Here is a 72,089-nt window from a genome sequence, read left to right on the forward strand (position 1 = left end):
AGAATTATGGCCTGGAGACTGATAAGGAGTCACCTGGAGACTGATAAGGAGTCACTGATAAGGAGCTCTGGTGAGGAGTTACTAATAAGGAACACTGATAAGGGTGCTGACATAGATTGCCCTGTGGCGTACAGCAGGTCTTGGCAACCTGCAGACCATAGAACCTACAGAAAAGAAAAGTCCAAGTCTGTTTCTTTCTTCCTGGCTCCCCTTTACCTGTGTATTAGCTACAGATTGTATGCAAACTTGTGCTGACACTTGCTTTTTTCAAATTGCCTTGACTCCCTCCCCATGCTTTGGTCTTTCACAAGTCTAAGGAATTGCAAAATGTTACAGAATGACTGAGATTAGAAAGCTTCCAAAGGACCTTGAACAGCAAACTCAATAAACACAAGAGTAAGGCAGGAAGGAGAAAAAATACACCAAGGGCTCCAAATCTTTTCATGGTAACCCTGTAATTACTGATTAAATACAAACAGCATATTGATTTATAACTAGAAACACAAAAAGAGAGGAGGAATAAGCCTTTACTCTTGAGCAAGTTTTGTAAGATAATCCAGGAAAAAAAAAAGAGAAAAACCACCCCTGAACAGGGGCTGTGTTTCTAAATAGGGGTTTCCATGAGTCTGGTGGCTTGGCTTGTCAAAGTATATTGCTGGATTTAGGTCATCAAGTTCAGTGAGCCAGAAAGTGCTGAGTCTCAGGAGGGATCAATTTAAGGATAGAGATGGAGGAACAGGTTTATTGATGCAAAGCAAAGTAAAAGCAAAACAAAAGTTCACTCTCCAGCTGGGAGAGTAGATGGGCTTAAGAGAAATATTTCGTCAAGAGTTCCAAGACTTCAAGCTGTCACAGAAGTCTGTGGATATGGGGGTGGGCTTTGCCACTATTGATCAGATCTTAGAATTCCTGAGCAGCTAGGATTATGGACATGAGCCACCAGAACCCAGCTGCTTCGAGTTTTATTAACAGTTTAAACATAAGAATGTTGGTTTTGCCAGCCACGCTGACTCGCACCTTTAATCCTAACTACTCAGGAGGCTGAGATTTGAGGATCATGGTTCAAATCCAACCCAGACACTAAAGTCCATGAGACTCTTATCTCCAGTTAACCACCAGAAAACTGGCAACTGTGTGGTAGGACGGTAGCTTGAGCCGATCTCAGGGACAATGCCCAGGCCCAGAGTTCAAGTCCCACAACTGACAAAAAAAAAAAAAAAAAAAGAATGTTGGCTCTGCTTTATTGAGCTGTTGATAAAGTTGATATTCCAGTGTTAATACTATCCTAGTAGTGATTTGAACTCATATTCATATATACCCAGCTTATAATCCCAACAAGTTTGTGATTTGTTTTCTAATTTACCTGTTGGGTTATAATTTCTTGACTATATCAATGTTATAAAATGAGTTGTTTTTAAAACCTTGTAAACAAAGTTTTGTTATATTTAATTGGTCTTCATGTAATTTTCCCAACTGAAGAAAAGCAAGTTGGTTTTAACCCTTTTATTTCTGGAGGAAAATAAAGATTTAGTTTAGTGGGTTTTTTTGTTTTGTTTTGCCAGTCCCAGGCTTGAACTCAGGTTTTGAGAACTGTCCTTGGGCTTTCTCAAGGCTAAAGGCCCTACCACTTGAGCCATAGTATTGCTTCTGGCTTTTTCTATGTATGTGGTACCGAGGAATCGAACTTGGGTCTTCATGCATGCTAGGCAAGCACTCAACTACTAGGCCAAACTCCCGGCCCTCAATTGAATTTTATATAGAGCTGCCACATGTGAGAAAAAACATGTGCCATTTTCCTCTCTGAGCTTGGCTTTCCTCACTTAACATGCTTTATTATAGGCCATCTATTTCCCTGCAAATGACTTAACTTAGCTATTGGGAATAGTGCATCAATGAGGGACATGAATGTGCAAATGTATTATGATTAAAAAAAAATATGTTACTGGGCCAGGAGAATAGCCTAGTAGTAGAGTCCTCATCTGCCACTTGACTATATTAAATGATTCAAACTCAAAAATTAAATGGAACCAAGGGATGAATATGAAAAATTATAATAGGTTTACTCTGAGAAAAATAATATTTTATGTAATATATATTATTTTAATACATATAATGTCTTATTTATAAATAAATAGATAAACCATATACAAATAAATATATGTATATAACATTTATAAGTAAATAAATATATACATATATGTATATTTCATAAATGGTACATATGTGAAATACCATGGTACAAAACCTTGATGTAATTAATACATACTAAAACAAATAAACAAATGACAGGAAAGTAAAAGGTGGGGGACCAGCAGAGGGACTAAACTGGCAAAGGGTGAGTATGGTTGAAGTAGTCTGTATGAAAACAGAACAGTGAAAACTGGTGAAATTGTTGTTTTAAGAAGCAAATTAAGGGAGAATCATAAAGGTGGTAAGATTGATCAGAATATGTAGAAATGTTACAATGAAACCTCCCTAGTAGAGCCAGGCATAGTGGCTCAAGCCTGTAATCCTACCTAATCAGAAGGCTGAGAAATCTGATGATCATGGTTCAAAGCCAGCCTGGCCATGAAAGTCCGTGTGTCTTTTACCTCCAATTAACCACCAGAAAACCTGAAGTGGTGCTATGGCTCAAAGTGTAAGAGCACTAGACTTGTGCTAAAGAGCTCAGGGACAGTGCCCAGGCCTAAAGTTCAAGCCCAACAACAAAACGAACTAATACTATTAGACATGGTAAGTTCAGATTTAGCATGTTCACATTTTTCTTCTTCCTTAGTACCTGAACACACTCATCTTGTCCTCAAGGCCTCTAAATATTTCTTTAATGTTTCCATCTTTATTGTTGCTTATTGAAAGTTGTATTGTTCTTTTAGATTTGTTTCTTAAAATAGATTTCCTGCAGCTTTGCATTTGTTTTTTGAAATGGCATCATGCTATGCAGCCAAGCCTGGCCTGCAGCAGATGTTCTTCCTGTCTCACCCTTCCTAAGGCTGGCATTCTAAGCGTGTGCTACCATATCCATCGAATGGATCTATCATCTACCTATACCTTTTTTCATTTAGGTTTTAACTCAATGCTATGTTTATTATATACTCCAAGAAATGTTTTTGAAAATGTGATTCCACTCTCTGTTCTTGCAGTTGGCTCCATCCTTCAGTGCTTTGTGTCTCTGGTGTGTTTTATTTTTGTGGGATGGGAGAGCTTTACTTCTCTAAGTTGAAGGACAATACTTTAAATTACTTTCTTTTAGTTGAAGGCATTTTGTCTCACAGAGATGGATAATTATAAGGATAAGAGTTGTCTGAGGTCCTTTTTCCTCCTCTTCCCTGGGCCATAACTTTTTTGGGAATAGGTTAGTTTCTCATTTATCCTTTACCCCTAAGGAATATTGCTGTGTGTAGAACAACTTTATGCAGCTGTCTCTGGTTAGAGTCCATCATCTGCACTGGCTTTAGACTGTTATAACTCCTCTGTGCCTTTCATGTAGCCTGAGGCTGAGATAGAGTGACTGTTCTGGTCAGCTTTCCATTACTATGACCAAATACCTGAGATTAATAGCTTAAATAGGAATGCTTTTCTTTTTCTTTAGCTCATGATTTTAGGTTCCAGTCAATGATCAGGAGGTCCAGAATGTGGAGTGGAATAAACTGAACCTCAATATGAGGAAGTAAACAAAGAAGGAAGCGGGGGCTGAGCTCTCATAATCCCCTTCAGGCCCTACCACTCTTTTCAGTGATTCGGGGCCTCCATGGACTCCATTTCATAGCTCCCAACTCTATCTAATAACATCCCCCAGAACCCAAGGCTTTAGTACACAGACATTTGGGAGACCTCCCACACTAAATTATAACACCGTTCATGGCTGCCTTTGAGGAAGACCACACTGGTCTTGTCATTTATTATTTACTTCTGTGTATTCTGCTTTTTAGTTTATTGCTTTCTTAACTTACGTATTTATTTTACTTGTTTTGATAAAGTCGAGGTACAAAGAGGTTAGTTTCCTAAGTCATCTCCTTTTGGATAATGTCATCCTTATTGGCTCTCTCCCAGTTTTTCTCTTCAGTTTCCACTCAAAAGTTGAATAGTGTCTAGTGAGTAGCTCTGCTACATTTGTTCACCAATTGTCCTTCCTTTTCTGTGTTCCCTCGTACCCTCCCAAAGACAGATTGACAAACAAACAAGACAAAAACCAACAACAAAGAAAAAACCCTCATGTTTCCATTTCCTGGAGTTCATTTTGACAAATATTATTTTAGATAATCAAAGACACATATGAATTGCACCTTTGTATTCCTAAGATTAATCTTCTTTAGTGTCACTGTGTGTGAATACCTAGAGTCCTGGGTAATTCATCGTATCCTGGGGTATATTTTTTATTTGGTTTGTGCGTATGAAAGAAAAATATGTGCTTTTTATTTTTCTATTTCAATGATAAGATATTCTTTCTGTGTTTTACATTCTTTATAATGAGAATATTAATACTAGTGGACATGGATGCCCCAATTACATGATGTGTTTTGTTAAAGGGAATATAATATTTAATTTGTTTCTAGGAAATCATCCTAGCACAGTAGTAAATGACTATGAACACTAAATACTCTCCATATTTTGGGTTCATCTTATGTTTAGTTTATTTACTCAAGGCCAATATGCTACCACTTGAGCCACTGAATCCCAGTGACGGAATACAGCATTTTAAATTTTTTGTTTTTGTGTTCTTCAGGCAAGGTCTTTTATCTCTATCCTCCTGCCTTTATTCTCCCATGGGCTGGAATTACCAAGTATGGTGTCACCATGCAAAGACAAGGCTTTCATAGTTTCCATCAGGGAAGTTTATTTCCCTCCAAATTGAAAGCTGGTATTTGTATAATATCTCAGAAAACTTAACAGGGTTAACAAACTTCTTTCAGTGAAGCAAACTTGTACTTAGGCATTTATTTATACCAAACACAGATGTACTCCACTTATTTTTTTTTGCCAGTCCTGGGGCTTAAACTCAGAGCCTCAGCACCATCCTTGGGCTTTCCTCAAGGCTAGTGCTGTACCACTTGAGCCACAGCACCACTTCCAGCTTTTTTCTATGTACATGGTACTGAGGAATTGAACCCGGGTCTTTGTGAATGCTAAGCAAGCACTCTACCACTAGTCCAAACTCCCAGCCCCGTACTCCACTTTTGAAAACTATTACTAAATTAAATGAAAGGAAGAAGAAAAAGAAGAAGAAGAAGAGGAGGAGGAGGAGGAAGAAATATTTTTAAGACAAAATATATATTTTTTCCATTGTTCTATGGGTTTTTCTTCTCTTTGGAAAATCATCTCATTATCCTTCCCGAACTCACTCTTTTTGAGTTACTCAGAAAGTTTCTGTAGCATTTAGTTATTTTCTGATTTTAGGTCCTTGTTTGTTTCTCTCTGATGCCCTAAATGAAGTCAGAGCATCAGGTCTGAATTCATCTGTGTATGTGTTCTTCACAGCCTCCAGCACAGTGCTGAGGATTAGCTGGTATTATCAAAATAATAAAATACAGATTAAGCCTTCACTAACAGTAGAGGCAGTATGCAACTTTTCTTGATTGTAGTACTTAAGTTTAATTGATTTACTTTTTATTCTTGTGTTCGTCTCATTAGGTGTTCAATACATCCTTATCGGAGCCTCCTCCTCCAGGGTATGAAAATGTTTCAGATATAGTTCCTCCATTCAGCGCCTTCTCTCCACAAGGAACACCCCAGGTATGCACTGCAGAAGCTTTCCTTTCCCAGCACCTAGGCAAAAATTAAAGGGTTGTAAGAGAAGTTTTGACAGCATTCAAATGTATCCTTTTTTTCCATGTTTAAGAAACAAAGACAGCACAGTGCCACCTCACACCTGTAATCCTATCTACTACCCAGGAGGATGAGATTTGAGGATTTTGGTTCAAAGCCAGCCTGGGCAGGAAAATCTATGAGACTGTTATCTCTAATCAGAAAAAAAAAACAGCAGTGAAGCTGTGGCTCAAGTGGTTGAGTATTTGCCTTGAGCAAAAGAAGCTGAGTCAGCTCCCAGGCCCAGAATTCAAGCTCCAGGACCAGCAAAATTAAAATAAAAGAAAAAAAATCCCACAAACTTACAATAGGACACTGGTTAATTTTGGCTGTATGAAATACAGCCCTTATTTTTATTTTTGATATACTCTAAACTTAAATAATATTGATTTATTACTATTTCTAGTCAACATTATTTTCACAATGTGTAGGTTAATGTCATAGTAGTTTATTAGTTTTCACTCTTGCATATTATTTCAGCATATATGCACACAGATAATGTGTCTCCAAATAGCCTTTACTGGAATGAAGACCCAGTTAAAGTGCTTATATGTGTCCAGATACAGTCCTAGGAGAGCTCATGTTTGCATACTAAGCCAGAAATGATACAGCGGGGTTGTAAGAAACATCTAGTTTCCCAAGGTTCAGTCTGTGATGGTTGTATCCCAATTTCAGAGTGAGGTCACCTCTTCTTGTCTGTGTGTGTGCGTGCGCGCACAGAGCTTTGGTACTGTCTTTTAAGATTTTGTGATTAAGATTAGCACTCTACCACTTGAGTTTAGCTCCACTTCCAGCTTTATTTAAAATAACAAGACATGTGGGAGACATGTGGGCTGGGAGTTTGGCCTAGTGGTAGAGTGCTTACCTAGCATGCACGAAGACCCTGATTCAATTCCTTGGTACCACATACTCAGAAAAAGCTGGAAGTGATGCTGTGGCTCAAGTGGTAGAGCATTAACCTTGAGAAAGCCCAAGGACAGTGCTCAGGCCTGAGTTAAAGCCCCAAGACTGGCATATGTGTGTGTGTGTGTGTGTGTGTGTGTGTGTGTGTGTGTGTGTATACATATAGATATATATCCCTGTTCAGTTTTTTATGGGTTGTGTGTGTGTGTGTATACATATAGATATATATCCCTGGTCAGTTTTTTATGAGTTGTGTGTATGTGTGTGTGTGTGTGTATACATATAGATATATGTCCCTGTTCAGTTTTTTATGAGGTGTGTGTGTGTGTATACATATAGATATATATGTCCCTGTTCAGTTTTTTATGAGTTGCAGTGGAATCTTGCTAATCTTTTGTTTAGTCTGACCTTGAACTGCAATCCTTTTGATGTCTGCTTCCCAAGTAGCTCAGATTACTGACTTGAGCTATAGCATCCAGCCTTGAGCTGTTTAAAAAATGAGGTCCTCAGTGATTGTGCTTCTAAGAATTCAAAGGCCATTCCTGAAGAACTACTCACATTCCCAATTTGATCTATGCTAACCAGGAACAGGAAAATATAAGCCTGAAAGAACTGGGGGGAAATGTAACCCAACAGTCAAAGTTATATTTATTCACAGTCATAGAACAATAGTACCATGTATGTTACACAAGGCCCTTGTTTCAAAACAAAGCTTGTATTTAAGAAATGCTGAGAGACCATAAATTGTTGCTCTTGCTTTCATTTGTAAAATTTTTAGTCAGTCTTAAATTAGTTAGTATCTTCTCCCACATTTTTCCACCACAGCTTTTTTTTTTTTTTGCGGGGGGGTAGAAGGGTTGAGGATTAGCAATAATAATTACCACTAGTAACACTTAAAGAAATATTTTCCCCGAATTTGATAATATTAAGGAAAAAATTACAAGACATTTTCACTACTTTTTTTCTGATCAAATTAGTTAACTCTAGCCAAAGTTTGCAAAAGAATGTACTCTTAAGCTAGGCACTGTTGACTTGTGTCTATCATCCTTTCTTCTGAGGAGGTTGAGATCTGAGGATTGAGGTTTGAAGCCAGCCCAGAAAATCAAATCCTTAAGAATTTTTTTTTACTTTATTATTTTATTTTATTTTATTTATTTTTATTTTTATTCTTTTTTTGCCAGTCCTGGGCATGAGGTCAGGGCCTGAGCACTGTCTCTGGATTTTCTCAAGGATAGGGCTCTACCACTTGAGCCACAGCACCACTTCTGGCTTTTCGCTATATATGTGGTACAGAGGAATTGAACCCGGGTCTTCATGAATGCTAGGCAAGCACTCTACCACTAGGCCAAACTCCCGGCCCCCATCCTTAAGAATCTTATCTCCAATTAAGCCAAAAGTAGAGATGTGCCTCAAGTATAAAGCACCTGCCTTGAGCAAAAACAAAAGAAAGCAAGCGTGGTCAGGAGAGTGCTTGCTTAGCATTCATGAAGCCCTGGGTTCAATTCCTTGGTACCACATACACAGAAAAGGCCAGAAGTGGTGCTGTTGCTAAAGTGCTCTAGCCATGAGAAAATTCAAGGACAGTGCCCAGGCCCTGAGTTCAAACCCCAGGACTGGCCAAAAAAAAAAAAGTCATGTAAATCCCTGTTTTTAAGCTCCAGACTTATTGCCATCAAAACTAACCAGCTGAACAAACTAAACAAAGAATGAGCTCTAAAGAAGGCTAACAATTATAAACCAGACATTGTGCCTTTATTAGTAGTGTATTAGCATATGTTGATCTTAGGGAAATATTCAATAGCTGAAAATAAATGTTTTATCACAGCAAAGAATGGAATGTCAATTTCTATATATATATATGTATATAATATAATTTTTTTTGCCAGTCTTGGGCTTGAACTCAGGGCCTGAGCACTGTCCTTAGGCTTTCTCAAGACTAGAGCTCTACCACTTGTGCCACAGCACCACTTCTGGCTTTTTCTACATATGGGGTACTGAGGAATCGAACCTGGGTCTTTGTACATGCTAGGGCAAGCTAGTGGTAACTAGGCTAAACTCCTGACCCCTGGAATGTCAATTTCTAGATTAGAATTTTACCATGTTATTTACAGTTACCTATTCCCATACTAATTACTGTTTACCTACTCTGATTTTTTTATTTCTATATCATCACTTTATAATCATCTAAAAGTATGCTACATTTGTCTGTGTGTGTGTGTGTGTGTGTGTGTGTGTGTGTGTGTGTGTGTTAGTCCTGGAATTTGAGCTCAGGATGCTGGTTTCTTAGCCTTTCCACTCAAGCCTAGTGCTCTACCATTTGACCCACAGCTTCACTTCCAGGTTTTGGGTGGTTAATTGGAAATAAGAGTGTCCCTGACTTTCTTACCCAGACTACCTTCAAAATTCCGGAGTAATCAGGTTTACAGCCATGAGCTACCAATGCCGTCTTATCCTCATATTCAGTTTATTGTTTATTATCATTTTATTCTCTTCCTCCTAACCCAAATTAGTTCTAGGACAAGAATTTTCCATGTCTTTAGAACCCTGGCCATCATAATAGTCTTCATCAAATCTGTAAAAGCAAATCTTAAAATCAACTAAGCAACAGCTCTGCTTTAGAATATGAATTTGTTGTGTGATTTTGTTTTTGAATACATAAGATATGTGCTTAAAAAGGAAAGCTATAAGCAAAATCACAGAGGGCTGGAAATCACTTGAGAGCTTCCAAGTGCAGGCATGAATTGTTCAAGGAAATCAATCACCTATGTATTCTTTTATTTATTTATTTTTGCCAGTCCTGGGCCTTGAACTCAGGGCCTAGGCACTGTCCTTGGGCTTTCTCAAGGCTAGAGCTCTATCACATGAGCCACAGCACCATTTCTGCCTTTTTTTTTAATAACTTTTTTTTTTTGCCAGTCCTGGACTTCAGCTCAGGGCCTGAGCACTGTCCTTGGACTTTCTCAAGGCTAGAGCTCTACCACTTGAGCCTCAGCACCACTTCCAGCTTTATTTTATGTATGTGGTACCGAGGAATCGAACCCAGGTCTTCGTGCATGCAAGGCAAGCACTCTACCACTAGGCCAAACTCCTGGCACCCACATTTCTGGCTTTTTTCTATGTATGTGGTACCAAGGAATTGAACCTGGGTCTTCGTGCTTGGTAGGCAAACACTCTACCACTAGGCTAAACTCCCGGCCCCCTGTGTATCTTTAAAAATATATTATTGTTATTATAAAGGAGTACAAAAGGGTTATAGTCACATAAGTCAAGTAATGAATTCCTTCCTTCCCTACTTCCTTCCTTCATCTATCTTCTTCCTCTCTCTCTTCCTCTCTCTCTTCCTCTCTCTCTTTCTCTCTCTCCTCTCTTTCTCTCTCTCTTTCTCTCTCTCTTTCTCTCTCTCTCTCTCTCTCTCTCTCTCTCTCTCTCTCTCTCTCTCTCTCTCTGTCTCTCTCTCTCTTTTTTCTTTCTTCCATCCTTTTTTCCAGTCCTGGGGCTTGAAATCAAGGCGTGTGCACTGTCCCTGAGCTTTTTTCGCTCAAGACTAGCATTCTACCACTTGATCCACAGTGTCATTTCCAGCTTTTTCTGTTGAATATGGTACTGAGGAATTGAACCCAGAGCTTCATATATGTTAGGCAAGCACTCTACCACTAAGCCACATTCCAAGCCCATGAGTACATTTCTTTTTGGACCATGTCATCCCTTCACGCTCTCCCAGCATCTGTATATTCCTTTGTGGAATACCTAGCAAGTGATGAGGTCCTAATTAGTGAGGTTCACCTTATTAATTAAAATACCTTGGTCATTTAAAAAAACACACACACAAATGACTCATATCACCATCTTAAAATACACAGGATATACTTCTATGAAGCATAAAAATTATTTCCAGCTGATATTTAAAATAATTTCTTAGTTCTGCGCTAATGCTTCCCACCTATAATCGTTGCTACGTAAGAGGCTGAAATCTGGAAAAGGTCCAAAGCCAATCCAGGCAGAAAAGTTCTTGAAATTCCATCTTTAAAATAACAAGCAAAAAACCCAAGAATCACAGATACATCATTTTGTTCCTATGTAAGTTTTTGTTTATGACAGAAACATAAATATGTATAACTTCAAAAAATAACAAGCAATAATAACAAGCAAAGGGGCTGGGATTGTAGCCTAGTGGTAGAGTGCTCTCCTAGCATTCACAAAGCCCTGGGTCTGATTCCTCAGAACCACATACTCAAAAGAAGCTGGAAGTGGTGCTGTGGATCAAGTGACAAGGTGCTAGCCTTGAGCAAAAAGTGTCCAATGACAGTGCCCAGGCACTGAGTTCAAACTCCAAGACTGGCTCAAAAAAAAAAAACAGATTAAAAACAGCCTAAGATACCACCTTACCCCAATAAGAATGGCCAAGATTTTGAACTTAGACAAGGACAGATGGTGGTGGGGTTGTGGAGAAAAAAGGAACCCTACTGCACTGCTTGGTGGGATTGTAAGCAAGTTCAGCCACTCTGGAAAGCAATGTGCAGATTTCTTAAAGAAGTGAAAATTAACCTTCCCTATGATCCTGCCATACCACTCCTGGGCATCGATCCTGAACATCATAACCCAGAATATGATAAGGACACCTGCTCAGCTATGTTCATCTCTGCACTATTCACAATAGCCAGGCAATGGAAACAACCCAGATGCCCTACTGCAGATGAATGGATATAAAAAATGGAATTCTACATAGCCAATAGACAAGATAAAATAATGGCATTTTCAGGGAAGTGGATGAATGTAGAGCGAATCATGTTGAGTGAGACAAGACAGGACCAAAGGAGCAAAGGCACATGGTATCCTTAATATGTGGATATTATATCCGAACAGTACAAGAGCGAAGACTCATTATTCATGTACCCAACACTATGGACATGGTATTGGAAATATAAACACAACTACATAGACATAAAAATTTGTGACTCTATAGACATAATGTTTGAATACATAGATTAATATGTATCTATGACATACAAACCCTTACCCTAATTTCAATTATGTTCTAAAATCTAAGTGCTCCTGATTGTATAGAGAGTCCCTTCTTGAACACTTGTTTGTTAAATATGTCATTTGAAATATGATGTAAAAAGCAGTGTTAATAAATTCTTTAATAAAAAAGAAAAATAGTACAGTTGAAAGTGTACCAGTGGAGCAAGTTAAAAGTTTCAGATTTAGCTGGGCATGGTGGCTCACACCTGTAATCCTAGCTACTCAGGAGGCTGAGAGCTGAGATCTGAGGATCACGGCTCAAAGCCAGCCCAGGCACTAAAGAACATGACACACTTATCTCCAGTTAACCACTAGAAAACCGGAAGTGGGGCTGTGGCTCAAGGGGTATGGTGGTAGTCTTGAGCTGAAAAGCTCAGGGACAGCACCGGGGCCCAGAGTTCAAGCCCCATGACTGACAAAAAAAAGTTTCAGATTTGACCATTAGTAACAGCACAAAGAAGTAACTTGGATTAGTATGTGATTCAGGAGTTGTAGCTTGGATAGTATTTATATCATGTAGGGACATTTACATAGCGAAATGTTTTGCATTGCAAGACAAAATGTCTGAGTATTGGTAAAGTATTGGTAAAAGTAGCAATGTGATTAACACTACTGTTCACTGTCCCACTTTGGCAATTATTAACTTATGTATAGATTTTGTGTTTGTATGCCAATATTGGGCTTGAACTCAGGTTCTCCTGCTCTCAGTGGCTTTTTAGCTCAACTGACTGTTGCTGTATCACAGCTCCACTTCCAGCTTTTTGCTGGTTAATTGGAGATAAAGAGGCTCATGAATTTGTCAGCTGGGGTAGGCTTTGAATTGAGATCTTAAGATCTTAGCTTCCTGAGGAGCTAGAATTATAAGCATGTACCACTGGTACCTGGCTCAGATGTATGTATATTACGTGCATTTTTTCAAGGGGAGTGCTTCTATATCTTTATTGCTGCCTAATAAAAAATAGATAAGACAAACATTATTACTATTCATTGTTATTGATAGTACTGGAGTTTGATCACTGGGCCTTTAATTTGCCAGGCATATGACCTACCACTTTGACCTATGTCCCCAGCCCTCAAATAAGCTTTATTCTTTTATGTATATATTTTCAACTCATCTAAATACCTTCTCAACTTGAATTTTCTCTCACTTAAGCATCACACTATTCCTTTGAAATTTTGGGGGGTCAAGGAGGGGTTGGGGAGTGGGAAATGGGGACAAAAATATGAGAAGGGATATCAATGTGTGAGAAGTAATGCACCTGCTACCTGGTGAATGTAATTGTAACCCCTCCATATATTACCCTGACACTAAAAAAAAAAGAAATTTTGGAGGGTGCTAGAACTTGGGGCCTAGTGTTTGGTTCCAGGCTACCATTGGCTTTACCATTGGCTTTACCATTTGAGCCACACCTCCACCTCTGGCTTTTTTGGCAGTTAATTGGAGATAAGGGTCTCACAAACTTGACTGTTGAAGCTGGCACCAACCTGTGATCCTCATATCTCAGCCTTCTGAGTAGGTAGGATTTTAGTCATGAGCAGCTGGCACCCAGGAAGTCTTATATTTTTTGACCTTTATATCTTCTTGCTCCCCCCCCTTCAAAGATGTCAGACCTCTAAATTGTTCCTGACCTCAACAGGGTGATTTAGTTTATGTAAACTATGCACGAACAGAAGATTTCTTTAAACTGGAGAGGGAAATGAACATCAGCTGCTCTGGGAAGATTGTGATTGCCAGATATGGTAAAGTGTTCCGAGGAAATAAGGTAAAGATCTTCTTCTTTTCCCCAATACAAGTAATGCTACAGTACTCCAAAATCAGTGCACAAGGACTGCTTGTATTCTGAAAGTGTCATGTGATAGGGAGAATACCCTTACTAGCTCAGAGTTAATTTTATTTTGGTTTAATTTACTATTATTTTATTTATTTGCTTACTTTTGGTACTGATACTGGGACTTGAACGAAAGGCCTCATGCTCTTGCTTTGCTTTTCACCAAAAACTAGCACTCTACCACCAAGCCACATTTCCATTCCCCAATTTTATTTTATTTTATTTTATTTTTTTTTACTGGTTAATAGGAGATAAGAGTTACAGAAACTTTTATACCTGGGCTGGCTTAAAAGCCACACACCTCAAATCTCAGGTTTTTTTGTTTTGTTTGTTTTGTTTTTTGCCATCCTGGGCCTTGAACTCAGGGGTCTGAACATTGTCCTTGGGCTTTTTCAAGGCTAGAGCTCTACTACCCAGCACCATTTCTGGCTTTTTCTATGTATATGTGGTACTGAGGAACAGAAACCGGGTCTTCATGCATGCTAGGCAAGCACTCTATCTACCACTAGGTCACACTCCCTGCCCACCCCCCCCAAAGTCTCAGGTTTTTTAGTTGCTTAGCAGTCCAGGCATGAGCCACTGGTGCTGTGGTCAGAGAAGTTTTCTGTAGCTGCAAATTATTCCAGTGTCCTGCAAAATATAGGGGTTTGTTAAATTTTACTGTTTGTTTTAATTAGTGTTACCAGACGGCAAACTTCTCATTAATTAAACTTCCATATCAATTGTTATTCTCACATATCTAACAGTTGATCTATCTATCTATTTCCTATTTGGTAAGGATTTCAAGAATTCTCCCTGTCATAGAAATATGGCCTGCAGATTCTCTGTGCTTGTTGTGTTTCTAGTATGGCTATGACAATATTCCAGGTCTGCTGATCAGAGAGGGCAGATGCATTTTTAAATATATATATATAAAATTTTGTCAATAAAGCTCAGCTACTCTAGGTATAATCTTAAAGTGTAGTATTACCAAATCGAGGGTAACTACTTTAAAGAAGAAAAAAGCCAGGCACCCTGGCTCACGCCTGTAATCCTAGCTACTCAGGAGGCTGAGATCTGAGGATCAAGGTTCAAAGCCACCCAGGCACTGAAGAACATGAGACTCTTTATCTCCAATTAACCTCTAGAAAACTGGAAATGGGGCTTGGCTCAAGGGGTAGGGTGGTAGCCTTAAGCTGAAGAACTCAGGTACAACACCCAGGCCTAGAGTTCTAGGCTCTCCCTCAATCCCCCCCCCCAAAAAAAAAGAAGAAGAAAAGGGCTCTGTGTTTTCTAGGTTAAAAATGCCCAGCTGGCGGGGGCCAAGGGAGTGATTCTGTACTCGGACCCGGCTGACTATGTCGCTCCTGGGGTCAGGCCTTACCCAGATGGTTGGAACCTTCCTGGTGGTGGCGTCCAGCGTGGGAACATTCTAAATCTTAATGGCGCTGGAGATCCTCTCACGCCAGGGTACCCGGCAAATGGTGAGTGATCACATCTTCTCATTGCGGGAAATCCACAGTTCCAAGGGATTTTATGACAAGATTTCCTTGGGCCAGATGGAGAATGTCTTTTTCCTTACTCTCTTGGCACAAAAATGAAAGAGTTTCACAATCTGTATGGTTACTTTAGGTAGCAGATCAGTTCTTTGAGAATTCTTGAGTCGTCATGACAGGTTTGGAACTCAGACTTCCTGGCTATTTCAGCTGTGATATGGTATATATGCCATTGACCCACAAAATTTCATAGGTGGTTTGGGAGAAGAATACAGGAAACAAGTGTATAAGTAGTTCTGCAATCATATGTATGAATAATGATACTAATTATAAATAAAGAGTATTAATTGAATTGGATCTGCTCAAGTCAGAATGTGTCCAATGAGATTTGGTTAAATCAAATATTTTTAACAAGTTTGCCCAAATTTATAGTTTTCATAATTGATCAGAGTCTTATTTTTTTTTTCAACACTGCAGTACAAACTTATGCTTAGTAGGGCCTTATGCTCACTAGGCAGTCTACTACTTAAAGCATGTTCATAGCCCTTTCTTTCATGCCAGTTCTGGGGCTTGAACTCAGGACCTGGGCATTTTTTCTAAGTTTTTTTGCACAAGGCTAGCACTCCTTCCGCACCCCCTCTCCCCGGCCAAGGCTAGCACTCTTATTACTTGAGCAACACCTCCATTTCAGTATCTTTAGATGCTCAACTGAAGCTAAGAATCAGTCTCACAGACTTTCTTGTCTTGGCTGGTTTTGGAACAGCCAAGATTCTCCTATCTCAGCCTCCTGAGTAGCTAGAATTATAGGCATGAGCCACTTTTTTGTTTTCAATTAAGTTTAAATAGTACACCCAAGCCAGCATAGACCACCAGTCTCCTATTTACATTTCCATTGTAGCTGGTGATGGGAGCATGCCACTGCACACTCAGCTACATAATAGGTGTGAGTCACCACGGCTGGCCAAGATTTCAGTGTTTTAGAATTTTTTCTAATTGATAAGGACACTCATTAAACTCTATAAACTCATTAAATGGCACATTTAGAATACTGAGTCAGAAACAGAATGATTGCTTCGTTGTGTATAACGTGATAACTATATTTGTGTTAGCATTTTTAGTGAGGATTACTTTTTATTTTTTTTACTAGTCCTGGGGCTTGAACTCAGGACCTGGGCACTGTCCTTGAGCTCTCTCAAAGCTAGTGCTCTACCACTGAAGCCACAGTACCACATCCAGTTTTTTTCTGTTTATGTGGTACCAAGGAATCAAACTCGGGGCTTTGTGCTTGCTAGGTAAGCACTCTACCACTAAGCCACACTCTCAGCCTGCAGTGAGAATTTTTTTGTGTGTGTGACCAATTCAGGTAGATGTAAGTGATGATGTGTTTAACGTGGTTCACATTTAGCTGAGTTTTTATTGGAAGCATGCTCTCTTTCCCCCACAGAATATGCATATAGGCGTGAACTTGCTGAGGCTGTTGGTCTCCCAAGTATTCCCGTCCATCCAATTGGTTATTATGATGCACAGAAACTCCTGGAGTAAGTAAACTATGTGGTAATTCTGTTTGTTAGCAGTTAGGCTTTTCTATTCATACTTTTGGTACTGGTATTCTTTAACTGACTGGAACATCCCATTTTTTCACTATTTTATAGAGCAGTGGTTCTAGTCTCGAGTTGGATTATGGGAATCCAATGGGTGACAGCCTTGAGCATGAGCCTTTTACACCTCCCACTGCATGGAGAATCTCACAGGCTGTCCCCAGCCGTGCTTTAGGGTCATCACCTTGTTTTTGTCCTGGCCACATCCGTCCCCTAGAGATTTGCAAGATGTGACTCCATGGAAGGGCTGCTAGGAAGGGTTTGTATTGGAAGGCCCAGGACTCCTCAGAAATGAGACTGTAGCTCAGGACCTATTGCCAACCTCACTCATAAATGCCATACCCACCTTCCACTTCCCTCCCTTCCTTTTCTTGTCTTCTACCCTACGTCAGATATACTTTGCTCTCTGCTGCCTTCCCTGGCTCGCTACTTACTTCCCTACCTGGGCTTCCATCACTAATAAATCTCTCACACAGCTATTTCCATTAATTGATACCCATTGGAGACCCAAGAAAAACACTCAAGTGTAATAATTCCTTCTATCATGTTCTCATTTCTAACCTTCTTCTTTGTGAGTTCATTATTCACATTGATGATTTATTCCTGGCCTTGGGACACTTTCCATTTTATTTCCCTCCTTTATGCCACCAGCATAATGCTTCACCTCCACTGCACTTGAGGAGGGAAGATAACGTTAAGCCTTTCCACAGTGAAGTTGACAGAACCAGAGTAGCTGGCTAGATTGCCAAAGGGTATCAGTTACTTTATTGATCACCTACAAGATAGCACTCCTTTTGCCAGTCCCGGGGCTTGAACTTGGGGCCTGAGAGGGGGTTCTCTGGTTTTTTTCTGTAGGCTAGAGCTCTACCACTTGAGCCACAGCACCCCTTCTGGCTTTTTCTATGTGTATGATACTGAGGAATTGAACCTGGGTCTTCATGCATGCTAGGCAAGCACTTTACCACTAAGACCAAACTCCCAGCCTTTAGATTTTTGAGGCACAGTAACACTGATTTCCATAAGGGCTAGACCAATTTATATTTTCATTAACAGTGTTTAGGATTAAAGGAAACAAATTGTTGGTCTTTTTGTTTGTTTCATTTTCAGATTTTTATTTGTAAATAGGGTCATGCTATATCCAGATTAGTCTCAAACTCTCAATCATCTTGCTTTCACCTATCACTTGCTAGAATTTTAGGGATGTATCATCAGGCCCACTATACCTGGGTTTTAAAGTATACAAAAGCTACCAGGTCAATGAAAATCAAAGTCACTTTGGGCACAAGATGTGATGTAAAGAGACAGAAAGTGCATAAAGTATAGTGGGTAGGCCAGTGGGACATTCCATGGTTTGTATATTCTGAGAAGCCTGAATAGAAAAGCAGAAGCATCTTCTGGGAAGATGTGCTCCCGCCCTAAGTTCAAGCCCCACGACTGGCAAAAAAAAAAAAAAGTCTAAAAGTAAGTGATCTAGTTACAGCAGGAGATATATACGTAAAGGCATCTAAGGCAGCAGCATACCGTAGAGATGCATAACAAATTATGTTACTATTCACCATAGCCAGGTTAAGAAATCAGCTTAGGTGCCCATCAATGGATTAGTGGATAAAAACAATGTGTATTATGTATACTAAAATATATTACTCAGCCATACAAGAAGTAAAATCATGTACTCACAGTAAAGTAGATAGACTAGGGAAACATGTTGCTAAGCAAATAATCCAGACTCCAAAAGATGAATATTGCATGTTTTTCCCTTGTATGTGAAATCGAGATAAAACACAAACAAAACATCTAAACACCAGTGGCTCACACCTGTAATCCCAACTACTAAGGAAGCTGAGATCTGAAGATCATGATTCGAAGCTAGCCTGGGCAGAAAAGTCTTCAGTCAACTACTCCAAAACCAGAAGTAGCACTGTGGCTCGAGTGATATAGTGCTAGCCTTGAGCACATGCAGGTCCTAAGTTTAAGCCCTGCAACTGAGAAATACATATACATATATACGTGTGTGTGTGTGTGTGTGTGTGTGTGTGTGGAAAAGGTAGACTAAAGAAATGAAATTCATTGCTATTTTACAATAAATATGTTCATGAAAAGTTTCCAACCCTATAAGCTGAATTAGCACTCTTAGTGCATATTCTGTGCCATGTAGCATATCGTACCTTAGTTGGATTTATAGGAATCTACCTATGAGTGAGTTAGAACGCCATAGGCTAGATCATGTCATAGGAATGTTCTTATTTTTTGTTGAGTAAAGCAAAATTTATTTGGCACAGTAAGCAATAAATCTTTTCTAAAATCAAAATTAATTTTCTACTGCATGGAGATTACATTTGTATGTGTTCTGTGTTTTGAACTCAGGATCTTGCACTCTTACTTGACCTCTATCACGTGTTCACTTTTAGCTGTTTATTCAGAGATGTGAGTCTCTTGGATTTGTCGGCTAAGACTGGTTTTTCTTCCCAGACCCTCAGATCTCAGTCTCTTGAATAGTTAGGGTTATAGTCATGAGCTATAACTGGCCAGAATTTGTGTAGAGATTTTAAACTTATACCTACTTATTCTCTGAGCACCTTCCATCTATCACAATCCTTTAGAAATACTTAAAAAATTGTGATACCCTTGTGGCTTAATATTTTATTATTCATTTTTATATTTTATTAGAATTTATTTTTGTTGCTATATTGATAACAAAGGACCTAATTTATATTACAGTAACATTTATTGACTAAAATCTCCATTCCTCATGAGTGGTATTTTCTTCGCCAATATTTTAGATTCATTTTCTTATTTGCTGCTTCTGGGCCTTAAAGTAAGGACCTGGGAACTGTCCCTCAGTCTCTTCGTGCTCAAGGGTAGTGCTCTACCACTTGAGCCACAGTTCCACTTCAGGCCTTCTCTGAGTAGTTTATTGGAGATAAGAATGTCACGAACTTTCCTGTCTGGGCTGGCTTTGAACCAGTCAGATCTCAGACTCTTCAGTAACTAGGATTACAGTGTGAGCCAGCAGTGTTTGGCTTATTTTATATTTTTTGTATAACTGTCATTATTGTCTATTCTGTTAGCTCTTTACCTATCATGTGAAACCAGTGCAGTCTCAACAGTAAATATTTTTAAATTTAAAAAGTTTCTTGTTACTGTTGAAAAATGGGGAAGAGCATTTTATTCATACTAGTAGCTCCAGGGGCAAGGAAACACATGGAGCTAATCAGCTGTGTGTGTAGGATGGATTACTAATACAAAAAAAAAATCTCCAGGGCTGAGAATGTGGCCTAGTAGAGTGCTTGCCTAGCATGCATGAAGACCCAGGTTCAATTCCTCGGTGCCACATACATAGAAAAAAGCTGGAAGTGGTGCTGAGGCTCAAGTGGTAGAGCTCTAGCCTTGAGAAAACCCAAGGACAGTGCTCGGGCCCTGAGCTAAAGCCTAGGACTGGCCAAAAAAAAAAAAAAAGAGAAAAGTCCTGGGTTTAAAGTCCTGGGTTTGAAACTAGAATTGTTACAGTGGTAGAGTGCTAACCTTGAAAATAAATAAGAAAACAGGGTTGTAGCTCAAGGAGTAGGGTGGTAGACTTGAGTTGAAGAACTCAGGAACAATGCCCAGGCCAAGAATTCAAGACCCATGATCCACAAAAAAAAAAAAAAAAAAAAGTCTTATGGACTTTCTTGCCTTGTCTGGCTTTGAACTGTGATCCTCAGATCTGACCCTCCTGAGAAAATAAATAAGATTCTCAAAAGCAAAGGACAGTGTGACGTTCATACTACCTTCCCCCACTGACCCCATCATACAGAAAATGCCAGGCGGTGACTGCAGGCATGCAGTGGTGGAAGCTAATGTATGGGCATTACATTTTATTGGTTTATGAGAGGTGGTTGAACTCATTACTCTCATTATATGATAATATACAATTGCCTATTATTATTCCTCCTGATAAATTTATCTTAACTTCCTGAGTGTGTGTGTGTGTGTGTGTGTGTGTGTGTGTGTGTGTGTGTGTGTGTGTGTGTAGGGCTTGAATTCAGGACATACATGATGTCCCTAAGTTTTTTTGCTCAAGGCTAGCTGGAGCCACAGATCCACTTCTAGCCTTTTGGGTGGCTATTGGAGATAAGAATTTCATGAATTTTCTTCCATGGATTGGCTTTGAGCCACAGTCCTCAGATCTCAGCTTCCTATGTAGCTAGGATTACAGGCAGAAGTCACAAGTTTCTGGCATCCTTTTTATTTATTTATTTGTTTGTTTCACCAGTCCTGGGAGCATGAACTCAGGGCCTGGGCACTGTCCCTGAGCATTGCTGGCTCAAGGCTAGCACTCTACCATTTGAGCCAAAGTGCCACTTCTGGCTTTTTCTATTCAGTGGTACTAAGGAATCGAACCCAGGGCTTCATGCATTCTAAGTAAGCACTCTACCACTAAGCCACATCTCCAGCTCAGCTTTTTCTGCTTATTTTCACAAGGAAATACATTTGCAAACCTAAAATTGAAATGACTTATTGAAAAAAAGCTTTCCTTTTACTTATTTCTAGCCCTAAAGCTGGTGTTAGTTTTTACTGTATTCAGAAATATTATATGTGTCATCAACTCTGTGCTTGTTCATTATATGTTTTCCACAATATTTTTTGGAAAGTCTACTGTTTTGTCAGACAATAATGGCTCATACTTGTGATTTTAGCTACTTAGAAGACAGAGATCTAAGGATTGTGGGTCAAATCCATACAGGGAAGGAAGTTTATAAGACTCTACCTCCATTTTACTGCCAAAAAGCCAGAAGTGGAGCTTCAGCTCCAGTTGTACAGCTCCATCCTTTAGTGAAAAAGCTAAGGAGCAAATAGAACCCAGGCCTTGAGTTCAGGCCCCAGCATTGACACAAAATAAAACAAAATACTCTATTGTTTTGACTGTGGATCCTCCCTCATTCCCCATCTCACTCACTCTCCCCTCTTTCCGATAAATTTACCATGTGTTGATTTTTCATGTTCTCTCTTCCTCCTCTTTCTCCTCCTCTTCCTCCTCCTCCAGACTGGCCCTTTACTGGTAATCCTCTTGCCTCATCGTTCTGAGTGCTGAAATTATAGACATGTAACATGACAATCTAGCTCCACAGATTATGCTATATACCAATAATAAAAATTCTTCTTTGCTGGGTGCGGTGGCTCACACCGCTACTCAGGAGGCTGAGATCTGAGGATCTAGGTTCAAAGCCAGCCCAGGCACAAAAGGACCTAAGACTCTTATCTCCAATTAACCTCTAGAAAACAAGAAGTAGGGCTTGGATCAAGGGTAGGGTGGTAGCCTTGAGCTGAAGAACTCCGAGACAGCACCCAGGCCAAGTTCAAGCTCCATGACCCATGATAAAAAAAAAAAATCTTTGTATTAATGGTTTTATTTGAAATTTTATTGTACATAAATTTTAAAGCACATTATTAAAATTATTGTCATATCCAAATTCATTAGGATTTTGAAAAACCATGTAATTGTTTTTCCATGAGAGGTTAATGTCACGGATCATCTTTGATTATTTTATTTTTTTTATGTGCAGAAGAGGGAGGAAAAGAGAGACAGAGACAGTCAGAAATAGAGATGAAATGTGTGTGACACAGACGTGAGAAGTTTCTAGGGGCTACTATTAGAAGAGAAAACCTTTTCTTTGCTATTACAAGACATGGAGCAAAGTACTTTATAAAGTGTGTATGTTTCCGCTTGTATTTCTCAGTGGGAAAAACATCAGGAAGAGTTAAACATGAGCATATGCACAGGGTACCCCTACAGAGCATTTTTAATATAGTTTACTACTGTAAAGTACTGATGCCAAACTGGAACTTTTGAATCTCAGCTATGCTTCATCCCAGCATACCTTGGAACATGTGAACAAATCACTCATCTTCAGACTTCTCAACTATGGATCGGGAATAATAATTCTGAAAACTGCAGTGAGGGTTAACACTACATGTTGTGTTCTCCTCACCCTCACAGCTATTGTAAGCACATGATGAGGAAGTGGATTTATTGACATTTGGTTTTTGTTTCTTGTGTCTTTTTGCCAGTCCTGGGGCTGGAACTCAGAGCCTGGACACTGTCCTTGAGCCTTCTCAAGGCCGTAGCACCACTTCTGGCTACCAAGGAATCAAACTCAGGGCTTTGTGCATGCTAGGCAAGCACTCTACCACTAGGCCACCAATCTGGCCTGGATTTATTGACATTTTAACTCTTGCCTCCAAGTTTTCCTTCAGCTAATAATGTTTTTTTATGTCCAACAGACACATGGGCGGCTCACCTCCCCCAGACAGCAGTTGGAAAGGAGACCTCAATGTGTCTTACAATGTGGGACCTGGCTTTGCTGGAAACTTTTCTACACAGTTAAGATACTATTTTGATTGTTTGATACAGATACTTGTGTGTGTCTATGTGCTGGTATTGGGTTTAAACTCAGGGCTAGGATACTGTTATTTAATTAGGCTGGTACTCTACCATTTGAACCACCAACTCCACTTCCATATTTTGGAAAGAAAAATGTAATGAACCTCTTTTGCTCAGGCTGGCTTCGTACCTAAGTCCCCAGGTTCCAGCCTCTGGAGGAGCTTAGATTACAGGCATGCACTACTGGTACCTGGCAGAAAGCTATATAATTATAGAGGACTGAACAGGGAAAAAAAGTGAAATAGCAGCAGAATAGGGAACCAGACCTTTTATATTATTATAGGTGGCCATTGAGAATTTTCCCTGGGCACCCTTAGCATTGTTCTATCTTCATTATTGCAAGCAATCTAGTTTGACCGTATTCAAATCCTCCCATCCTCTGTGTTTGCCTAACCTACTGTGGCAAGTACCCCTGGACAACACAAAGAGCATAGTTCTCTTTCCCTTTCTCCTCATTCCTCCCATCTTTCAGTCACTTAAAATTTGTTTCATCTCTGAGGAGATTGAAAAGCATTGTGGGTCTTAAATCTGATAAAACAGTAGTTTAAAAAAATGTGTCCTTTATCTTTGAATTAGAAAAGTCAAGATGCACATCCACTCCAACAGTAAAGTGACAAGAATTTACAATGTGATCGGTACCCTCCGAGGAGCAGTGGAGCCAGGTAAACAAGTCAGGTATCAAGGAGATACCAGTCAAGCAAGTCTTAGGAACTAGGCATTGCCATGAGCTCTGGGAATGAAAAGTGGACGATGAAAAGCAACTCTGTGATCCAATGAAACTCACTTAACACAAAACCAATACATACGAGGTACTGTCACATTGTCAAGCATGTAAAGAAGAGGAGAGTAAATGCTTGGGTTAGGCTAGACTAATCACCAAGGTGAGAAATGAACCAGGGGTGTTTCAGTTAAAAGACTGGGGAAGGTGGTCAGGGAGAGAGTGCTGATGTATTTGTATGTTTTGTCTAAGGAAATATTTTCATGGTTATAAACATCTACACAGAAAGCAAATTAGAGTAACCTTGAATCAATGAATTGTTGTTGTTGTTGTTGGTCATGGGGCTTGAACTCTAGGCCTGGCCATGGTCCCTGAGCCTCCTGTGCTCAAAGCTAGTGCTCTACCATTTAAGCCATCATATCACTTCTTGATTACTACATTTTATATTTAGTCTTATTCCTTTATGTCTCAGTTCCTTAAGATCTGTTTATTATGCTTGTCTTTTTTTTAACCAAACTTGATTCAGTCAAATACTCTGTTCCTTGAAAGCATGTGATTTCACTGGGAATGAAGAGTATTAAACGAGCCATCAGTGATTCATGCTTATAATTCTAGTTACTCAGGAAGCTGAGAACTGGAATATCAAAGTTTGAAGCCAGCCTTGGCAGAAAAATCAGTCAGACTCTATCTATCTCTAATTACGCAGCAAAACGCAAGACTGGAACTATGTCTCAAGTGACAGAGCACTAACCATGAATAATAAAGATGAGTGCTGAGTGAGGGTTGAGGCCCTGTGTTCAAACTCCAGTACTAAAATACACACACACACACACACACACACACACACACACACACACACGCACGCACGCACAATTGAGTTACAGGGATAAGGTGCTCACAGTTTGGAGGGGATTCACACATTTCAATGTGATAAAGGCCTTAACAGATATGAAAACATTTCCCTGGATGCTGGATAGGCAGAGCAATTTTCTCTTCCTATAAAAGACAAAGACAGGGACTGTTAGTGTAGCAAAGCAGTAGAGTGCTTGCCTAGCATGCATGAAGCCCTGGGTTCGGTTCCTCAGTACCACATACACACACACACAAAAAAAAAGCCAGAAGTGGTGCTATGGCTCAAGTGTAAAGGCATTAGCCTTGAGAAAGCTTAAGGACAGTTCCAGGTTCTGAGTCAACAAAAGAAGGAAGACATTTGTAGGGGAAGGAAGAAAGGTTTTGGCTGTATCCTGAAAATGAACTAGAAGTAGGAACACAAAATCTATGTTCTTTTACGCTAGAAATGATGAAAATAAAGTGAGTAAACGAATCATGTAGCAGGTACCAGTGGCTCACGCCTGTAATCCTAGCTACTCAAGAGGCTGAGATCTGAGGATCATGATTCAAAGTGAACCAGGGCACGAAAGTCCATGAGACTCTTTAATTAACCACCAGAAAACCAGAAGTGATGCTGTGGCTCAAGTGGTACAGCACTGGCCTTGAGCTGAAGAGCTCAGGGACAGTGCCCAGGCCCCGAGTTCAAGCGCTACAACTGACCAAAGTGAGGGAGGTGGAAATCATGTAAAGAGGTTGATGTGCAAGGAAGACCTTGTACTTTCCTGTAACCAGCTACATACTTGCAACCACATAATTCATCCGTACTTCCTTCACATGAAAAGCTGAACAAAAGGACACACTTGTATGAGCCTTTAGGGGCCTTGATATTTTTCTGAGCGAGGAGTCTTGTTCAGATACATTTGAATGCCTTGCAGTTTGCGCTACGATCCATCTGAGGGACAAACAGTGATTCTTTTTTGCCTTCTAGACAGATACGTCATTCTCGGAGGCCACCGGGACTCATGGGTATTTGGTGGCATCGATCCTCAAAGTGGAGCAGCTGTTGTTCATGAAATTGTGAGAAGCTTTGGAAGCTTGGCAAAAGAAGGTAACACATAGGAAGGAAATGACCAACTTCTCTCATCTCCATCTGTTCTTCTGCAAATGAGGGTTCTCTAACCCAGGGCTAGAAAAGTAACTTATTACCCTTGGTTCCAGCCCAGTATTACAATTAAATAAGTAAAGTCCAGGGTGACCTGGGCACAAATTGAGACACTACCTTGAAAATATCCAATGCAAAAAGTACACTGATATATAATTTCAGTGGTCAAGTACTGGCCAAGAAAGCACTAGGCCCTGAGTTCAATTCCTATTACTACCAAAAAAGAAGTTGTGTTACGATTCGTACTATCATTTACCCTGGTGATCAACGAATGGAGTTGTGCCTTTTCCATGACCTGATTCCAGCTTTACAATATCATGTGTAAATTCCCTTTACTTCTCCAACCTTTGCGTGTTATATTCACATGTTTTAGGGTGGAGACCAAGAAGGACAATTTTATTTGCAAGCTGGGATGCAGAAGAATTTGGTCTCTTTGGATCTACTGAGTGGGCAGAGGTTAGTTGGTCATTTACTACCATTTAATTCTTCATTATTACAAAGCAGTTATCACTTCATTGCCAAACATGTAAAGATAGCACATGAATCCAATGAAGAAATACTCAGTTTTCAAAATCATCTGAACATTCTTGTTCAAAAATAAGTGAGAAAAAGCTATTTCACCTAAAGTACTAAGTTTTGCCTGGACATTTCAAAGAATTTATTTTGAATTAGCATATATTATAGCCCAACAATGTTTTGTTGTGATTTTTATTTCTTAAACAGAGATGTTTCAAGTTAATTGGTTACCTTGAAACTGATTTAGCTCTACTTTTTGGGTGAAATATGTTGTACGTTGGAAATGAAAACATGCTTGGCTTCTTTCTCATGATTCTGTTACATTTTCTAAAACAGCTCCCATGTGATTACTCTGGGTTGCTATAGTTAAATCTACTATTGGCAATATCTCTCTGTCTCTCTGTCTCTCTGCCTCTCTGTCTCTCTGCCTCTCTCTCTCTCTCTCTTTCTCTCCCCCTCTCTCTCTCTCTCTCTCTCTCTCTTCCTCCCTCCCTCCCTCCCTTCCTCCCTCTCTCTCTCCTTTCTTTTCCCTCCCTCTCTCCCTCTCTCCTTTCCCTTCCTACCCTCTCCCTCCCTCCCTCTCCTCTCTTCTATGTGTTGATACTAATACTGACATCCTTACAATTTTGCTTGGCTTTTTCCCCTTGTGGATGGCACTCTACTACATGAGCCACAGCTCCACTTGCTTTGAACTGTGATGCTCAGATCTCAGTCTCCTTAGTAGCTAGGATTATAGGTGTGACTCACCAGCATTTAGCAACCAGTTCTATATTAAACAATGTGGATTCTAAGTAGAAGTCCCACATTGAGTGTTTACAAGGTCCTTTGAACCATCATTGTATCTGCATGGACTGTTGGCCTTTTGAATAGGAATTAATTTCTAGTAAATATGTCCAATGTTACTATTTATACCATTAACTTTCTTTCAAGCTGTACTCATTTGCCTCATGCTATACTCCAGAAATTACATAAAATGAATACCTGTAAACTGTATTTTTTTGGAAAAAAAAAAAACAAAAACAAAAACAATTGCGCCCCTGTAAATGTGGTTAAGCTTTTTTTTCCCTCCCTCCCTCCATCTTTCCCTTCCCCCTCCCTCCCTCCCTCCCTCTCTTGCTCCCTTTCTTCTTCCTTTCTTTTCTTTTCTTTTTTTGGGGGGAGGGGGAGGGCCAGGAATCGGTCACGGGGCTTGAACTCTGGGCCTGGGCACTGTCCCTTAGCTCTTCAGCTCAAGGCTACTGAGCCACAGCATCGCTTCCAGTTTTCTTGTGGTTAATTGGAGATAAGAGTCTCACAGACTTTTCCGCCTGGGCTGGCTTTGAACCACGATCCTCAGATCTCAGCCTACTGAGTACTTAGGATGACAGGCGTGAGCCACAGTGCCTGGCTCGCTCTTTCTTTCCGTCTGTCTTTCTTTCTTTCTTTCTTTCTTTCTTTCTTTCTTTCTTTCTTTCTTTCTTTCTTTCTTTCTTTCTTTTTTTGCAGTACTATTGTTTCAACTTAGGGCCCTGCAATTGCTAAACAGATATTCTCTCAGCCATACACAGCCCCCTTTTTTTTCAATTATTTTCAGATAGGGCCTCATGTTTGTACCTGAGTAGGGACAAACTGAGATACTTAAATTTATGCTTCCTATGTTGCTGTGTGATGACAGGCATATAACATTGCACCAGACTTTTAATTGAGATAGAATTTGAAAATCATTTTGGCCAGATAGGCCGTGAGCTTTGATCTCCTTGAGTTCATTCTGCTGCCTAGCTGAGATTACAGATGTGAGCATTTTACCTCATTTACATGAAGCTGTTACAGGAAAGATTTATGTTGGTGTCAGAAAAAGCTGAATCTCTCTCTTCTCTTCTCCCTCCCCCCTCCCCCCCCCCCCCCCCCCCGTGCCTCTGCACCTCTGCCTCTGCCTCTCTCCCAGTTCTGGGCTTAAGCTCAGTCCTGAGTGCTATACTGAGCTTTCTTTGCGCAAGACTAATGCTCAAGCCACAATTCCACTTTTGCCTTGGGTTTTTTTTCTCTTCTTTCTTTCTTTCTTTCTTTTTTTTCTTTCTTTCTTTCTTTCTTTTTCTTTTCTTTTTGAGTAGTATATTGAAGATGAGAGTCTTTTTTTTTTTCCTGTTCTAGGCCTTGAACTCAGGGCCTGGGCACTGTCCGTGGACTACCACGCTCTACCATTTGAGCCACAGCACCACTTCAGGCTTTTTCTGTGTATGTGGTACTGAGGAATCGAACCCAGGGATTCATGCATGCTAGTCAAGCACTCTACCACTAGGCTACACTCCTGGCCCAAGATCAGGGTCCTGTGGACTTTTCTGCCTGGGCTGGCTTCAAACTATGATGCTTAGATCTCAGCCTCCTGAGTAGTTAGGATTACAGTCATGAGCCACCTGTGAAAAACTGAATCTTTTTAGAGAATGATTATTTTTAAATATGATGATGATGATGGTGGTCGTCATCAAAATTAAGTTTGTGCTCACAATTTTGCCCAGATTGGCCTAAAATATTTCATCTTCCCTCGGCCTTAAGAGTGCTGAGATTATAGAATTGTGCCATCATATGTGTATGCTTTTCAGATTTTTGTAATAATCACAGTGCCTTTGGAGACTCAAAAATTGACATTGATAAACACTGACCAATTTTTCGTTAGTGTTCTAAAACTAGTGACCAGCTATCAGTGGCTACCACTAGGTGGCGCCAACCCACAGAATTTGACTGAAAGTCTCCATATCCGCCTTCCTCTTCCTAAAATTTCTGTCTCATGACTTTGAATTAGTTTATTTCCTATGAATCAGGCACCATTCTCTCTCAATAATGAGATGTTTGTGAGAGTATTTCCTCTGGAAGAATATAATGGGTAATGTTTGCTGGGGACAAACTACATTTTAATTAAGAAATTAATTCCTTTGCTGTATATAGACAGATAACTGCTAGTTTTAAAGTTTTACTAGTTGTTTACTATTAACCTTTATTGAATTTTTGTGTGTTTGTGGATTACGGGGCTTGAACTCTGGGCCTGGGTGCTGTCCCTGAGATCTTCAGCTCAAGGCTAGTGCTCTACCACTTGAGCCACAGCCCCATGCTTAATTGGAGATAATTCTCACGTTCTTTAGTTCCCGGGCTGGCTTTGAACCACGATCCTCAGATCTCAGCCTCCTAAGTAGCTAGGATTAAAAGCGTGAGCCACCACACCCAGCTTATTGAATTGTTTTCAAATGAACAATCTCCATGATTTCAGATTTGGGATTAACATAGCCCAGCTTCATTCAGAAACCTACATTCAGTAGTATATGTACCTTTGTGTGGGTATGAAGGGTGCAGTTATGACTTACAGTAAGCCTGTCTTGTGCATGAATTTATTGTGTGTGTTTGACCAAACATGAGCAAAAAATTAAAATATCAACAGAAAGCCCAGCGCAGTGGCTCATACCTGTAATCCTAGCTCCTCAGGAGGCTGAGATCTGAGGATCAAAGTTCAAAGCCAGCCCAGGCACAAAAGGACCTGAGACTCTTATCTCCACTTAACCTCTACAAAATGGGAAGTGGGGCTTGGCTCAAGGGTAGGGTGGTAGCCTTGAGCTGAAGAGCTCAGGGACAGCGCCCAGGCCAAGTTCAAGCTCCAGGACCCCACCCCCCCACCCCCCACCCAAAATAAGCAGAACTTGTAGAGTCAGAAAAAAAGTCTGTCAGGTGTCAGTGGCTTGTAATTCTAGCTACTCAGGAAGTTGAGATCTAAGGATTGAGATTAGGAGCTGGCCCAGATAGGAAAGAATGTGAGACTTTTATCCCTTTGATCAACTGGAAGCTGGAAGTATAGCCATGGAAAACTTAGGGACAGTACAAGTTCAGGCTCCAGTACTGGCACATTTTAAAAAAATTCTGTCTATGCATTTTGTGGCTGAGTTGACATTAGAGAAGTTCTCATTAGTGCGATATTATCATCACTTGTGTTTATGTCATTGTATAACTGTATGCTGTTTCCCTACCCTTAATTTTGTGACAATCTGCCTTTACCCCTAAAAGCAATGACGAAAATGAGTATGTTTAACTGAAGTGCTAAAGTGGAAATGTGAGATTGGTTGAAAGGATGTCAGGGGTATTATAAGAAACAATGATTCAAACCCTGTATCCAGAGCATGTACAGCTTTTCCCTAACCTCAGTCCTCTTCAAAGCACACACCGGAGGAGATAGATGCTTGACTGCATACATGTAGAGTTTTCTGTCTTTCATTTTGGTTGTTGTTACAGGAGAATTCCAGAATCCTTCAAGAACGTGGTGTGGCCTACATTAATGCTGATTCTTCTATAGAAGGTGATTATTGTTGGCTCCTAAGCCAAGATATGATTTGCTAGAGGCAGCAACTTCTTTGGATAGTTTACCCTAACAGGGAACCACACCATTCACGTGCTGTGATTAGGGAATTTGCAGCTGGTTCTTTGGGTCATATTTTAATCCCTGGGGAGTCTCAGAAGCTAAGATCCCAGTCTTGGTGTCTTGAACAAAGAATTCAATACACACACACACACACACACACACACACACACACACACGTGGTAAAGCAAGGAGTTTATTAGAAAGGGGAAGTATACTATTAAAGAAAACAGCTTTCTTAGCCAGGCACGGAAGCTCTTGCCTATAATCCTAGCTACTCTGGAGGATGAGATCTGAGGATCAAGGTTCAAAGCCATGCCTGAGCACAGAACATGAGACTCTTATCTCCAGTTAACCTTTAGGAAACGGAAATGAAGCTTGGCTGAAGAGCTCTGGCCCAGAGTTTCAAGCTCCATGAGCCACACACACACACACACAAAGAATTTAGTGTACTAACTTTAGAGGAGCAGGTTGTTTTGTTTTGTTTTGTCTGTCATGAGACTTGAACTCTGGGACTAAGCACTGTCCCTGAGCTCTTCATCCCAGGCTGCTACCCTACCCCTTGAGCCACAGCACCACTTCTGGTTTTCTGATGATTAATTGGGGATAAGAGTTTCAGACTTTGGTGCCCAGGCTGGCTTTGAACTGCAATCCTCAGATCTCAGCCTCCTGAGTAGCTAGGGTTACAGGTATGAACCACTGCGCCCAGCTAAGAAAACATCTTTCTGTAGCTAGATAGCTCAAGAGTAAGCCCATGGCTCTAGACCTCAGCTGTGGTGCCCCTGTGCGGGAAAAGTGCATGGTAAGGGCACACACTGCTCTTAGGGGAGTGAGGCATCAAAACCTAGCAGATAAAATTACTGCTTTCCAACATGAACTTTTAGCCATTATGTGCTTTTAGCAAGCACAGAGCTATGCAGACATACACCTACGTGGATTTCCAGGGGAAGCAAACAGTCCAAGACACTGCATTCCAATCTTAGCATTCTTTCTGGTTATTGTTTGTTTATTAAGGTGTGGGTACTGGGGTCTGAACTCAGTTTTTCAGTCAAGGCTGATATTACCACTTAAGCTATACCTCTTGTCTAGCTTTCTACTGGTTACTTGTAGAAAACCGTCTAAAGCCTTGTCCATCCCTACTAGCCTGAAATCAGGATATCCACATGTCAGCTCCTGAGTAGCTAGGATTACAGGTATGACTTATTGGCACACTTACTAATGCAAGTTGACCATGACAAAATTGAGACCTAGTGCCTTCAGGGAATCACATGGGTTTTACACTTCTCAGAGAACTGATGGCCTTTCATGTCAGACTGAATTTATTCCTGCCTAGTGACATCCATCTGTTTGACTTTCTGTATCTGGCCTTTCCTCCTTCTAAGAGGATTGGCTTTCTCCACCTCTTGTCCGTGCTCACATTAATATGGGCAAAGATCTCAGACTTGTGCTTGCAGAGTGAATGTCCAAGAGCATTAATAATCATTATTCCTATGTAAGGTTTTTTTTGTTGCTTCTAGGAAATTTATTCTTAATTCTATAATTATTATTATTGTTACTCCTGTGTAGATTCTTTTATGTAGATAAGACTCTTATCTCCAGTTAAGCAGCAAACAGCAGGAAGTGGAGCTGTGGCTCAAGTGGCAGAGTATCAAGGCTTGTGTAGAAAAAGCTAAGGCACAGTGCCCAGGTCCTGAGTTTAATACTTAGTACTGTCAAGTATGTGCATATGTGTACACACAAACACACACACACACACACACACACACACACACACAACAGAGGGTTTAACCGATTTTGTCCCTCTGAAATAAGTTTCAGGTCTAAACAGAGCACATATGATATACTACATATTAGGAACAGTTACCTTTTCTGTGTTTGCCAGTCTTTGAACTCAGGGCCTTGTATACTATCTCTCAGCTTTTGTGCTCAAGGCTAGCATACCACCTCTCTACTTCTGGCTTTTTTTGTTCTGAGCAGTTAATTGGACATAAGAATCTCAGAACCTCCCTGCCTCAGCTGACTTGAAACCACAGTCCTCAGATCTCAGCCTCCTGAGTAGCTAGGATTACAGGCGGGAGCCACCAGCACTCAGCTTAAAGTTGTTGTTAAACATTCATTTCCCGAATAATATAATAATTTCTCCTTTTCAATTTAAATTATAAAATTTACAAACAAAGCACAACCTGCCAACAAATAACTTTTAAGCTTAATCCTGCCTCTAAGGAGCAATCATTCTGAGTTCAAAGTGTTTCTTATATGTAATAGAAACACATTATATGTAATTTAGCGCACATGGCTACCAGCAGTGTAACACAACTGTCTTATTTGCTTTATACCCAAATATTTGTTTAGTAGAACTTCCCTTTTACAAAATTAGTTTATTAAGTGTTGTCTAGCAGAGGCAATTGTGATGTGAGAATTTAAGGGACTCTCCCACGGTTGTCTTTGGCCTATTATTACTTCATAATGGTTTTTGACATCACACTACAACAAAATAGTTCTGTAAGTTGTCTTTTTTCCTTCAGCAATATATTATAGAAAACTTTCAATAGGGTCCATGTACAGTCATGTACAGTAAAAAAAAAAATTGAAAATCCATGCACACTATGTTTCTTTGACTCTGGCTTACTTCATTTAACAGAACTTTCCATTTTCTTACAAATGGTACAATTTTGTTTTTTTTCTGATGGATGAGTTCGATTTCGTTGTGTATATAGACTACACTTTCTTGACTCATTCATGCACTGAAGACCATCTGGGTTGATTTTGTACCTTGGCTGGGATAAACAATGCAGCCAAGAACATGACTAAGAGAAGTCAAACCTAAATAGTCCCAGGTTTGTTTCCAAGTTTTTTAACACCAAAATGGAAATCAGCTGATCTGTTCTTTACTTCCTACTTTTACTTCTGGCCCTTTTGCTACTTATTAAAATTAATGTCATCTTCCCACCTCCAATTTTCTATCTATTCAGCCTCCTTTTGCCTATAAATTGTTTTAGTCTGTGTGAATCTTCAAAGGAGTAGACAAAGTGCAGTCTGTTGTCTCTGCTTGTTTGTTGCTGAAAATAGACTCTTAGCTTTACCTGGGAATAAAAAACCAAAAAATTAATTTTGGAGCCAGATCTTTGTAATATTAGTGACTAAGGAGCTGAGGGTTGGAAGATTGTGATTCTAAGCCAAGCCCAGCAAGGAAGTTCACAATTTTTATCTCCACCAAAAAGCTGACAGGAAAGTGGAACTATGAGTTAAGTGGTAATTAGCCTTGAGTACATAAGCTTAGGAACAACACCCAGGCCCCAAGTTCAAGCCCCACAACTGGCACCAAAAACAAAACCATAGCTGGGCATGGTGGCTCATGCCCATAATCCTAGGTACTCAGGAGGCTGAGATCTGAGGATCAAGGTTCAAAGCCAGCCCTGCCGCTAAAAACTCGGTGAGAGCTCCAATTAATCACCAGAAAATTGGAAGTGGCACTGTGGTTCAAGGGGTAGGGCAGTAGCCTTGAGATGAAGAACTCAGGGACAGTGCCCAGGCCCAGAGTTCAAGCTCCACAACTATATATATATATATATATATATATATATATATATATATATATATATATATATGTATGTATCTCCAGGCATGATAGAGGGAAATAGGGAAGACACATTCAAAAGTTGGAATTTGGGAGTCTTTTTGGAGACTAGGCATTGTGGCGGGCTGCAGTTACAAAGATCCACAGCCCAGAACAGAGCTTGAATCAAGCTTTTAAACACAAAGATTGCATATTGGAAGGAGACCAAGCCTCAGAAAAGCATTATGCATAAACACAGCACAAGAAAAAGGAGGTGTGGCTCACGTGGTAAAATACTAGCCTTTAGCAAAAAGCCATGTGAGAATGTAAGGCCCTGAGCTCAAGTCCCAGTACCAGTTTAGGATTTTTTTTCTCTGTTTCAAAAACAAATGACTTAAAGGTAATTTTTCATTTTTGTTTTAAATTAAAAACAACTTGAGCCCCAGTTTTACTTCCCCCCACCCTTTCCCTTTTTTTTTTTGTCAGTCATGGGACTTGAACTCTGGGACTGGGCATTGTCCCTGAGCTCTTCAGCTCAAGGCTACCACCCTACCCCTGAACCAAGCCCCACTTCCCATTTCCTAGAGGTTAATTGGAGATAAGAGTATCAGGTATTTTTTGTGCCTGAGCTGGCTTTGAACCTTAATCCTCAGATCTCAGCCTCCTGTGTAGCTAGGATTACAGGCATGAGCCACCTCGCCAGCTTTTTTTTTTTTTTTTAGATCAGCGTCTCATGGACTTTCTTGGCTTTCAACAGTGATCCTCAGATTACTGGCTGGCTGGCTGGCTTTGAACAGTGATTCTCAGATCTCAGCCTCTTGAGTTGCTTGGGTTAACAGGCATAAGCCACAAGTGCCTTGTAAACATGGGTTGGTTTGCTGGTTTATTGCTAGTCCTGGGGCTTGAACTTGGCTCCTGAGTACTGTCTCTGAGTTTTTTTTTTCCCTCAAGGCTAGGGCTCTACTACTTGAGCAACAGCTCTATTTCTGGCTCTTTGGGTAGTTAGTGGAGATAAGTGTCTCTCAGAGGGACTGAAAATGTGGCTTAGTGGCAGTACTTGCATGAAGTTCAATCCCCAGTACCACATAAACAGAAAAAAACAGAAGTGGTTCAAGTGGTATAGTGCTAGCCTTGAGCAAAACAAGCTCAGGGATAGTGCCCAGACCCTGAGTAAAGGCCCCAAGACTGAAACATAAAGAGTATCACAGGTTTCCTTGCCCACGCTGGCTTCAGATCAGAATTGTCATATCTCAGACTCCTAAGTGTCTGGGATTATAGTCCTGAGCCCCCAGTGCCAGGTTTAACCATTGATTTTGTTTAGAGAGCTAGTTGTGATCGTTGAGTAAAAGAATAACAGCAAACCATTATCTTTCAGGAAACTACACTCTAAGAGTTGATTGTACACCACTGATGTACAGCTTGGTATATAATCTAACAAAAGAGGTAAAAACAATTACATGTTTCCTTTGGGGGAGGATTGTACAGCTGGCCTGGGAGGCTTGAAGTCAGGGCCTGGACACTGTTCCTAAGCTTTTTTACTCAAGATTAGTGCTCTACACTTCAACCACTGCTCTACTTCTGGCTTTTTTGATGATTAATTGGAGGTAAGAATCTCTTGGACTCATTGGACACCTGTCCTCAGATCTGAGCCTCCAGCATAGCTGGAATTGTCGCTATCTGCTACCACAGGTACATATCTTACAATGCTCTCTTGAGATGCATATGTTGAACATTCATGTTGTTCTGTAATTCAGCTTTGTTCCACATAATAGATCTTGCCTTTGTAGAATACCATTTCTAACCAACTGTTTATATATACTACCTTATCTCTCCCTAATCTACTGTGAATCAAACCTTGGGTACCATTACATCTACCCTCTCTAATTTGCAAGTGAAATGGAACTCAACATTAAATTTCAAAGTACTATGATCTATACACAGTTTACCCAAATGCTGTGCCTATGATTTATCTTCTTAATATTATAACTGGTTTATGTTCCATAGTAGGAGCTAATGATTTTAAATGATCATGAGACTGTTACTGACTGGAAACAAAACTGAGATGTTTCCAGAGAGCATAAATTTCTAACCTGGGTGCTGAGTTTGTGAGGTAGGAGTTAGGTGTGTGGCACCTTTTGAATTGAGTTGATGTCATCATCACAGGAAAGAATTTAAGAATAAGTCTTTAGACAAGGATTTTATTTAAGTTTTCTTAAGTAAAATGGAAAAGCATGGAGTAAAACACATCTCAGGAGGCTGGACATATGGGCACATGAGAAGAGCTGTCTCAACCTGAGTCAACAGGTCATTTTCTCAGTGTATACTTCTTCATTTCGACCATCTGGCCTGTTAGTTATTTGCTGTGACAGCATTCTTCTAATAACTGCGTCTATGAACTGGTGAGTTTAGTTTTTCTAAAAACCAATTCCTTAATTGTCATGGGTGATAGACATTTTTGGGAAATATATTAATATTTCCTAAAATAAAATGTTTCCTAAAAGACAATATTAATATTTCCTAAAAAATTTTAAGACCACAAAGTCCATCTTTTAGTGATTTTATTTTCCTTTAACACACAGACCAAGAATGAGTTTTGCCAGGATTTTTCTTTTTTTATTTTATTTTATTTTATTTATTTATTTATTTTTGCCAGCCCTGAGCTCAGGGCTTGAGCATTGTCCTTGGACTTTCTCAAGGCTAGCACTCTACCACTTGAGCCTCAGCACCACTTCTGGCTTTTTGCTATGTATGTGGGGTACCAAGGAATAGAACCCGGGTCTTCGTGCATGCTAGGCAAGCACTCTACCACTAGGCCAAACTCCCGGCCCCCAGGATTTTTCTTTAAAAAACATTTATCCAGAGTGCTGGAGAAATTGTTAGCTCAAAGATGAAAGAAAGCACAGTGAACATCTATAATCTAATGGGGAAAGGGAAACTTCAGGTTACTATGAATACTGTGTTTATTCTTAACCTCTGGCTCTTGGATTTATCTTTGGTATCTCAGTCTAGCCTGCCTCAATGTATCATGCATAAAAGCAACAAATCATTTTGGACAAGGAGCTTTTGGGGTTTTTTCCCCTCTTTTTCCTTTCTTTAATTTTTCTCTTATTTCGTGTGTGGGTGTGGGTGTGGATATGGTATGCAGGTACTGTGCTCTCCCTTAGCTTCATCACTCTTCTGCCATCTGGAGATGGAACTAAGGTCTCTAGAATTCTAGGCAAGCTAACACATGTAGCCACCCATTCAGCCTGTGATCTTAGTAACTGCAGTACAGATTGTGGGCCTTGTCTTGCTGTTCATTCCCTGTGGACATAGAATTTGAATGCATGTGCATTTATAAGTGTGCTTTTATCTTACCTTTAATTTGACTAGCTACAGAGTCCCGATGAAGACTTTGAAGGCAAGTCTCTTTATGAGAGCTGGAATGAAAAGAGCCCTTCACCTGAATTCACTGGCAAGCCCAGGTCAGCAAATACCCACCTTTTTCTCCATATTTGATTGCTGTGTGAGATTTTTTTTTTGGAAGTAAAATGTAATTTTTTAATATCTTTATTAAAATTGTAATTGCTGTAAAATAGAACAAAGGGAATAAATAGTAGTAACTTATTACTGTGTGTCTATTGACTTTTTTTTAAAGGTTTTAGTTGAGATAATAGCTCACAGTACTTTACCTCATACTTGTCAGGTTGTTAGCCAGCTGGCTTTGTATCACGATCCTCAGACCTCAGCCTCCTGAGAAACTAGGATGACAGGTGTGGGCCACCCATGTCTGGCCACTTTTGGCTTTTTGCTGCTTAAGGACATGAGAATATCATAGATTTCCCTGCAGGATTGGCTTTAAACCATGATCCTCAGATCTCAGCCTCCTGATTAGCTAGGATTATAGGCATTATGCCACTGGCTTCTGTCACACCTTCAGGGATCTTTAAAACAAATGAACAAACATGCGAGGTTAGAAAATGTTACCCCAAGAATAGTTTTACAGAAGTCAGTGTTTTGTGATCAGTACCCTATCACATTTTCTTGAATGACAAAGGCTATCAAATTTATAAGAAGAAGAATGGGGTTAGCTTTGTTGATCTAATTTTTAAAATCCTGAAATAATTATGTTACTTTGTCCTTCAAAGGATTAGCAAGCTGGGATCTGGAAATGATTTTGAAGTATTCTTTCAAAGACTTGGAATTGCTTCAGGCAGAGCACGGTATACTAAAAACTGGGTAAGTATCAATAGATTTTTTTTTTTTTTTGGTCAGTTGTGAGGCTTGAACTCTGGGATTGGGTGCTGTCCCTGAGCTCTTCAGCTCAAGGCTAGCACTCTACCACTTGAACCACAGTGCCACCTCTGGTTTTCTGGTAGTTAATTGGAGATAAGAGTCTCCCAGACTTTTTTTTGCCATGCCCGGGCTAGCTTTGAACCATGGTCCTCAGATCTCAGCCTCCTGAGTAGCAAGGATCACAACTGTGAGCCACCGACACCCAGCTAGAATTTTTAAGATTGTGAATACATTTAAATAATTTTGACTGCAAAATGTGCCTTGAGCCTAAGAGGAATAGAGGAACTTAAAAGCAAAGGATAAATGTCTCCATGGTTGATGTCTCTTACCTGAACGTTTCCTGCCTCTGTTGTCCCGAGCTTTGTGATAAGTGCCACCAGCTAGTAATACTTCTGTCTTTGTAGTTAAACTTTTTAAGTGTGTTTTCTGTTTATTTGGAGGTGGAACACTCACCCAGTCACTGACTGGCATTGCCAATCCAAGGGCTTGAACTCAGGGCCTGAGTGCTTTTCCCGAGCTTTTGTGCTCAAGGTTAGTGTTATACCACTTTGAGACACAGCTCCATTTCCAACTTATTAATACTTAATCTTGCCTGGGCTGGCACTGAACCATGATTCCCCAGATCTTAGCCTCCTCAGTAGCTGGGATTATAGACATGAGCCACCAGTGCCTAAGCTAGTCACTGAATTTTTTTTAATTACCCTTAAGTAGTTGTACAATGGGGTTTTAATTTGCTGTATCAGTTAATAAAAATAATGCTCTTGTTGGTGGTGGTTGTGGGACTTGAACTCTGGGCCTGAGCACTGTCCCTGAGCTCTTCAGCTCAAGGCTGCCCCCTACCCCTGGAGCCACAGTGCCAATTCCGATTTTCTAGTGGTTAATTGAAGATAGTGCCTGAGCTGGCTTTGAATTGAGATCCTCAGATCTCAGCCTCCTGAGTAGCTAGGATTGCAGGCATGAGCCACCTTGCCCAGCTAAGAATACTGCATTTTGATCAGTGTCACCTTTGCTATCATTCTCCCTCATCTTATGCAACACCATCTCCTCATTAGTCACTGAGTTTAGAAATGTAAAAATTAGCTGGGCACTGTGGCCCACACCTGTAATCCTAGCTACTCAGGAGGCTGAGCTCTGAGGATCAAAGTTCAAAGCCAGCTGGGGCACAAAAGAACCTGAGCATCTTACCTTCAATTAACCTCTAGAAAATGGGAACTGAGGCTTGGCTCAAGGGTAGGGTGGTAGCCTTGTGCTAAACAGCTCAGGAACAGCACCCAGGCCAGGTTCAAGTCCCATGACCCCCCCACACACACACACACAAATAGAAATTGTCATTCACAATCTATATTGAACTTCAAATAGATGGAATTTCATTTGTACACTGCGGTTCCAATCCTTAAATAAATAATCATTAGACAATAGTGGAAATGTAGAAGTCATATCCCATTTTGTTCAGATTTTTTAATTTTTATCAAAGTAACAGAAGTATTTGGCTCATAAAATCTGAAGTAGTTGATTAAATGTTTATAATGAAAAATCAATGGCTTCACATTCATTATAACCTTATATTTTAGTTTATCAGATTAAAAGTTTTAGCTTTTATTGTGTTCTGATATCTACCTCTAAGTTTATGAATAATAATAATAGCTTCTTTCCTATTATGTTTTCATTTTCACTTTTTTTATTAAGGAAAAAAAAAGTTCTGATACTTGCTACAACTTAAGAGACAATTTAAGGGCAAACTCTCAGCACCCAGCTTGACATCTCTCAGAGATCTTCCCTTTTGAGGACTGTTTTGATGACTTTGTTTATATCATGTATACCTATTAGGATTGATACAAATGTTAGCCCTTGACTAAGGAGATCTCTGATATTCATAAGTATTGTTCTTTGAATGCTAACAGTAAGAATCATGCTATCAATCTTATTACTCTTACAGGTGATGTTTTGATTTTTTTCTTCCATAGGAAACCAGTAAATTCAGCAGCTACCCACTGTATCATAGTGTCTATGAGACATATGAGTTGGTGGAAAAATTTTATGATCCAACGTTTAAATATCACCTCACAGTGGCTCAGGTTCGAGGAGGACTGGTGTTTGAGCTGGCCAATTCCATCCTGCTTCCATTTGACTGTCAAAATTATGCTGTAGTTTTGAAAACGTATGCTGACAAAATCTACAACATCTCAATGCAATATCCAGAAGAGATGAAGATGTACAGTGTATCATTTGGTATGGTAATTTAAAAAAATATATTGACTCATATCAAATGGTCTTTTGAAAGACACTATTTGTATATTACCATTAATTTTTCAAATGTAATGACCTAGTGTGTGTATGTGTGCATGTGCGTGGATGTGTGTGTGTGTGCATGCATACATACATGCATGCTGGTACTGTAGATTAAATTCAGGGCCTTATACAGCTTTAGCTTTCCTGATTCAAGACTGACTCACTTGAGTCACTCAACTGACTCACGGACTCACTTGAACCATACCTTCAGTTCCAGTCTTTTGATAGTTAAGTAGTGATTTTAAAAAAGTCTCTCAGGGGCTGAGTTTGGCCTAGTGGTAGAGTGCTTGCCTAGCATGCATAAAGACCCCACTTCAATTCCTCTGTACCACATACATAGAAAAAAAAGCCAGAAGTGATACTATGGCTTAAGTTGTAGAGCTCTAACCTTGAGAAAGCCCAAGGACAGTGCTCATGTTCAGGCCCTGAGTTCAAGCCCCAGGACTGGCCAAAAAAAAAGGTCTCTCAGAGTTGTGCCTGGGCTTGCTTTAAACTAACAATCCTCAGATCTCAGCCTCCTGAGAAACTGGTATTGTAGACATGAACCTCAGCCCTGACTTTTAATGTCCTATCTAGGTCATCATTTATATTACTCTTTTGTCAGATCAAATATTCTGTTAAGGTTTGACCTAAGTATATTTTCCTTTTAATGGATGATCATAATGCACAAATATAAATAATTTATAAAGTACACGGGAAGGTTGTTTTCTCTGTTGTTTATTTTTGTTTTAACCTATAAAACAATTTCATTAAAAATTATGTTCTTGGGCTGGGAGTGTGGCCTTGTAGTAGAGTGCTTGCCTAGCATGCACAAAGCCCTGGATTCGATTCCATAGTACCGCATACACAGCAAAAGCCAGAAATGGTGATGTGGCTCAAATGGTATAGCACTAGCCTTGAGAAATCTCAAGGACAGCTCCCAGGCCCTGAGTTCAAGCCCCATGGCTGGCAAAAATGAAAGAAAGAAAGGGGGGGGGAGGAAGGAAGGAAGGAATAAATTATGTCATTTTGTTTGCTTCTTTGTGTATTTTATTGATTGATTCTGGATATGTTGCTGGTATCAAACTCCTGCTTCATTACAAGCATGTACAATCTCATTTGGATTAGAAATTATATTTTACATCCTTTTGATAGTTTCCAATTCCATTTCAGATTCACTGTTTTCTGCAGTAGAGAATTTTACAGAAGTTGCTTCTCAGTTCAGCAAGAGACTTCAAGCCATAGACAACAGCAAGTATGTACTACATTTATTTATGTATGTAAAAAGCATAATTGGAAGGAATTACACGTGGGGCTTTAATTCAGGGCCTGAACACTGTCCTGAGCTTTTGGGCTTAAGGGTATGGCTCTACCACTTGAGCCACAGCACCACTTTCTGGTGGTCCATTGGAGATAAGAGCCTCATGCACTTTCCTGACTGAACCAGCTTGGAACCTTGACCCTTAGATCTCAGCATCCTGAGTAGCTAGGATTACAGACGTGAGCCACCAGTGTCCAGCTGGAATTGGCACTTTTGTTTACTGAAATATCTTCCTAAGTTTTCTTTGCTGTTTTCTGTCTCTGACCTTTCATGCATAGTCCCTCAAACACTGTCTTCTAACATTTAAGAGTCAGAGTTGTGTGGCGCAGAAGGCCCACACCCTCCTTACAGATAACTGAGGCATCAAACATGCCCATTTTATATTAAAAGTCCTCCATTCTGTGACCCGTTTTTGTTTTTTTCTATCATTTTCTTTTGGTCTTTCACTGTCACATTTCAACTACATTCTCCTGCTCCTATAGCACACTTCTTCCTCTCTCCTCTTGAAACAATTACATCTGCACAGAGATCCCCCATTCCCACTCAGGTGACAAAATATAAAAGATTCTCACTAAGGGATATTGTGAAGCCATTAATTTTAGGCCTGCTAAACATTTCTGTGTAATGTTATAAATGAGACGTGTAATTTGAACCAGAGTTTAATAGGAAAGGAAAAACGTTTATTTAATCTTGATTTCAGTCATAGTATTTGTACATACTTTTGAAGTGAAACATGTTATTTCATGTATAGTAGTTTTTTTACTGTAGAATTTTCAGGGTGAGTATCTATCATGTACTAGACATGTTATTGTGATAGGGAAGGGGGAAAACAAGATGAGGGGCGGGGGTGGGGGAGGCAAATGGGGACCAAGACATGAGAAAGGGCATCAATATATGTGAAGTAATGCACCCTCTATCAGTGAATATAATGTAACCGTTCTATTAATTACAATAAAAATATATGGGGGAAAAAAAGAATCTTGGGTCCTTTAGTGCCTGGGCTGGCTTTGAACCTTGATTCTCAGATCTCAGCCTCCTGAGTTGCTAGGATTATAGGCTACAGGTGTAAGCAACTGCGCCCAGCTAGGAAACTGTTATTTCCAGTAAAACTACCCACAGAAAGCTGGAAGTAGTGCTGTGGCTCAAGTGGTAGAGTGCTAGTCTTGAGCACAAAGAAGCTCAGGGACAGAGCCCAGGCCCTAAATTGAGGCTCCAGGACTAAAAGGGAAAAGAAAAAGAGGTGTGGCTCAAGTGATACTGTTGTGCCCAAAGTTCCCAATCCCCCTGAAAGACCACCGGAGTCCACGACCAATGCAGGCAACAAAGAGCCATTTATTAGCAAGCTCGAGCTTGGTCTCCCGCACCCTAGAAACTAGTGACACTTGGAGGCCACAGGTACAGAATTAGCACAGCTTTTATACTACAGAATAAACAAGTTTTAGTTTTCATTCTCACAGCCTCATGTTTTAGTTAACTTTTACAACAGAGACTTTCCTCAGTTTCTTATCGGTTCTGATGTTATGGTTTCCCACAGAACTTTAGTTTTAGGTGTCCTTGCTAGCTGTGGAACAAGCTCCTGTCCTAGAGATTACCTGTGAATGTCCTTGCTAGCTCTCTGATGGAGCATCTTGCAGTTCTCCTGAGAAGAGGCAGTTACGGGATTTCTCAGAACTTAATAACTCTTACAGAATGGAGGCTGTTTTAGCAAGATGGATTCAGTCTACCTACAGTCAGTTTACCGCTCTTCAATATAGCACCTAGATAGCAAGAATGAGACCCTGAGTCCAATTCCCAATAATATATTATCATATATATACATTTATATAAACAGTGTAATATATGTGTATAGGGAGAGAATTATTATGTAGCTGGGGTTGGTAGCTCATACCTGTTATCATAGCTATTCAGGAGGCTGAGCTCTGAAGATCAATGTTCAAAGCCAGCTAAGCAGTAAAGTCCACGTGATGTTTTAATTTTTCTTTTTTGTTCTTTCTTTTTTTTTGTGGGACATCAGGCAGCTTTATTTGACTTAAACTCAGTACAACAGACACAGGTAAATAATGGCCAAGCTGTGAGCAAATCCAAGACTACAGTAATGTCCCACCATATTGTTTATTTTCTTTTCTTTTTACTTTTCCTATGATTAATTGGAGATAAGAGTCTCATGGACTTTTCTGCACAGACTGGCCATGAACTGCACCCAGCTCCATGTAACTTTTATCTCCAGTTAACCTCTCAAATGTGGGAAGTAGAGCTATGCAAAGGTGACAGAGAAGCACCCTTGAGTGAAAAAGCCAAGTGAGAGCATAGGCCTTGAGTTTAAGCCCCAGTACAAATACACACACACACACAAAGAGAATTTACTCATTGGTAGCATTATTGACTCATGTCTGCAACCCCAATTACTCTGGAGTAGAATTCAGGAGTATGAGAGTTCAAACCAACCAAAGAAAAGAGCAATTGTGATTTCCCCCATTTCAAAAATAAAGGTAAGCTGGATGTGGTGGCTCATGCCTGTAATCCAAGCTACTCAGGAGGCTGAGATCTGAGGATCAAGGTTCAAAGCTATCTGGACACTAAAGAACGAGACATGCAGGAGACATGCAGGCTCGGAGTTTGGCCTAGTGGTAGAGTGCTTGCCTAGCATGCATGAAGACCCGGGTTCGATTCCTTGGTACCACATACATAGAAAAAAAAAGCCAGAAGTAGTGCTGAAGCTCAAGTGGTAGATCTCTAGCCTTGAGAAAGTCCAAGGACAGTGCTCAGGCCCTGAGCTCAAGCCCAGGACTGGCAAAAAAGGAAAAAAAAAAAAAAGAAAAAAAGAAAAACAAGACACGCTTATCTCCAGTTAGTCACTAGGAAAGGGGAGGTGGGGCTGTGATTCAGGGGTAAGGTGATAGCCTTGAGCTGAAGCGCTCAGGGACAATGTCCAGGCCAGAAAGAGATAAAAGCAGTTAAATTTCATTACATCTATTATGCATTAACAGCCAGAAAAAAGTAGCATTAAAAAACTAGTGCCTATGGGCTGGGAGTTTGAACTAATGGTAGAGTGCTTGCCTAGCCTGCACAAAGAGCCCGGTTGAGCAGTTGAGTTCAAGCCCCATGACCCACAAAAAAAAAAAAAAAAAAAGTCTCTCGATCTTTAGTGCCCAGGCTGGCTTTGAACTGTGATCCTCCCATCTCAGCCTCCTGAGTAATTAGGATTACAAGCATGAGCCACCGTGTTGCCTGGCGAGCCTGAGATTTTAGGATCACACTTTGAAACCAGCTCAAGCAAACTCAGAGAGACTTTTCAATTTCAATTAACAGCCCAAAAACTAGATGTGGCTTGGCACTAATGGCTCTTGCTATAATCTTAGCTTCTCAGAAAGCTAAGATCTGATGATCAAGGTTCAAAGCCAGCTTGGGCAGGAAAGCTTGTGAAGCTATTATCTCCAATTAATTTTCGAAAACAAGGTCAGAAGTGGAGCTGTAGCTCAAGTGGTAGAGCACTTCAAGTTCCATTTTCAACACCAAAAAAAATTTTAAAAAGGGAAAGGGGGCCAGGAGTTTGGCCTCGTGGTAGAGTGCTTGCCTAGCATGCATGAAAATCTGGGTTCAATTCCTCGGTCCCACATACATAGAAAAAAGCCAGAAGTGGCGCTGAGGCTGAAATGGTAGAGTCCTACCCTTGAGAAAGTCCAAGGACAGTGTTCAAGCCCTGAGCTCAAGCCCAGGAATGACTGTGTCAAAAAAAAAAAAATAGGAGCAGTAACATATACCAAGAACATCCCAAGGGGAAAAAGAGAAATTGGTTTATTCCTCAGAAATATAAAATGCCTTTTATGAGGTTTGTATGTAATGCTTTGAGCTCCGGGTTACTGTTTATATATTTGAAAGTAAGTCTGCACCTTATTTTATATTTTTCTCTGGATTTTATAAGGAATTTGTCTTTTGTCCTACATTTTTTAGCATCAATTAGTTATACAAACATGTTTCATTTTGACATGTACACATATGTATACAGTGCCTTAATTAATATTCCCTTTTATCATTTCCATATCTTCCTTCTTCTTCCCAAACAAATCTCAACAAGATTCATTTTTCACACATGTATACGTAAAGTATTTCAACAATACCTACATTCACCTTTTTTACCCTCTCCATTCCCGTGGGCAGTCTTTCTTCTTTATTTTTTTTTTAGGAGTGGGTCATGGGGCTTGATCTGGCCCTGAGCCCTTCAGCTCAAGGCTACCACCCTACCCCTTGAGCCTTGGCCCCACATCCTGTTTTCTACTGGTTAATTGGAGATAAGAGTCTCATGTTCTTGAGGTGCCCCAGCTGGCTTTGAACTGAGATCCTTAGATCTCAGCTTCCTGAGTAGTTAGGATTGTAGGTATGAGCCACCGCACCTGGCTTCTTTTTTCTTTATTCATGCTAGTCCTGTTATTTGAACTCAGGGCATAGGCACCATCCTGGAGCTTTTTTGCTCAAGGCTAGTATTTTACCACTTTAGCCACAGATATTTTGGTGCTTAATTGGAGATAAAATTCTCAGGAACTTTCCTGCCCAGGCTGGCTTCAAACCACCTTCCTCAAATTTCAGCCTCCTGAATGTCTAGGATTACAGGCATGAGCCACCAGTGTCCATATGTGAATTCCACTTTTTTACTTCTTTCCAGCCTAGCTTTCTGCCTCCCTACTTCCACTAGTATCTACCTCTGAGAAAAGACTCTCACATTCTTGTCATTCATTTGTTAACATATGTTAATTGTTCAAAGGGGTTTAACAAAAGTGAATGAATTCTCTTTAGTATGCTATTTAAAATTCAGAACAGCAGTATTTAATACAGTCAACTCTAAATAAGGAAATTAAACTGAATGTTGACTTTCTCAAGCCCAGGACTGGCAAAAAAAATTTTAAAAAAATTAAATAAATAAAGTAAACACTGTTGTGATCATGATAGGATTATGTCTAAAACAAGAAGAGAGTATGTGGTAGTATATATGAAGTAGAAGATAATGACTTAAGGTCAGCTAAGGCATACATGTAAGAACTCTTCTCATAATTAGTTATGGCAGCCCATGTATATCATACTGGCTACATCAGAAAGTATAAAATAGGTAGGTTATGGTTCTGTCAGAGAGCTAGGCAAAAAGTAAGACTTCAAAATAATCAGTGCGGGGGAGGGAGGGGCAGGAGTGTAGCCTAGTATTAGAGTGGTTGCCTAGCATGCATGAAGACCTAGGTTCGATTTCTTGGTACCACATACATGGAAAAAGCCAGAAGTGGTGCTATGTCTCAAGTGGTTGAGCTCTACCCTTGAGAAAGCCCAAGGCCCTGAGAAGGCTTAGGCCCTGAGTTCAAGCCCCAAGACTGGAAAAAAAAAATAACCAGTGAGGAAAAAAAGTAGGAGTGGTTTGGCTCAGTACAAGGTGCTGACTTCAAAAGTCTGGAGCCAGTGGCTCACTCATGAAATCCTAGCTATTCAAGAGGCTGCAATCTGACAAAGGCATTTCTAAGACTGCAAAGACAGAAACTCTATCTCCAGTTAACACCCTAAAAGTGAAAACTGGGGAGTTTGGCCTAGTGGTAGAGTGCTTGCTTAGCATACATGAAGACCTGGGTTCGATTCCTTGGTACCACATATATAGAAAAAGCCAGAAGTGGTGCTGTGGCTCAAGTGGTAGAGCTCTAGCCTTGAGAAAACACAAGGACAGTGCTTAGGCCCTGAGTTCAAGCCCCAAGACTGGCAAAAAAAAGGCTAGAAGTGGAGCTGTTTGCCTCAAGTGGTAGACTGTTAGCCTTGAGCACAGAAGCTCAGGAACTCTCCTAGTCCCTGAGTCAAGAACAGCTTCTGGGACACACAAAAAAGGCCAGTACCACCAACAAAAAATATTAATGAGTTTTCTTATCTGGCAAGTGTTTATAATTTACCAGCACTTTACTTGCATTAATAGATGATCTCACTTTGGCATTGATAATACTTTTATAAGCAGACTATTACAGTCCCTGAACTGAAAACTTCTTACAATTATATATCCCAGTTTTTCAATTCACTATTTTAATGAACATAAAAATTTTTACCATTTTTCCATTGCCACTGGCCACTTGAAGTGGAATTTTATGAGCATTAGCAGAATAATCTTATAAGATTTAACAATGTGATAATTATTGTTGGTTGCTCCGGGCTAGCACTCTGTCTTGAGCCACTGCTCCATTTCTTGATTTGCATATGATTTTAAAATAGTAATGAATTTCACTTAAAAAAATTATTTGAGGGCTAGTGGTAGAGTCTTTGCCTAGCATGCACAAAGACCTGGGTTCGACTCCTTGGTACCACATACATAGAAAAGAGCCAGAAGTGGTGCTATGGCTCAAGAAGTAGAGCTCTAGCCTTGAGAAAAACCTAAAGATAGTGCTCAGGCCCTGAGCCTAAGCCCAGAACTGGTGAAAAAAAAATTTGCTTAGCTGGGTGCTGTGGCTCACATCTGTAATCCTAGCTACTCAAAAGACTGAGATCTGAGGATCACAGTACAAAGCCAGCCAGGCACTAAAGTCCATGTGACTCTTATTTCCAAATTAACCACTAGAAAATGGGAAGTGCACTGTGGCTCAAGGGGTAGGGTAGTAGCCTTGAGCTGAAGAGCTCAGGGACAGCACCCAGGCCCAGAGTTCAAGCCCCACAACCAACCAAAATATATATATATATATATGGCATATACATATTTTCATAATGATATAACTATAACTATTTTCTTTTTAGCCCAATATTATTGAGAATTATGAATGATCAACTGATGTTTTTAGAACGTGCATTCATTGATCCTTTGGGGTTACCAGATAGGCCTTTCTACAGGTAAGAAACTCTCTTTCTATAGGAAAATCACTCTCATGTGACTTTTATAAATTCTTCTACATTATGGGAAATGTTATAGTTGATTTCTTGCCCACAAATAGTATTACCTCTTTTGTGTATTTCAAAATATGTAATAAATGATAAATATGTGATATTGTTTTTATATATGATTTTTATATGTCTTTTTCTAATTTTTCTATTGTAATTATAAAGAATATGTGTATTTTTGGAAGTTTACAAGAGAGTCCTACATAAAAAACCCACAAAGTTTCCTAAGCTGGTGACTCTCTCTGCCATTGCCACTTACTAGAATACTGAGATCTAAGGGTTACAGTTACAGTTCTAAGCCAGCATAGGCACACAAATTCAAGAAAATTTCATCTCCAATTAGAGTGCATGCCATCCCTGAGCAAAAAAAAGCTGGAAGAGAACTGTAATACCATCGGCCAAATATAGAAGTGTTGTTTTATCTACACTCCTGGTCCCATATTCCTATCTTTAACATATTTGTCTTTGTGTATACATAGGGATTCAAATCAGTGCAATGTCTGTAATTTTTTTTACTTCCTTACATAACATTGACATTTAAAGGTTTTATCCACATAAAAAAACTGAACGACTATCCTTGTTCACACATGGCAAACACTGTTACTGAGCTACCTTTCCAGCCCTTTTGTTTAAGTTTTGACAAGAGTGCTTATTTCTGATCAATACCACAGCTACTAGGTTGATCCTACTAGGTATTATATAATGAGTTAGATGATCAATCAACAAATAGCCCCTGCTTTCTGTGTAGAGATAATCCTTGGGCATGAAGGCATCATCTGAATGGATTGACTGGTTGTCAGGGCAACATGCTTGTGATTCTTTTTTGTCTGCTTACTATGAAACTTCTGTTCTAGGACAAGTATAGCTCCATCAATTACACAATCTTATACCTAGATCATGTGTAATAGCACAAAATTGTCAATGATTCTTAGTGATATGGCTTCAGCATTCTAGTATGTTTGTGTGACTCTTCTAAAGTGCAGGAACAGCCCCACGGGTTGTAGGTTGGCATATGACAAAAAGGACCTCAGCATTCGTAGTTGGACTGAATTTCAGGAGATATATTTAAGTAGAGTCAAAATCAGCCCTTCTTTGCAGCATTCATTGAGACAATCGATGTAGGCAGTTAAATTCTCAGATCTCAAGCCAGGTGCCAGTGGCTCACACCTGTAATCATAACTTCTCAGGAGACTTAAGAACTGAGGATCATGGTTTGAAGCCTGGCAGAAAAGTCCATGAGACTCTTATCTCCAACTAACCATCCTAAAACTGGAAGTGAAGCTGTGACTCAAAGTGGTAGAGTGTTAGCCTTGAGCACAAAAGCTCAGGGACAGAGCTCAGGCCCTGAGTTCAAACCCCATGACAAATAACAAACACACAAAAGTCTCAGATCTCAAGTTCTTCCTCTGTGAAATTTTAATACCAATTTTGTAGGTCTGGTTCAATAATAAGTACAAGTAATTCTTTATAAGGATGTTCTATTCCAGATAATCATTTTGAATTATTCATTTAAAGTAAAAATATGGCCAAGCTCCAGTGGCTCATGCCTATACTTCCAGCAGCAACTCAGGAGACCAAGATCTGAGGATTTCAGGAAAAGTCCATGAGGCTTTTATTTCCAACTAACCACAAAAAATGTTAGAAGTGGAGCTTAGGAATAGCACCTAGGCCCTGAGTCTAAGCCCCAACCCTGGCTCTCTCCCTCAATAAAGTGAAAACATGTATTTTCATACATATTTCATATTCCAGTCTTTGACAGTTATCCAGTTGGGAAAGTCAGTTGACAAGTACCCTATTCAAATAATCAAATGAAGTCTTATCTATACAGCCCAGCATTTTTCTCTTGCATACTTGCACAACTAACATGGAGCAAATTATTTTTCCACAGGCATATCATCTATGCGCCGAGCAGCCACAACAAGTACGCAGGAGAGTCATTCCCAGGAATTTATGATGCTTTGTTTGATATTAAAAGTAAAGCAGATCCTACCAACGCCTGGAGAGAAGTGAAGAGACAGATTTCCATCGCAGCCTTTACAGTCCAGGCTGCAGCAGGAACTTTGAGTGAAGTAGCCTGAGAGGATTTTTAGAGAATTCTCTGTAGTGATTTAGGAGGGTGCATTAAATGGATGTGATGAGAAAGTAAAAATAAAAGCTGGAAATTATGTCTATCTTTGTGTGTGTGTGTGTGAATATGTGTAGACACATATATGTATGTACATGTTTATGTTATATGTGTATATATATACACATATATATCCTTCTCTATGGTTTCTAAAAGAAAATTGGACACTATATTTCATAATCGTAGAATGTTATTCCAAGCTTGAAAATTTTAATTCAGTATTAATACAGAGGAGAATAGTTTTTTGATATACTAACATTTACTTGATGGGCTGGGAGTTTGGCCTAGTAGTAGAGTGCTTGCCTAGCATGCATGAAGACCCAGGTTCGATTCCTTGGTACGACATAGAAAAGCTGGAAGTGGTGCTGTGGCTCAAAATGGTAGAGTACTGGCCTTGAGGAAAGCCCAAGGCCAGTGCTCAGGCCCTGGGCTTAAGACACAGGACTGGCAAAACAAAACAATATACTTGATACTGTCAGGAACCAAGTCTAATACAGGACTTCCAGACTCATGCATCTCATTGAAAAGCCCCAATCTGCCATGGAATTGCGTGAAGATAATACATGCACACAGCTGATCCTTCCAGAGACCTACATCCTTCCTGAATAAGCAAGCATAAGAGGGTCACTTCTCACCATACTTGTTTGGAAATTCTGATTTCACCTTGGCAATCCTGAGATCTCAGCCTCCTGAGTTGTTAGGATCACGGAGATGAGTCATTGGAGCCCAGACATGTTTCTAATAGATGTCATTGCTCCAATGAAGGATAGTTCTAATTTACTGTGTGTGTGATAGTACTAGAACTTGAACTTGCAACCTCATGCTCTTACTTGGCTTTTTCACTTCAGGCTGGAGCTCTACCAGTTGAGGCTCTGCTACACTTTGGGATTTTTGGAGGTCAGTTGCAGGTAAGAGTCCCATGGCCTTTCATCCCAGACTGACACCAAACTACTATTCTTAGTTCTCAGCCTCTGAGTAGTTAGGACTACGGTGATGAGACACAAGTGCCTTTGTAAGAAACATCTCATATATGTATGTAAATGCGTGCCATATAAATATATATGAAATCATATGTGTATATATGTATACATGTACATATATAATTAAATGGATTATTATAAGCCTGATAGCCACATTAAGAAAGAGATTATCAAACCATTTACTATCCTGATTCCCTCACCAAGGTAAATTTGGAGACTGGCAAGGATAATGGTATCATTAAGATTGACATAGGCAGGGCTAGGAGTGTGGCCTAGTGGTAGAGTGCTTGCCTAGCATGCACAAAGCCCTGGGTTCGATTCCTTAGTACCATATACACAAAAGAAGCCAGAAGTGGTGCTGTGGCTCAAGTGGTAGAGCTCTAGCCTTGAGAAAGCCCAAGGACAGTGCTCAGGCCCTGAGCTCAAGCCCCAGGACTGGCAAAAAAAAATAGACATGATTAACATAGGTAAACTCTGTGTGTGTACACAGTGGGTACACACATAGAAAGTGTGTGAGACATTATAGCCAAGACAGGCCCTCATCTACTTTTTTGGGGGGGGGGGAAGGTAATGGGGTTTGAACTCTGGGCCTGGGTTCTGTCCCTGAGCTCTTCAGCTCAAGGCTACTGTTCTATCACTTGAGCCACAGCACCACTTCCAGTTTTCTGGTAGTTAATTGTAGATAAGAGTCTCAAGGACTTCAGTGCCCAGACTGGCTTTGAACCCCAATCCTCAGATCTCAGCCTCGTGAATAGCTGGGATTTACAGACACGAGCCACCAGTGTCTGCCTCATCTACTTATTTTTATGTGTTTCCTGACAAAGATGTCACAGGACACTTCCATCTTTTTGTTATTGTTAATAAGCCATGAAGAGTTTTCCCTGAAGGAGAGCAAACCACCTCACCAATAGTAAAAAGAAACTGGTATCCAAATAAAGGGGGGAGAGGGTATCTAGGTGATACGTTGGAGCCATTTTTATATTAATTAACTATAATACAAGCTGGGCTCTGACCACAAATGACTGTAATCCTAGCCACTAAGAAGGATGAGATCTGAGTGAGGATCATGGTTTGAAGCCAGCACCAGTAGAAAGCCTGTGAGACTTAAATCTCCAACTAACCACTCAAAAGCCAGAAGTAGTGCTGTGGCTCAAGTGGTAAAACATTGGCTTCTAGCTTTCACACAAAAGCCACAGAGAAGCTCCTACTCAGTGCCCAGTACCAGCACCGTGTGTGTGTGTGTGTGTGTGTGCGTGTGTGTGTGTGTGTGTGTGTGTGTGTGTGTGTGTGTGTAAGGGAGCTCTGGGCACATGCCTGTAATCCTAGCTGCTCAGGAGGCTGAGATCTGACTATCGATTGATCGCAGTTCAAAGCCAGTGGAGGCACTCAAGTCCATGAGACTCTTACCTCCAATTAACTACCAGAAAATGGGACGTGGTGCTGTGGCTCCAGGGGTAGTGTGGTAGCCTTGAGCTGAAGAGCTCAGGGACAGTGCCAGGTCCAGAGTTCAAGCCCCAAGACAGATGAAAGAGAGAGGTGGGGGGAGGGAGGGAAATCAACAGCAGCTTTTTTTTTCTTTTGTGAGCCATGGGGCTTGAACTCTAGCCTTGGGTGTTGTCCCTGAGCTCTTCAGCTCAAGGCTACTGCCCTACCCCAGAAGCCACAACCCACTTCCTACTTTTCTAGGGATTAAATGGAGATAGGAGTCTCACAGTGTTTAGTGCCTGAGCTGGCTTTGAACCCAGATCCTCAGATTTTAGCCTTCTGAGTAGCTAGGATTACATGCATGAGCCACCACACCTGGCTTCAACAGAAGCTTTATATCTTTAAAAGATCTTATGCTCTCAACTGACTTTTGTGTCCTGCAGTCCTCAGATCACAGCCTCCTAAGTAGCTAGGATTACAGGCATGAGCCACTGGTGCCCAGCTTATGAGCCCACCCCCCCCCCACCCCACCACACACACACACACACACACACACACACACACACACACTACTCTCTCTCTTTTAATTTTTTTTTCTGTCTGACTTCGTAGCTACTGAGCTTGGAAAAAGAGTTATCTATTCCAATAGAAAGTAAAACTTCAGTAGAATAAAAATAGAAGTACCAGGAAAATTTTGAGAAGTTCTCAGCAATTGTTGTATTTATAAAAGAACAAAAGGCTGAAGAAATGGCTCAACCTAGCAAGCACAATTTCTTGAGGAGAGATTGGGAGAAGATAATGGAAGGGCTGGGAGTTTAGCCTAGTGGTAGAGTGCTTGCCTAACATGCATGAAGACCCAGGTTCAATTCCTCAGTACTACATACATAGAAAAAAGCCAGAAGTGTGTTGTGGTTCAAGTGGTAGAGCTCTAACATTGAGAAAACTCAAGGACAGTGCTCAGGCCCTGGACTAAAGCCCAGGACTGGTTTAAAAAAAAGATGATGATGGGGAGAAGGCATGACAAGGAGGGGTATGGGGGGCATAGAGATGTAGCAGGGTGAAAAGAGAAGGAAAAGGAAGAGGAAGAAAAGAGGAGCAATTCTAGAAGGTCCACTTGAACTTCTAAGGGCAGGCATGGATAAAATACTGAGAACATGAGACCAAGAGCTAAGACAAACTTCTGAAAGGTGAAATTAGTCATCTCTAAATCAAGGAATTAACCAGACAAATATCATTACTGTGTGTGTGTAGCTTGAACTTAGGGCCAGGGCTCTGTCCTTGAGGATTTTTGCTTAAGGCTAGTGCTCTACTACATGAACCATGGCTCCATTTCTGGTTTTTTGTGCTTAACTGGAGGTATGAATCTCACATTCGGGCCCAAGCTAGCTTCAAACCAGGATCTTTTAATTTCATACTTCTTGAGTAGCTAGAATTACAGGTATGAGCCACAAATACATGCAAATTATTTTTGTTTTTATTTTTTCTTTTTTTCTTTTTTTTGTGGGTCATGGGGCTTGTCCCTGAGCTCTACAACTGAAGGCTACTGATCTACCCCTTGAGCCACAGCGCCACTTCCCATTTTCTAGTGATTAATTGGAGATAAGAGTCTCACAGTCTTTAGTGCCTGGGCTGGCTTTGAACCAAGATCCTTAGATCTCGGACTCTTGAGTATCTAAGATTACAGGCATGAGCCACCAAGCCAGGCTCAATATTTACTTTTATGTGAAAGAAAAAAATGGAATGGAAATGTATATCAGATATTGTTAATCAAATTTTGGGGGGGGTCAGTTCTGGGGCTTGAACTCCAAGCCTGAGTGCTGTCCTCGGTCTTTCTCAAGGCTAGAGCTCTACCACTTGAGCCATGGCACTACTTCCAGCTTTTTCTATGTGTGTGGTACAGGAAGTCGAACCCAGGTCTTCATGCATGCTAAGCAAGCACTCTACCACCAGGCCAAACTCCTGGAGTTTTTTAGTTTATTTATTTGTTTATTTTTAAGATAGCTGGGCACTGGTGGCTCCTGCCTGTATTCAGGAGGCTAAGATCTGAGGATGGAAGTTTAAAGCCAGCAAGGGCATAAAAGTCTGTGAGACTCTTATCTTCAATCTTCAGTTAACCACCAGAAAGTGGCACTGTGGCTCATGTGGCAGAGTGCTAGCCTTATAAATACCACGGGAAAATCAACTGCCACTGGAGTTGAAGCCCCCCCCCCAAAAAAAAAGTAGACTAAGAAGGCAGATTTGGCAAGTTTAGCCCTAGGAGGTTGGAGGCAGGAAGATTCCAAGTGTGTGCGGAAGCAAGCTTAGGCATCACAGAAATACACCCTCTTTAAACAAAATGAAATGACAGAAACAAGCAAAAAGAAAATAACAGTGTATAATTATAGCCAGGTGCTGGTGGCTCGTATCTGTGGTGTTCATTACTTGGGAAGCTGAGATCCAAGGGCTGAAGTTTGAAGCTAGTGTGTTCAGCAAAGTCCTCTCCTCCCCCCCCAGTCCTCCCAGCTCCCCTCCTCCCCTCTCATCTCCCCTTCCTCCCTTTGCTTGTCTGCCTGCCCGCCGGTCCATTAGTTTGCCCCCCCCTGCCCCCGTCCATGCGGGCAGGGTCCCTGAGCCGGTCTGCTCTAGGCTGGGCTCCACCGCTGGAGCCACAGCTCCATCTCGGGCCTCGGGGGCGGGGCGGGGCGGCGCTGCGCTGGAGGTGGATCTCGCGTAATTTCCAGCTGGGGCTGGCTTTGAACCGGGGGCCGGCGAGTTCGGCCGCCCAGCAACTTGGGTTGCAGCCACGCGCCGGGCGCCATCTAAAGTGACTTTGGAGGCCGCGGCGCTCAAGCCTGACCGCGCTTCTCACTCGAGTTCTCCTTTCTCCTCATAGCAGCCTCCTCCGTGGATCCCAGCAGCTAGGTCCGCGGCCGTAGGCGGGGAGCAGCTGATTGGCTGTGTGTGCTGGGCGTGCCGGGCGGGTGTGCAGGGCGTGTGTGCCTGGAGGGTGTGCAGGCACTTTTCGGCTGGGAGGCGGCCACCAGAGCGGAGCCTGCGTCGAGCGGAGCCAGCGCCGCCGAGCCCTCCCGCGGTGCAGAGTCCGCGTCGAGCGTCGCCGAGCCCCGCCGAGCCGGCCCAACGGTGCAGGGTCCGCGTCGAGCGTCGCCGAGCCCCGCCAAGCCGGCCCAGCGGTGCAGAGTCCGCGTCGAGCGTCGCCGAGCCCCGCCGAGCCCGCCCAGCGGTGCAGGGTCCGCGTCGAACGGAGCCAGCGTCGCCGAGCCCGCCCGCCAGTGCAGAGCCCGCGTCGAGCGTCGCCGAGCCCCGTCGAGCCCGCCCGGCGGTGCAGGGTCCGCGTCGAGCGTCGCCGAGCCCCGCCGAGCCCGCCCAGCGGTGCAGGCTCCGCGTCGAGCGTCGCCGAGCCCGCCCGCCAGTGCAGAGCCCGCGCGGAACGCCGCGGAGCCCGCCCGCCCGCCTGTCTCCGCCAAGCCCGCCCAGCGGTGCAGAGCCCGCGCGGAACGCCGCCGAGCCCCGCCGAGCCCGCCCAGCGGTGCAGAGCCGGCGCCGAGCGTCGCCGAGCCCCGCCGAGCCCCGCCGAGCCCGCGCAGCGGTGCGGAGTCCGCCCGCCGGTCTCCGCCGAGCCCGCCCGGTGGTGCAGAACCTGCGCCGAGCGCCACGGAGCGCCGCCGAGCCCGCCCAGTGGAGCAGAGCCCCGAGCCGCGCCCGCCGCTGGACTCAGTGAGTACGGAGGAATCTCGGAGCGCGGCCCCGGCTCCTTTCTCCATTTCCAGCCACTTGTTCTTTTTCCAAGGAAGTCCGCAGTTTTCCTGGCTGAGTAATATGCCGCCGGCACCTACCACGTATGTAATTTCCGCGTGGTTTTCATTACGTGAATGCTTCCTGTCGATTTTACTCCGTCTTCTTTGTAGGTTTCTCTCTAAGGTTAATCTCGAAGCCATTGAAGTGCTTGTGATATTTTCCATAGTTTGTCTTCTGTGCACATCAATGTAAAAGCATATCATGTAGATTTTTATGGAAACCTTTGATGTGAAAGTGCTGTTGCTGTATTCTGAGAACTCAGTCTACAAATTAGTATTCAGGTAGATGAGGGGAACTTGGAAGAGGAAGTTCATGAAGTATTTGATCGATAGGGAGACTCCTCAAATAGGATAACGGGTCGTAGTTCCATGCATTGTAGCTCTCTAGTGGAAAAAAGGAAAACCCCAAATTTCTCCACTTCTTTTGCTTATTACTACTTACTATGACGAAAGGAGCCACCATTTAAAAATAGAAAGAAAATTACTCTGGAGATTTGAAGTGATTAAGAAACACAAGTTCATTTATTTTGTTCTTTGTGTGTGTGATAGATGAGCTCAAAGCGAAAGTTTCCTCTTTGCTAGGCCCGTGTTCTACCGTCAGACCTTTCACTGGTCCTGGGGCTTGATCTCGATCCTTCACACTGCCTTTGAGCTTCTTTTTGCTCAAAACATGCACTTGTGCCACTTTTGGCTTGTTAGTAGTTTATTGGCAATGAGAGCCTCATGGCATTGAACTATAATCCTCAGCTTTCAGCCTCTTAAGTACAGGCATGTGTTTCAGCACCAAGCCTCCATTTCTGTTGTTTCTAGTATCAAGCATTGGAAGACCAATGGTAGTCAAAATAAATCCTAAAATAAATAAGCTGGGCTAGCTACTCAGGAGGCTGAGATCTGAGGATCAAGGCTCAAAGCCAGCCTGGGCACTAGACAGTGAGACTCTTATCTCCAATTAATCACTATAGAAAAAAACTATAAAGTTTTGAGAATAAAATTTTATTTAAAAAGTTTAAATAATTTAAAAAAATTATCGAGACCAGCGGAGCTTGGCTCAAGGGTAGGGTGGTAGCCTTGAGCTGAAGAGCTCAGGGACAATGCCCAGTCCCAAAGGTAGGGTGTAACCTTGAGCTGAAGAGCTCAGGGACAACACCCAGGCCCAGGGGTAGGGTGGTTCCTTGAGCTGAAGAGCTAAGGGACAGTGCCCAGGCCCAAGTTTTGTGGGCCCCATGACCCACAAAAAATAAAAATAAAATAATAAATAAACAAAACTAATCAATTTTAAGAGACATTAGACAAACACAGGTGTAGGTTGGGAGAAAGATTAAATGTAGGTTACATCCATGAAATGGTGGAATGAGGTGGAGAGACAGGAATAAGAATTATTTCCTGGGCTGGGAGTTTGGCCTAGTGGTTAAAGTGCTTGCCTAGCATGCACGAAGACCCGGGTTCGATTCCTCGGTAGCACATACATAGAAAAAAGCCGGAAGTGGTGCTGAGGCTCAAGTGGTAGAGCTCTAGCCTTGAGAAAGTCCAAGGACAGTACTCAGGCCCTGAGCTCAAGCCCAAGACTGGCAAAAAAAAAAAGAATTATTTCCTATTTACAAAGGGATTTTCGAACAATCACCTTATGCAAGTAAGCTTGTTATAACATCTTCCAGTATTTCAATCATAAACTATTCCAAATGAAAGTACATACGATATGGAGGAAGATGAACCCATGGTGTCTTTAGTGCTGGGCTTGCTTTGAATCCAGATCCTCAGATCTCAGCCTCCTTGGGTAGCTAGGATTACAGGTGAGAGCCACCATGCCCAGCTTCAGTTTACTCTTGAGTTACAGAATTTTAATCTCTGTCATTAGTTTCTGACTTTTTTTTCCTTTTTGGGTTTTCTTCTATAATTTTTAAATTATCTTTAAGTAGCTGTACAAGGCAGTTGTCATTTAACAAAGTTTTTTTGGGGGGGCTGTTGTGAGTCATGGTGCTTGATCTCTGCCTGGGCATTGTCCCTGAGCTCTTCAGCTCAAAGCTACCACCCTACCCCTGGGCCTGGGCATTGTCCCTGAGCTCTTCAGCTCAAAGCTACCACCCTACCCCTGGGCCTGGGCATTGTCCCTGAGCTCTTCAGCTCAAGGATACCACCCTACCCCTTGAGCCAAGCCCCACTTCCCAGTTCCTAGAGGTTAATTGGAGATAAGCGTCTTGGGCCCTTTTTGTGCCTGGGCTGGCTTTGAACCTTAATCCTCAGATCTGAGTCTCCTGAGTAGCTAGGATTACAGGCGTGAGTCATAAATGCTTAACAAAGCAGTTATGAATGCAGTGTATCTTGATCAATGTCAGTGTCAACCCTTTCAGCATTCTCACCCATCCTTCCTACCCATTCCTTCCCTCACTTTTCTCAACTTTGTAGGATACACAGTCTTAACTTTGTAGGGTGTACATTCTTGATTTTTTTTTGTCAATCATGGGACTTGAACTCTGGGCCTGGGCAGTCTCTCAGCTCTTCAGCTCAAGGCTATTGCTCTACCACTTGAACCACCTTGAATCACAGGGCCACTTCTAGTTTTATGGTGCTTAATTGGAGGTAAAAATCTCATGGATTTTTTTTTTGCCAGTCCTGGGCTTGGGCTCGAAGCCTGAGCACTATCCTTGGGTTTTCTCAAGGCTCTACCACTTGAGCCACAGCACCACTTCTGGCTATGTATGTGGTACTGAGGAATCGAACCCCAGTCTTTGTGCATGCCAGGCAAGCATTCTACCCCTAGGCCAAACTCCCGGTCCCCTCATGGACTTTTTTTAGTGCACAGGCTGGCTTTGAACTGCGATCCTCAGATCTCAGCCTCCTGAGTAGCTAAGAATGCAAGCGAGAGCCACCAGGCCCAGGCACATTCTTTTTTTTTCTTTTTTTTTTATTAAATTTTTTTATTGTAATTAGTAAAAGGGTTACATGATATTTGCCAGATAGAAGGTGCATTAATTCACATACATCGATACCCTTTCATATGTCTTGGTACCCATTTCCCTCCCCCCCCAAATCCCCCACCCGTCTTGGTTTTCCCCCCTTCCCTATCAAATTTCAAATATCCAAATACAAATAAATTCAATATATCAGATAACAAAGTGAGATACTATACCAATATGAGATAACCAAGGGACAGCAAAGGAGGTGAGAGACAACATAGTACATTAAGGACAACAATCATTCATTATATGGCTTTTGTTTCAATATCCTGGAGGTCCTTTCAATTAGCTTCACATTATATGTCCTTATGTATCAAGATTTTGCTCTATTGCAAATCTCTGCTAGTAGAGCCCAAGGTTTCTACTGATTATGACGAATGAGGGAAACCATTGAGCCTAAGTTCCTTTGAGTCTGGCTTACTTCACTTAATATGATTTTTTCTAAGTCTTTCCATTTCCTAACAAATGGGGCGATGTCATTCTTTCTGACAGCAGCATAGAATTCCATTGTGTACAAATACCACAACTTGTTGATCCACTCATCAACTGAGGGACATCTAGGTTGGTTCCATATCTTTGCTATGGTGAATAGTCCAGCACATTCTTGATTACCTTCTCCCCCTCTTTTGTTCATTTGTCTACACCTTTCCCCTTGACCCCACCCTTTCATAGTACCTGCTTCTTACTGACTTACCTTTCTAAGGAATTACACTATTTGAGTTTTCCCATTAATCTATCATATTTCAATTATTACATATTTAATAATGTATGACTTCTATGCCTAGATTATAAATTTATGGAAGTTAGTTTTAATGCCATTTGTTTTTTTTTCTGACATAGATTTAAACCTAATTTGATGATAATGATTGTGCAAATGTACTCTATACTGGGAGTTTCATCACTTCTTTAAAGTGCTGAATATTGATCTAGGATCCAGTGATGAGGCCTATGAACTCATTTATGTACCAGGATCCAGAGGGGTTTTGCATTAACTTTGGATGACATCGAAATTGTTGATACTGCCAAGCGCCGTAAAATGCCCAATGAATTAGATGACACTAATTGTTATGGGGTTTCTTGATTTTTGTCCTGGGGCTTAAACTTAGAGCCTAGGAGCTATCCTTGAGTTTTTTTCATTCAAGGCTACTTCTCTACCACTTTAAACCACAGCATCACGTCCTTTTCTCTGGTGGTTAAGTAGAGATAGAATCTCAAGGACTTTCCTGCATGGGTTGGCTTTGAACACAATTCACATATCTTATCCTCATGTATAGCTAGTATTACAGATGTGAAGCACCAGCACTGATTGTTACTTAACTTAGAATGTACACATTTCAGGGGCTGGCAGTTTGGCCTAGTGGTATAGTTAGGTCTGGATATCATTAGCTTCACAAAGTGAAAGTCTTCTATTTGTTTTTGTGCTAATACTGTGGCTTAAAGCCAGGACCCGGATTTTCTCTTTTAGTTTTTATTTTTCTTCAAGGCTGATGCTCTTCCACAGAAGCCATAGCTCCACTTCTGGCCTTTTCCAGTTAATCGGAGATAAAGATCTTAAGGACGTCTTGCCTGGGATGGCTTTGGACCCTAATCCTGAGATCTCATCTTCCTCTGTAGTGAGGATTACACATTGAATCATCAGTGCCTGCCTGCAGCAAGTGTCCACTTTACTCATTTCTCTTTTTTTAATTCTACTAAGTCTCTGTCCCCAGGTACTGTGTGTGTGTGTGTGTGTTGATCCTGGGCTTGAACTTAAGGCCTAGGTGTTATCCCTTAGTTTTGGGGTTTTTTTTTTGGGGGGGGGGTGGGTTATGAGCCTTGAACTCTGGGCCTGGATGCTGACCCTGAGCTCATCACCTCAAGGCTACCACCCTACCCCTAGGCCTGGGTGTTGTCTCTGAACTCTCCACCTCAAGCCTACAGCTCTACTGGTGGAGCCAAGCTACAGCCAAGCGCACTTCCCGTTTTCTAGTGGGACTTTTATTCTTTGTAAATTTTGAGTGAGAGGCTGACAGTGTAATAGTACTTAAGGTAGGTAGGTTCTACTAGGATTTTGTGGAAGGAGTCTGCAATAGGGTTGTCAGATATTTGTTCATTTATTTGGTTAAGGTTACATGGTTAAGACACTTTGTAAGAGATGGGATTTTTTTTCTATTATCCCAATGAAGGAAAGTAACTTTCTCTTTTTCCTCAGATATTCAGAATCACATAAACCACAGCACTTGAATCAATGAGTCTTCCGCTGAGTACAGAAAGTGACGAAGTTTGAGAGCCTCTTGAAGTATTCGTATACTTGAGAGAGCATCAGTGAATCAACCCTCAACCTGGAAATGGCATCACTTCAAAGCCCAGGCTACTGGTCCAAAAAAGACACCTTGATGCTGCTGGATCACATGGAGAAGTATCTTCCATTTGATGACAACCTAACATTCAAAAAAACCCAGTCATGTCTGGACTGGGAGAAAGTAGCTTTCAAACATTTTTCTGGAGAAATGTGCAAACTCAAATGGTTGGAGATTTCCAACAAATTGAGGAAGTACCGCACACTGACAGATTTAGTCCAAGAAGCCAAAGAACATATTAAGAATCCTAACAGAAACAAGAAATATGAAAAACATCCAGATTTCCCCAAAAGGCCACTGACTGCCTACATCCGCTTTTACAAGGAGAAGTGGGCCAAGTACTCTCAAAGGTACCCTAAGATGAGCAACCAGGAGCTGGCTAAGGTCCTATCCAAGAAATACAAGCAGCTTCCAGAGCATATAAAGCAGGCATACATTCAGGATTTCCAGAAGGAGAAACAGGAGTTTAAAGAAAAGCTGGCCCGGTTCAGGGAAGACCACCCTGACCTAGTACAGGTTTATAAGACCTCAAATGTTTCCAAGATCACCAGGCTTCCTCCCAAAGCAGAGGAATTTTCTGTGGAGGTGAAATTTCATGGAGAACCCATGAAACCCCCCATGAATGCCTATCACAAATTTCACCAAGATTCCTGGTCCAGCAGCGAATTTCAGCACTTGCCCCCACGAGAGCGCATGGTAGAAATCAGCAGACGTTGGCAGCGAGTTCCACAGAGTCTGAAGGAACATTATAAGAACCTAGCTGAGATGCAGCAAAAACAGTACAGGGTGGACTTGGATCTCTGGCTCAAGACATTGTCACCTAAAGAATATACAGCTTACAGAGAGGCAGAAGCAACCTATGGTAAGAGGAAGAACTTGAGCATGATAGGAAATTCCAACCCCAAGTTCATACGACCAGATATGCAGAGATCACCAGGCAAAGATTCCAGTGATTGGCTGGAAGAAGATTACGTATCGCGGGCTCCAGGACTTGATTGGTCGGAGACTACTCCGATTAATTATGGTGGCTCACAGGACTCAAAACAGAACCTGAATGAGGGTATGGAAGAGAGTGAAGGGAGCAGCAGCAGCAGCTCAGATTCCAGCAGTAGTGATGAGGATGAGGAAGCATCTTTAGGGAAATCCTCAAGCTTAGAATCTGTCTGAACTTGGTGATGACACCAAATGGTTGACCATTGTTAACACCTGTTTTCTTTCTATGTCTAAAGCTTTTGTGTGAAATAGTAAGAATCTTTTTGAGGGGTGGAAGGGATGTTTGTTAAGAACCATGAAAATGTGCTGTCACCTGCATTTAAAATAAATTACATTATAAAAATGCCTATTTTGTTATGTTTTTCTCTCTCTCTCTCTCTCTCTTTCTCTCTTTCTTTCTCTCTCTCTCTCTCTCTCTTTTTTTGTGGGTCATGGGGCTTGATCTCCGACTGGGCACTATCCCTGAACTCTAACTCAAGGCTGTCACCCTACCTTTGAGCCAAGCTCCCCTTCCCCTTTTCTAGAGGTTAATTGGAGATAAGAGTCTCAGGTTCTTGGCCAGGAGTTTAGCCTAGTAGTAGAGTGCTTGCCTAGCATGCACGAAGACTAGGGTTCAATTCCCCAGTACCACGTACATAGAAAAAAGCCAGGAGTTGTGCTGAGGTAGAGCTGTAGTGTTAGAGACAAAGTCCAAGGATATTGCTCAAGCTCTGAGCTCAAGCCCAGACTGGCACACACACACACACACACACACACAAAAGTCTCAGCTTCTTTTGTGCCTGGGCTGGCATTGAACCTTGATCCTCAGATCTCAGCCTTCTGGGTAGCTAGGAATACAGGCCTGAGCTACTACTGCGCGGTCAGTTACATTATTTCTTACGTTGTACGTGTTCTCTGTGTGTACCTGGGCCGATGTGTTTTTGTGCCAGCATTAGGGCCTGAACTGGCTTCAAACCACAATCCTCAGCCTCAGCCTCCTGCATAGCCTATAGGATCACAGTTAGGAGATTCCTGGACAGGAAAGTCTATGAGACTTATTTCCAATTAGCCATCAAAAGCCAAATGGTAGAGTAGTAGCCTTGAGTGAAGGAATCTGGGAACAGTGTCCAGGCCCTGGGTTCAAGCCTTAGGAGTAGGAGGGTGCCGAAACCAGCTGGCAGTAAGGCAGGATACATGATTAGGAGGTGAGATGAGAAAAGAAAAGGAAAAGACAAGTACTAGATGTGGTCGGGAGGGCTACAGCCTAAGGCTGTAAACTTAAGTCTGCAGCGGTCATTTATTTCCCGTTCCGGTCTTATAGTTATTACAAAACAAGAACCTGTCAAGTGTTACATTGATAATCAGGTCTCAGCAGAGAGTGATAAAGCAATAACACATTTGTACATAATGATAATCAAGTCTCTGCAGAAAGTGATTCACCATACTGACGATATAGCTTAAAGTTCATAGGCAAGGCGTCATACAAGACAGCTCATTTCTTTGTGTGGTTATCTTACTCAGTGATGCAGATTCATGGGCCAGCCTGACTCCCAACAGGAGAGGAGGAGAGGGAAAAGAGGAGCAGGGAATGAAAAACCAAGCAGAGGGGGGTGGGGGCATTTTTTAGCCAAGAACCATTCATATTTTTTTTTTATCATCAGGGAACGTACAAAATGATCATGCAGACTAGAATGCTGGCTGCATATATACACATAGATATATGTGTGTATGTGTATATATATATATATACACATAGATATGTGTGTGTGTATATATATATATACATATATATACTTTTTCTTTTTATAAAGGAGAGCAGAAGGGCAGGGAGTTTGGCCTAGCAGTAGAGTGCTTGCCCAGTGTGCTTTGTGCTTTGTTGTGTTGCTTTTTGAACTATAGAATGGTACAAACATGGATTTATGAGTTTGATTTCAAACACAGTTTACATACCTCACCTGAGCTTTACTCAGAATGTATACTGAAGTTTGGAGTTTGCACATTTGTTTTACCTTCACCTATTTTTCAAGAATTCTAAACAAGATCTAATTTACCCATATTGACATCTAGCTTAGACTCAACTGTATAGTCAATTTGAAGAGATAGGTGTGACTGTCAGTGACTGAATAGAAGAAAGCCTACAAGGAGCTAAGCTTCTTCCTCAGAGAAGTAGATGAGACTTGCTGGGGAGAGTTTTGAGGATTGTTTCTGCCCATCTTAGAAACCCTGACCTTTTAGGACTACTCACTGAATTTACATCATTATTTCTACAATAGATACTATGGATACATTCCTCAGGTAAGACCCAATATAGAGAAGGGGGAGCTCTTGCTACCTTACCAATCTAAAATCAGTAAATGATCTGAGTTTTTATTTTGTTACAAACTGACTTTTACCCTTGAAAAGATGAATCTTTATATTTAATGTTATTTGATTGTTATTTTGTTATATTCTCATTTTTCTCTCTTCCTCTCCCTCTCCTACTCCTACTGTGCCCGGCTCTCTCTTTACTTTTTTAAATTTGATTTTCTATGTCTCTTACTGGACTCCTTTTGCTTCTCTAGGAATTCATTTAGCTGTCTGTTAATTCCACAAATTCTTTTAATAGTATTTGATTAGTTTCGTCATGCTCATGCATAACCTCATTCAGACTTTCTATATTTTCATTAAGCCAAGTTATCAGAAGTGTTTTAAAAGCATTTTGTACCCAGCCAGGTACAAAAGCCAGCCTCAGCACACAAGGGCCTGAGACTCTTATCTCCAATTAACCTCTAGAAAACAGGAAGTGGGGCTTGGCTCTAGGGTAGCCTTGAGTTGAAGAGCTCAGGGACAGCGCCCAGGCAGAGTTCAAGCCCCACACACACACAAAAAAAATTGAACTATCTTCTGCATCCTTCAGTGACTTCTCTATTGCCTGATTATTTTCTGTGAGAACTGAGGTTCCATGACTTGCCATTTTTCTTGTTTTTCTCTGATTGTTCTGCTCATTTGGAAAAGATAAAAACAAATCCAATGTCACCAAAGAACACTATTTAAAGTCAACAACCAACCGAGAGTGTTATGATCGCACTGACTTTAAATCAGAGGTTTTAAATTCTATTTAGGCTTTCCCCTTTCTTTGTTTGGGAAGTGGTATTGTGGTGCAAGAAAAATTATATACAGTTGTAGCCAGTAAGCAAATCTGTCCCTAAGGATTAATCTGAACTGAAAAGATAACAGAATGGCCAGTTAGGATTAGTCATAATGAAAACAAATAACATCTGACTCACAGACAAGAATAAGGAAAAGGAAGGAGAGAAGGACCAGAAATAAAGAAAATAAATTTAAGTGAAATGAAAACTATAATGAAAAATAAAGCAAGGAGCAAATAAGAATAGAACAGTAAAGGAAAGAAAGGTAAAACTGGGAGAATATTCATATGTAAAATATTTTTTTAAAAAAAAGTAAAAATTGGCCAAGTGCCAATGGCTCACATCTGTAATTCTAGCTACTCAGGAGGCTGAGCTCTAAGGATCATGGTTCAAAACTAGCCAGAGCACAAAAGTCCATGGTATTCTCATCTCCAATTAACCACCTGAAAACCTTGAAATGACCCTATGGCTCTACGGGTAGGGCTGTAGCCTTGAGCTGAAGAGCTCAGGGACAGTGCCAGGCCCAGAGTTCAAGTCTCACAACCGACATATATATATATATATATATATATATATATATATATATATATATGTAAAATTGAAATATATAAATAAAATTAAATCTAAAAACAAAAAATTAAGTAAAATAATAAAATGGAGAAATAGAAAATAGGACAATCAAAAAAGTAGAGGGAGAATTAAGCATATACTAGGCCTAAGGAAGCCTAGTCATCGTTGTAGATGGTATATATAAACTAAACAGAAAAAAATAACAAAAAAAATATTTTCTCCAATTTGCTTATGAGATCTTGTGTCTCCCAATATCTGATATGCTGTGTTTTAGTGAACTGTTTTCATTGTTGTGATAAGCTGTCCTTGTATACCAGTCTTGCAATGCACTGGTTTTGCCAAACCGGTGAATTTGCTGAAGAAGCAAATTGTCAAAAGAAAGAGGAGATGGAGAGTGAGGTTAGAAAGTGTAGGATGGAGCGGGGCGGTGGCTCACTCCAATAATCCTAGCAACTCTGGAGGTTGAGATCTGAGGATCAAGGTTCAGAGCCAGCCCAGGCTCAAAAGGACCTGAGACTCTTATCTGCAATTAATTTCCTCCAGAAAACGGGAAGTGGAGCTTGGCCCAAGGGTAGGGCAGTAGCCTTGAGCTGAGGAGCTCAGGGACAGCGAGGCCAAATTCAAGCCCCAAGACCCACACAAAACAAAACAAAATGAGTAGGACTGGGGGAGAACAACAGGGATGGATGTGGGAAATGGGAAAGGTGAGGTAAGCAGAGACTTCCATCTAAGACTAGAAGAATCACATCAACCTAAGAGCGGCATCCTCACTTTCTCTGGCACCAGGAAAGCCAAAGGAAAATTCTCACAGGGAAAAGAAAAATAAATGAAAATAGGGAAGGGGAAGGAAGGAGTGTTTGTGGTGGGTAAAAATAAGTGGTTGACTGAAAGTGTTGAGTTTCCTCCAACAGAGATAGCTCCTTCTTACAGCTTAGAAGAGAACAGAATAACGTAAGAGGGAGAATCTAAAGTCTTCTCATTTTCTACTTTGATTCAGATGACAAAAGTCTCCTAGCTCTATACCCTTGGCATGCTCTCTCTCTCCTTCTCTGTCTGTCTCTCCCTCTCTCTCTCTCTACATACACACACACACACACACACACACACACACACACACACACACGCATACGCACACACATATATGTATATATTGGTTGGTCACAGAACTTGAACTCTGGGCCTGGGTGTTGTCCCTGTGCTCTTTAGCTCAAGGCTACCTGCCATACCCCTTGAGCCACAGCACCACTTCTGGTTTCCTGGTGGTTAATTGGAGATAAGAGTCTCACAGACTTTAGTGCCCCAGCTGGCTTTGAACTGAGATCCTCAAATCTCAGTCTCCTGAGTAGCTACAGTGCCCAGCCCTGGCTCTATATTTTCTAAGGGGAAAAGAGATACGAGTACTACATTAACCCCTTCTCCAGCTCAGTTGGGAAGACTCTGAAGAAACACTAAAATTCCTAGGAGAACATTGATCTGGGTACCGCTTGAGCCTCAACACCACTTCCGGCTTTTCCTATGTATGTGGTACTGAGGAATTGAACCTGGGTCTTTGTGCATGCCAAGCAAACACTCTACTGCTAGGCCAAACTTCAGGCCCCCAAAACACCTCTTTCTTATTTAAGGTCTTCTTTAGAGCATGAGCTTCTGCTTGTTTTCAAATGCTGACGAAATTGGAAGCAAAGCATGTATATTGAAAAAAAAAGGAAATTGCAGGCCTTAGTATCTCAGTTCCTGTCAAAGTGGTTGCTTGGGGGTACCAGTAGTTTGGCCTAGTGGTAGAGTGCTTGCCTAGCATGCATGAAGACCTGGATTCTACATACACAGAAAAAGCCGGAAGTGGTTGCTGTGGCTCCAGTGGTAGTAGAGCTCTAGCCTTGAGAAAGCCCAAGGACAGTGTTCAAGCCCTGAGTTCAAACCCTAGGACTTCCCCCTCTCAAAAAAAAAAAAAGGAAGTGGTTGCTTGACATCATTACCACCTTGACAAGAATTACCTTCATCTTACAAAGAAGCCTGTTTTGTAATGAGAATTGTATTTTTAGAACTGTAATACATGGGGATATTGCCTACCACAAGCTCAATCCTTCTTGCCTTTCTTTCCATTGCAAGTCCCTTCTGTGAGATTTTGCCTTGCCAAAATTCTCAGCTCCTCTGAAAATGCCAGATGAAGATTAAGGCCTATCAAATGGTGGTGGAATATGTTAGATTCTCCGCTGGTGGAAGGAACCTATGACTCTCTTCTGTCTTAAGAGAGACAGAAAGGAAGACATAGAAATAAGGAAAAATTGATAGCCTCCCATCGATTTCCTTCTAGTCTTTAGGCCTGAAGTACTGGCTCCAGAACTCTCTGGGTTTGCAAAACCACAGAAGCCCAACAAGCCCATTCTCCAAAGGAGATAGAAGACACAAAATTAGACAAAGATTGTGGGTAGGAAAAGTGTAGGCAGAGGTGGAAAAAAATGGTGGTGGAAAATGGACAGAATTAGGAATGGGGTAGTCAGCACATTCATCCTATTTCTTAGCAGACTTCCTTCTCATGGCTAAGGGAATTAAGATAATGTAAGAAGGAAATCTTTGGTTTTCCCATCACCAGGGGAGCAGAAGAAAAATTCTCATAGGGGGCCGGGAGTTTGGCCTAGTGGTTAAAGTGCTTGCCTAGCATGCATGAAGACCCGGGTTCGATTCCTTGGTACCACATACATAGAAAAAAGCCAGAAATGGTGCTGAGGCTCAAGTGGTAGAGCTCTAGTCTTGAGAAAGCCCAAGGACAGTGCTCAGGCCCTGAGCTCAAGCCCAGGACTGGCAAAAAAAAAAAAAAGAAAAATTCTCATAGGGAAAAGGAAAACAAATGAAAATGGGCTGCCTAATATGAGAAGGAGGGGAATGTTCGGGGGGAGAGGAAATTGGTGGCTGTCTGAGAGGGTTAAGTTTAAGGGAAGGAATGCACATTCTGCTTCCACAGACTGTACTTCCTCTTCCTCTGACTGCTTAGAAGGAAATAAAACTATGTAAAAGGGATCTCCACAATCTTCCCTATTGCCATTTTATTTCAGATGACACAGGACCTCTAGACCTATATATATCCCACTGGGCAAATTCTTTAGAGGGCAGAGTGATTGGATTAGTAAATGAGCTCATTGGGGTTTTTTTGGGGGGGGTGGGGGAAGGGTCATGGGGCTTGAACTTGGCCTGGGTGCTATCCCAGAGCTCTTCAGCTCCAGGCTACTACCTTACCCTTGAGCCAAGCCCCACTTTCCATTTTCTAGAGCGTAAATGGAGAAAAGAGTCACAGTCTTTAGTGCTCGGTCTAGCTTTAAACCTTGATCCTCAGATCTCAGCCTCCTGAGTAGCTAGGATTACAGGAATGGGCCACTGCTACTGGTTGAAAATGAGCTCAATTTTCCACTTCAATAGTGAGCAATCTAGAAAAGAATATTAAGATTCCTAAAAAAAAAATTGACCTGGAAGCAAGTGTTGTGCCCAAAGTTCACAACCTCCCTGTAAGACCACCAGAGTCCACAACCAATGCAAGCAACAAAGAGCCATTTATTAGCAAGCTCAAGCTTGGTCTTCCACGCCTTAGAAACCAGTGACGTTTGGAGGCCCTGAGTGCAGAATTAGCACAGCTTTTATAGTAGAAAATGTAAGGTCTGCTGAAAGGGATCTCCACGCAGCTCAGGAGAAGAGGGTTTATTACAAGAGGAAAGAGCAGACTCCTGGCACCCAAGATGGAGTCGGGCGAGCAAGAGGGCTTAGGGAGAGAAGTGAGCGATTATATAGGGGGGGAGGGGTATAGACACAGCGGAAGTGGATGTGATCTCAGAGGATGTGGAAATACCTCAGTGGGGACCTCCCACTGCCCCCAGGCATGCCAGTTGCCAGGGTTACAGGTACTGGGCGGGGATTTCCAGGGCACAGGGGGAGAGAGCCAAGGGAAGAAGTCATTTCTTCCAGTCTGACCTAACATTCCCACCTTCTGATGGTTGTAAAGGGGCACTGACTCTTTCTGGTTACTTCCTGATGACAAGGGGCGTCGACATTGAGGGAAGAAGGCAGGGATGCTGTCTGTCCAGAAGGAGCAGTAACAGTTCCATGGTAGTGCATATGTGTCCTTGGATGAAATTCAAAAGAAGTGTTAAGAGGCAGGGGTGCCATCTTCTTCAGGGATGTGAGACACCTTGGAGTCATAGAAGGGGCAAGAGCAGGGCCTTTTTTATTCTTGACAGAAGAAACCACTGTGGCTGTCCTTTGAGCTCAACTGCAGTGGGAGCGGTCAGCAGGACCTGATGAGGGCCTGTCCACTTAGGATGTAATCCAGACAGATTAAGGGTCTTAAGAAAGACTTGATCCTCAGGCAAAATTGGGAGAGAATGAAAGGGGCTTTAAGGGGCTGAGGGAGCCTTGGATATGGGACAGTGGGGTAAGATTAGAAAGGAATGTAAAAAAGGAAAGTGATCTATTCTACATGGGTAGTTGCAGAGCAAGTAAGAAGGCCATCTACACCCACCACTGAGATCTGGGAGGAAAAAGACAGGCTGGAACACTCAGGTAACAAAAGAAAGGATCCATATCCAAAAGAAAGGATACAAGTAGCTTGCCTGCAGCCTGAGACATACCCTGGGCTCCTCCACTGTGAGGCTTGTGGGATCCAGCGGCTCTGGGCACCATCACACTTCCGTTGCCAAGCTGAGTATCTCGGATAAGTTGGGCTCCTCCCAACTTGAGCTGAAGAGCTCAGGGACATCACCAGGCCCAGAGTTCAGAGCCCATGACAAAAGCAAACAAACAAACAAAAAACTCCCATTTCCTCAAAAGTTATTTATGACAGGCTTAAATCATGTTTACTAT

General features: G+C 41.4%; 2 protein-coding genes across 2 annotated transcripts; both read left to right on the plus strand.

Annotated features, from left to right (window-relative positions):
• Positions 1 to 3,602: 3,602 nt before the first annotated feature.
• LOC150039528 (putative N-acetylated-alpha-linked acidic dipeptidase) lies at positions 3,603 to 51,128 on the plus strand (the record flags this gene model as incomplete). Its single annotated transcript, XM_090327768.1, has 18 exons — positions 3,603 to 3,667; positions 4,724 to 4,781; positions 5,629 to 5,730; positions 13,365 to 13,490; positions 14,833 to 15,019; positions 16,476 to 16,569; positions 22,891 to 22,989; positions 23,627 to 23,712; positions 25,588 to 25,707; positions 26,135 to 26,217; positions 30,529 to 30,592; positions 35,584 to 35,651; positions 37,581 to 37,672; positions 38,336 to 38,426; positions 40,448 to 40,712; positions 41,925 to 42,006; positions 48,817 to 48,909; positions 50,846 to 51,128. Coding segments are annotated over 18 exons (1,965 nt in total), but the record flags the coding sequence as incomplete, so codon positions are not given.
• An 11,313-nt stretch (positions 51,129 to 62,441) lies between these two features.
• Ubtfl1 (upstream binding transcription factor like 1) lies at positions 62,442 to 63,833 on the plus strand. Its single transcript, XM_090327769.1, has one exon. The coding sequence runs from the start codon at positions 62,563 to 62,565 to the stop codon at positions 63,739 to 63,741; it is 1,179 nt and encodes a 392-aa protein (XP_090183895.1). The 5' UTR covers positions 62,442 to 62,562; the 3' UTR covers positions 63,742 to 63,833.
• Positions 63,834 to 72,089: the final 8,256 nt, after the last annotated feature.

Source organism: Megascapheus bottae, unplaced genomic scaffold (assembly GCF_031878675.1).
Source record: "Megascapheus bottae isolate mThoBot1 unplaced genomic scaffold, mThoBot2.hap1 HAP1_SCAFFOLD_138, whole genome shotgun sequence".
Lineage (NCBI taxonomy): Eukaryota > Metazoa > Chordata > Mammalia > Rodentia > Geomyidae > Megascapheus > Megascapheus bottae.

Bases quoted from the DNA above. Each gene is read 5' to 3' on its own strand.
- Ubtfl1 (XM_090327769.1), top strand. From the start codon at position 62,563: ATGGCATCACTTCAAAGCCCAGGCTACTGGTCCAAAAAAGACACCTTG.